The sequence below is a fragment of the Pavona decussata genome, unplaced genomic scaffold, assembly GCF_977016875.1.
Source record: "Pavona decussata unplaced genomic scaffold, jaPavDecu1.1 SCAFFOLD_37, whole genome shotgun sequence".
Lineage (NCBI taxonomy): Eukaryota > Metazoa > Cnidaria > Anthozoa > Scleractinia > Agariciidae > Pavona > Pavona decussata.
Genome location: NW_028145459.1, coordinates 2,790,432 through 2,860,490, shown reverse-complemented (window position 1 = coordinate 2,860,490; position 70,059 = coordinate 2,790,432). Strand labels below are relative to the sequence as shown.

General features: G+C 38.3%; 7 protein-coding genes and 1 long non-coding RNA gene across 16 annotated transcripts in view; 5 read left to right on the top strand and 3 right to left on the bottom strand.

Moving 5' to 3' along the window:
• LOC146484039 (uncharacterized) overlaps positions 1-9,151 on the bottom strand; it is a 9,343-nt gene extending 192 nt beyond the window's left edge. The window contains exons 1-4 of one of the 3 annotated variants that reach the window (XM_085105351.1): positions 8,994-9,151; positions 3,335-4,198; positions 2,473-2,553; positions 1-1,960 (exon numbers count right to left, since the gene is read on the bottom strand). The exon at positions 1-1,960 is cut by the window's left edge and continues 192 nt beyond it. In XM_085105351.1, coding sequence (XP_084961477.1) covers positions 1,481-1,960; positions 2,473-2,553; positions 3,335-4,123 — 1,350 coding nt within the window. In that variant the 5' untranslated portion in view covers positions 4,124-4,198; positions 8,994-9,151 and the 3' untranslated portion in view covers positions 1-1,480. Of the gene's footprint in view, positions 1,961-2,472; positions 2,554-3,334; positions 4,199-7,113; positions 7,335-8,993 lie in introns of those variants that run through there. The other 2 variants (XM_085105352.1, XM_085105350.1) reach the window with 2 other exon arrangements.
• A 5,913-nt stretch (positions 9,152-15,064) lies between these two features.
• On the top strand, positions 15,065-19,615 carry LOC146484038 (uncharacterized). Of its 2 annotated transcripts, none has more exons than XM_085105349.1 (4): positions 15,065-15,371; positions 17,131-17,394; positions 18,281-18,475; positions 19,304-19,615. In XM_085105349.1, exons 1-4 carry the CDS (start codon positions 15,299-15,301, stop codon positions 19,516-19,518), a joined length of 747 nt encoding a protein of 248 aa, XP_084961475.1. In that variant the 5' UTR covers positions 15,065-15,298; the 3' UTR covers positions 19,519-19,615. The 2 variants fall into 2 exon arrangements, with proteins under 2 accessions (XP_084961475.1, XP_084961474.1); XM_085105348.1 differs by having other exon boundaries at positions 15,077-15,371; positions 18,275-18,475.
• Positions 19,616-23,695: 4,080 nt separating this feature from the next.
• On the bottom strand, positions 23,696-24,882 carry LOC146484037 (dimethyladenosine transferase 1, mitochondrial-like). The gene has a single exon (XM_085105343.1). The coding sequence runs from the start codon at positions 24,863-24,865 to the stop codon at positions 23,738-23,740; it is 1,128 nt and encodes a 375-aa protein (XP_084961469.1). The 5' UTR covers positions 24,866-24,882; the 3' UTR covers positions 23,696-23,737.
• A 15-nt stretch (positions 24,883-24,897) lies between these two features.
• Positions 24,898-34,942, top strand: LOC146484036 (autophagy protein 5-like). Its single transcript, XM_085105345.1, has 8 exons — positions 24,898-25,016; positions 26,918-27,045; positions 29,570-29,648; positions 30,072-30,149; positions 30,747-30,831; positions 31,916-32,010; positions 32,849-32,903; positions 34,023-34,942. Exons 1-8 carry the CDS (start codon positions 24,906-24,908, stop codon positions 34,220-34,222), a joined length of 831 nt encoding a protein of 276 aa, XP_084961471.1. The 5' UTR covers positions 24,898-24,905; the 3' UTR covers positions 34,223-34,942.
• Positions 34,943-35,818: 876 nt separating this feature from the next.
• Positions 35,819-43,252, bottom strand: LOC146484034 (ribosomal RNA small subunit methyltransferase NEP1-like). The gene is made up of 7 exons (XM_085105347.1): positions 43,095-43,252; positions 42,850-42,951; positions 40,137-40,278; positions 39,070-39,128; positions 38,568-38,619; positions 37,506-37,603; positions 35,819-36,478 (listed from the first exon to the last, which is right to left on the bottom strand). Exons 1-7 carry the CDS (start codon positions 43,212-43,214, stop codon positions 36,365-36,367), a joined length of 687 nt encoding a protein of 228 aa, XP_084961473.1. The 5' UTR covers positions 43,215-43,252; the 3' UTR covers positions 35,819-36,364.
• LOC146484035 (uncharacterized) lies at positions 41,237-42,814 on the top strand. Its single transcript, XR_014863682.1, has 2 exons — positions 41,237-41,578; positions 41,684-42,814. It is a non-coding gene; the product is annotated as an uncharacterized LOC146484035 (long non-coding RNA).
• On the top strand, positions 43,231-48,640 carry LOC146484033 (glycine N-acyltransferase-like). Its single transcript, XM_085105344.1, has 5 exons — positions 43,231-43,382; positions 44,939-45,058; positions 46,261-46,378; positions 46,982-47,099; positions 47,913-48,640. Exons 1-5 carry the CDS (start codon positions 43,287-43,289, stop codon positions 48,331-48,333), a joined length of 873 nt encoding a protein of 290 aa, XP_084961470.1. The 5' UTR covers positions 43,231-43,286; the 3' UTR covers positions 48,334-48,640.
• Positions 48,641-54,003: 5,363 nt separating this feature from the next.
• LOC146484032 (glycine receptor subunit alpha-2-like) overlaps positions 54,004-70,059 on the top strand; it is a 22,578-nt gene continuing 6,522 nt past the window's right edge. The window contains exons 1-6 of one of the 6 annotated variants that reach the window (XM_085105339.1): positions 54,004-54,856; positions 61,987-62,142; positions 64,880-65,043; positions 66,199-66,266; positions 67,376-67,531; positions 68,816-68,877. In XM_085105339.1, coding sequence (XP_084961465.1) covers positions 62,072-62,142; positions 64,880-65,043; positions 66,199-66,266; positions 67,376-67,531; positions 68,816-68,877 — 521 coding nt within the window. In that variant the 5' untranslated portion in view covers positions 54,004-54,856; positions 61,987-62,071. Of the gene's footprint in view, positions 54,857-55,550; positions 56,627-58,557; positions 62,143-64,879; positions 65,044-66,198; positions 66,267-67,375; positions 67,532-68,815; positions 68,878-70,059 lie in introns of those variants that run through there. The other 5 variants (XM_085105340.1, XM_085105341.1, XM_085105338.1 and 2 more) reach the window with 5 other exon arrangements.

Genomic DNA, 70,059 nt, shown 5'->3' with positions numbered 1-70,059 from the left:
CTAATATAAAACCAATTAAATATAATGTAAAACTATTTTAGAAAAAACTAGTAATTATGTATAAATACCAAGAATAAATTCCACCTAATTCTCCTTGACAATGAAGTACTGTCCAATGGCTGTTCAAGTACAATCTATCTAAATAAGTTTGACCTACAATCGGCCCAATATACCTTTATAAATTACCAGTCCTACAATAGGTTAGCTCTTGAAACGATGCGATTTCAACCAATTATTGACCAGACTGTACGGATTGTATTTCTTGAAGTGGGACGCTTCTTTAAAATAATTACTTTATCTAATTGTCAATGTGTTAAGCACAGACCACTGTTTAGACGTCCCAGTATTGAACTGTCGTGCGAAATATGCATTTGACAGTTTGAACACAAGCTAAGTACTTTACGGAATTAATCGCTAGATTTTTATCAAAAACGATGAGGTCAAATTTTGCAAAAATAGAATGGTCAGATTAAGCATAAAATGCGTCACCCTATGGTTGGCGCTCGTAACCGCCTCGCCTCGCTAGAGTTTTTATTTTTATTTTTTTTGGCAGTGTGTGGCAATAACGACAGACTATTTAAAATGCTTGTGCTACCTGCACAACATAATTAACTACACACTTGACCAGTTTGAAAAATAATTGAATCAAAAATTGCTCGGACTGCCAATTTGGACTCAGCTTACGAGTCTCGTCCAATTTTTGCAGTCCCTAAATTTTCCAAATTGGACCAACAGTATAAGTCCTATTACATCTACTAAGCTGTAAACAGCCAAACACAGTTGGATTTTCTGTGACGTAATATTCCCATCTATTTAAAGACGACAATCAGGAAAAACATTCTATGAATCCAACGATTGAAAAATGTCAATGAAAAACATTTCTAAGGCCCTGTTCAGCCTAGGTGCCCGTGCCAGGGCTCTGCGCCCGGCTGTGTTCACAGAAGTTCCCGAGCACAGTGCTCGAGTACGATTCTCTCTGGGCACTAATGTGAACGCACCCTTTTATCAAGTATCCACGCCAGAATTCGGGAACAGTGTCCGTGCCCGAGTCCAAGGTCGAGACCTTGTATTCAGGCGGCAAAGTAGGCACCGATTGCCTGTGTGCGCGCTTTTGTATTTTGTGCCAGACCCTGATGGTAGCGCTCGGGCACCAAGTGTGAACATAACATAAGAAGGACGTTGTTCAGACTTCATGATGCCCATCGAGGAATGGTTTCCTCTTTCGCCAATTTAGCGCCTACCATTTAGTTTAATGTACTGTAGAGTGGCATGAGGAAAAAGCGCGGGAACTGACAAAATCCTGTTCAGAGCAGCTCTTGTTCTCAGGAACGGTGCCCGAGAACTACAGTTTGAGGCAGTGCACGTGCTCGGGCACGGTGCCGAAAGTTTTACTGGGGCACCAAAAATCTATGTTCAGACTAGTGCCAGTGCACGAGAACCGGGCACGGTCAACGAGTCTGAACGGGGCCTTAATATCCATTCAGTCGTGCAGATCCTGGGGCATGCGCGCACGGCGAACTTGTTTTCTTCTCTTTCCACTTGTGGCGTCACTTCCGCTAGGTTGGCTGTCGTGATTCACGTTGCCCACATACGTCACGTCGACATGTTTTCCTTTCTCTTTCCGGATGACAAATCGCACTTTGACGTTGCATTCTGGACGCTTGCATTCCGCGCCTCCTCTGAAGAACACTGCTGAGTGGATTTTGCGGGAGTTTTCTGATCTCACGTGATTATTCTTGAAACGGAAACTGCACCATGGGTTGCTTTCTTTGACTTTGCTGAGAAAGATTCTGGTCCAGTCCCCACTTAGCAATCGGCCACCGCTTGGGAACGTGTTGATCGGAATTCTTTGCCAATCATCCTTCGTCAGCTTGAATCTCGCTGTGGTTCCGTCGATGTTAACTCGAAAATATTTCTCTTGTTTTTCGTCTTCGTCATCATCGGATGAATCTGAGTCACCCTAAAAAATGATTAGTACGTCATTCACCGATTACGAAAAGGGAAAATTTGACAATAAAATACACTAAACTATGTAAGATGGTTTACGAGTTACAGTGTGTGATGGCTTAAGTATCTGTCTCTTTTTAATGCTCGGCCTCCTTGTAAAACAGTTTCGTAAAGATACTGATTGGAAACCTGAGGGTCAATCAATCAATCAATCAATCAATCAATCAATCAATTGATCAATCAATCGATCGGATCAATCAGTCAGTCAGTCAGTCATTCGGTCAATCAATCAGTCAGTCAATCAGTCAGTCAGTCAGTCAGTCAGTCAGTCAGTCAATCAATCAGTCAATTAGTTATTTAGTCATATCAATCAATCAATCAATCAATCAATCAATTAATTTCTGTCCGTCTGCCTGTATGTCGCTCTCGCTCGCTCTCTCTTCGCCATACGAAGGGTAAAATTAAGGTTTAGTTATTTAAGGGAAGACACAGCCCAAAGAGACCAATGATAAAATAATTAATTACCGTTTCATTAAATCCATTTCGCAGGAGATTTCCCCTCAGTTTAGTATTTTCTACCATAACCCTTTGAGGCACCGTGTCAACCTGTTTTCGGAAAACAAAAGAACTCGTTTATGTATGTATCAAAACTTTACAATAGGCAAGTGTTGACGATGATGACGACCACGATGACGATGAAGGTGATGGGGATGATGATGATGATGATGATGATGATGATGATGATGATGATCATTATGAAGATGAATCTTTATTTGAACACGATAGTACAATCATTAAAATAGTAACTGTATTCCATGGAACCATGATAAATAATTGAATGATAATTAAATAATGCAGAAAACAATGACCCATGTCACACAGATTTGGCTTGCTCGAATGATCCTTAACCCTGAAAAATGCAGGGCACTGGTTCTATCCCGGAAACACAACACAAAGTTGTCGTTATTCGCTGAAGGGGAAATGGACAGCAAGTTACTGGAATCGAGTTGCTTGGTGTCGTTATTGACGACTCTCTCATCACCATAATCAGAAAGAAAGTCGGAAAACAGCTACATTTACTCTGCCGGCTAAGTAACATATTGTCATATTAATGTCAGATTTTTTTGACAGCTTTTGCAATTGTTATATATAGGATTAAGAAATTCTCTATTTTCCTTTCCTTTCTTTATGTGTATTTATCTACTGCGCCTCGTGGTTTTAAACACTACCTTTTCTGTTTTGCTCGAAATGCTCGGAGGATATATTTATTGCTTGAGGCCTAACCAGCCTCGCAAACTCAAGGGTAAATAAATTGATTATTATTATTTAAGGCCAGTTCGGTTGGCATATTTCTAGTCACTGGTGAGTTCAAATCAATTTACATTACCTTTGAAGCAGCAGGAACCATGATAACTGACGGTCGCTGATTTTTCACCAAGTCCAACGCAGGCAACTGAGGTGAATCTTGAAGATGACAGGGGCAATTACAACAGGGCTTTAGCTGGACGCCTATCTCCTGCGCTGTTAAGGATCTGTGGGTACCACTGTACAGAGATAACCCTTGGTAAGGTGGAAACCCTCCTTTGGATGCCATGGGGACATATGGCATCATCCCGTAAATACTCGACTGGTAATCGGGTAATCCCTCGGGCGCGCCATTCTGTTGAGGGAGCTTTTCTGCATAGGAGTAGATGCCATTGACTTTAATCCCTTTGGACCCTGTTCGATTATGAAGCGCCCTTTCATTGGTAATCTTCTGATAATACAGTGCTTCACGATCATGATTACCGTTCTCGTATACCGGAACGCTCGTGTACACGTTCATGATCTGTTCTTCGAAATTTCCCATAGAAACACCAGTATTGCCTGCAGACGTCTTGGCAACAGCTGTTTGATCAGAAAGCATGTCGCTTGCCTGGTTAAAGGATATGTTGTCGTGAAGACCAGTGCTGTTGGTCGTGCTTCTTTCATGGAGAAGCCTGTTCCCATTCGTTGTGGTATTGTATTCACTCATAGTTACATGCATAATGCTGTTGTCAAGTGGAAATTCTTCTGACATTGTGTCCGTCTGGCCATCCGAATAATTGCCCAGATTGTCATCTTCGTTGCATTCACCGTCATCAGAGGCGGGCTCAAGCTTAGGATAACCACTTGTGATGTCGTGTAGTGAATACATGATGATTGTTGACGGCTCTTGAAATGTTTCTAGCACATGCGTATAGTCTTACACCTCCAGCGAGTACTGGGCGAGCTGAAGCAAATACAGAGAAGGAAAAAAAAAGTAAGATCAGCGCGGCATTTGTCAAATAATGATGGTAAAGATAAAAGCGTATAAGTAGTACAATACTGCATGGAATTTATAATAAATTCATAAGCCAAATTTGTGAGGTAGGTGTTTTCCTCTAAAGCTTTAAATCTCAGAATTGGGAGAGTCGACAGCACTAAAATTTAATAGGGATATTGGCAGATTGTGGAATTACGTCAAGATTGTCGTTTTACAGGCAAATCGCGATATATGGATACATCAACGAATTGACAATTTCTTGGGTCAAGTTCAGTGTACATCCATCCCCAGTAACGGTAATTATCTATAGGTGAAGCCGATGTGTCTTGAGTACTCAAGACAGAGGTCACTGTTTTTCCCAATACGTACCGGCCTAGGCCACTGAATAACCTTTTTATTTTCTCCACAAGTAAACAAGACCCAGGTCTTGCAACCGATCACACAATAAATTCGCCAGGGTTCGAGGGCAAGATCGAAAATTTACGCCCGGACGCTGCCGGAACCAATCAAATTGGATGATTTACATAATTCTGCCCGCTCGCGCACTGCGAAAAAAATATAAATGTATTGTCTTCAGCTGTATTAATTTAAACGGTTTCTTCGCAAAAGGAAAACAGGTCTGACACGGATAATTGAAATGCCGCGTTATTTCTTATCACCAAAGAAAGGCGTAAAGCTCTTTATTCTTTATGGTCACGTGTTTGCCACGTGACGCAAAACCATCCGCGTTTTATCGTCGTCCGTAATTTATCTTTTATTTGGCCTTTTTCTGTTCCGATTGTAACTGACGATCTCACCAAGCCGTATATCAAATGGCTCAATCACTGAATCGTCGCGTTCAGTTCACGTTTTCATATAGCTGCCATGATTCTTAATCCTTTTTTCAGCGATCGTTGCAAGCAAGGCAATTATTCGTTTAAACATCATTTCCGCCGTGATGTTTGCGCTCCTGTTCTTCAAACCACAGAGAAGAATGAGAACACCATTTCTTTACATGTAAAACCGTTACCCAAAATTTTTGTGGAAAAACAAAAGAACTGAATTAGGCTCAAAACGTATCCCTCAAGACGAAGTCTGAATTTTTTTTTTTTTTTTAGAAAACGAAACAAAACTCTCAGTTTCCCGTTCTTTTTGTTTTATATATTTTTCGGTTTCTTGCTGAATTATGACTGATATGACACTAATACGCCAGCCAGTACAGAACACTAAACAAGATGGTTAATATTTAAGAGTTTCGGTTTCTGCGGAATTCCGGAAAGATATTTGGGCCAGTTTTGACGTGATATTTGCTAAGCAAGAGAATAATTCAGACGCTGTTAATATAGATTCCACAGCTAATTTTAACGAGTATCAATTAATTGAAAATATTTTGCGAAGCGAAACTAGATTGGAAAGACAACAGTAATAATTGAAGTCATTTCATTTTTTATGCTTATTGGCATTGAGATAAGTAAAAACCCGTGATCCCAATACATTTCACCACATGATCTGACTTACCGGAAATCGTTACGTACAACGCAATTTCTTATTTGAGAGGCAATGGGAACGAGGATGCAATAAAAGAAACACGTGTTTAAGTCCAAGGTTTAAGTATTCGAATTATCCTGGGTACAGATAACTATATTTTGCTTTAAATATTGATCCCGAGGAACAAATGGGGTGATGAGCCCAGCAAAACGTTTAAAACTCTCAAAATAGGAAATTGCGTCGCACGAAACCGTTCAGTCCGCTGGGTCGTGCATGCAATGAAACGTATTGGATCACGGGTCATTAATTATTGCACTATCAATAAACATATGTCAAAAATAAAAAAGACTACAATCAAAACTGTTGTTTTTCCCATCTAATCCCGCTTCGCAAATATCTTTAGTTAATATACCTTGAAAATAGCTCTGGAATATAGATTAAATAGCGTCGGAATTATTTTCTTTATCAAGCGGAATCCAAATGGTAGCTGTGGCATTGTATCCGATCAATATAACTAGTGAGCCATTACTAATTTTAGGTAAGAGCAGAAGTTACTTGCCTCGTTGTAAGCCACCCACGTTTGAATAATTATCAGGAAGTAATTCCGGAATAAATCCATTCTTTTCTATAGAACAATCAAACTTATATCAAGGGCAACTACCCCTGAACACTTCACATAAAAGGCGAGAATTGAAGAATGCAGTTTATCTCGAGAACGGAAAAGCGCACAGGAAGCAAAAACTGTCAAAGAATGATTATGCCCTCGGGGGGTCACGTTGGAAATATTCGGGGAAACTAAGAAATATGAATCAAGATTAAGTGATTCATACATCAATTGTACTTTCACGATGGGCTCCGGTTTTTGGGCGAAACTGAAACAGTTATGTAACAAGTGGAGCCCTTTGTAAATAAGAAACCGTAATTATTCACCTTGGAGGTGGGAATGAATTCACGCCCGATAACCATCGTTTGATTTGCATCACAATATATTTCCTACGCATTCTGTAACTTACTTTCGATGTGTTAAGATACGTTAAGCTAAGAAACGATCATGAAAATGTTGAATTTCAAACTGATTATTTGATTACCGAGTTTCAATTTCTAATCTCAATCGTGGAATTTGATTCCGTGACCCTAGCTTGGTAATGAAGTCAAAAACGCAACTAGTGTCAAGCCTACAGTTTTCTTTAACCTTCCTGTACGTCCTAATATCATCTGAATCTGAGGTATTTGGAAGTTTATAAAGACTACTAACTGAATTTTGTTTTCAGTAGAGTTATTATTTTTTTCAAAAGAGACTCGGGAATATGAGGCACTGAGCGCATTTTGTCTAAGCTTGGGAATTTGCTATACACTTATGCAATACGTAAATTAGCTAAACTCCCAATAGTACCCTACTTTGACATATCACCAACCTGAAGAGCTGTTAAACAATAATACCCGCCATCTGAACGGGGATTGCTTAACACCACAAGCGTTGTACACAAAAGACTGAACAAAAACACGTCCAAAACGTACCTTAATTTCAGATTCAAGGCATGCACGCTGTCATCAAGTGAACATATTATGCGTGGTGTGACACCTACGGCAGCCCGATCTTGACAGTCGTACGGAGGAGGTTTGGGTCGAGGCGCCGACCTGTTTTACAGGTTTGTAACAGGGTTCTGCCATTGTTTTTTTTTTTCTATCATTTTATTATCATTCTTATACAAAATTTCTCATTACAGCCTAGTTAGAAAACTACATATAGAAAGGTGATTTAAATGTAGAATTAGTTTTGCTAAACATTCATGCCTCCGTAAAACCGCAAATACTGATAAAACTGAGAGGTCACTGATCGGCCAGACGATACCAGTTCAGTCTTCAAGTTTGGTTACAAAATGTTGAGAAAATAATCGGAAGAACAAAACATAAAATGGAGATCAAATATTGATTTTTATTTGTAATTTGCTTCAATACTTAAACTTGCTCGACCTTAGCGTAACGTTTCTTTTCAAGATCGATGAACCGAATATTACCCGACACTATATGACAGACGGCTGGGGTCCTAAATCAGTCGCAGACAATATACCTTTCATAATCTGTGGCGTCCTATGCCGAGAATTTGCATCAAGTACTTTCACTGACATGCCGTAGTGAAGATTCCAAAGAAATCATGACTACGAAGCTGAAGGATTATAAACCCATCTGTAATTACTAACTCTAATGATTAATAACTCAACGCGGGAAAATGGCTCATTGTTCGTCCAACACAATACAATGTTTAATATTAATCGAAATTTATGATTACCACTGTCGAAATTTATGATTACCGAAATAATCGAAATTTATGATTACCACTGTCGAAATTCAGCACCTTGGTAATGACTTAATATATTATCACGACCAGCTGATTGTTCCTTCAACATAATACCTTATTAATGATAATTGCTTTCAATATTGTCGCGCACATATTTCAGACAACTAAAGATGACATTTACAGACGTTCTTTTCGTTGATTAAATGTGCCAACAAAGAACTATGGTTAAAGGTCAAATTCAATAATTGAATAGGTGACGTCAACAATATCTTCGCAATACCCGAGTGCTATTTGATGGGAATGGAAAATTCTGGATGATAGACGGCATAGTAATCAGAAAAACAGGGTTAAAAGTACGAAACAACAGAACGACTCGACTTCGCGTCGCACTAACTACGACCAGCTACGATTTAGGACAATATATACCACACAAATCTCGTAATTCGACTGCGATCCATAAATTTGCATCCCCCGCAGTGCAAACACTGTAAATATAATCTGACTTGGTCGTAAAAACTTTTGAAGACGTCGAGTTATATACTTCAGGGAAAGACTAAAATATAAAATTTGGAATCGAAAGCTGACACCCAGTCCGAAAAAACTGATCACCAATGTTTCTATTTCCAATGGAATGTGATCCCAAGCTGTATCCGATGTCAGGTCTAACTGATCATGAACGCTACCGCATGCTGACCACAGCATGCATGGCGCGTTTAACTTCCTGTTATACTTCAGATTTCGAGGAAATAAAGATTGGGAAACGGCGGCCTTCTAGCCGCCAAATGTACGATATTTTTCGGCGTGGTTATTGTTCTATATTTCATTAATAAACAAAGAAAAGACTGCAGCTAAGAAAATGTCTCTACGGTCATTAAAAAGTCGTGAGGTAATGCTCCGCGGAGTTCCTGTTTGACGCAACTATAACTGCCTGTGTAACGAGACATAACTTGTGGGCGCTTAACTGATATACTGTTAATTTAACTTTGAAATACTCACAGTTATTGTTGGTAACGTTGTAGACGGAGTATACAGCGACAACTCAACAGTTGCAGAAACAGAAATTAAAGCGATGAGAGTTGTAATGACGGCATCACAAGGGTGAGATACTGACTGCGGAAGTGGCCAAGTAACCACGTGCGCCCCAGGGGATTGGAAAGGTATATTTAATACCACCGGTATTTCTGGATTGGGTATTACGAAAGTTAGAGAATTTGGGAAAGACGGTAGGGGACTACTGCTAACAATTCCTGAAAATTAATGGTAAAATGACAGATACTGAGAGAGAACTTGGAAGAGCCACGAAGTTATCTGAGCTTAAATGAGGACCACGACATATCTTCAGCAAGCACTAAAAGGGCTAACCGAGGGTACGGCCTCGGGTTACAAATCTAAACTTGAAAGGGAGAATAGATAGCTTAAAGTGCCTCAAAATAAAACAATGTAGCCTGGATAGCAGGCGTAATCGGAGAAAGGGATGGGGAGGGAGAAAAAATGAGAGAAGAAAAAAGGGCGCCTGGTAACTGAACTATAAAAATATCAAGGAAAAATTGCGCCATTGATCGTTTACCATTAGAACCATGCAAACTTACTTGTACTGAAATGGCGATGCAACGAATTAACCGGAAAAGAATGTTCAGATCAAGCAAAATAAAGCTAATTGTAGAATACAGGGGCACTTATTTAAATCTCATTGTATAAGAATAGCATCCGTTGTGTTATGCCTCGTTCTTCAAAACATGCCGACACATGTGCATATAAACGAGGTGGACCAAAGAGGCCCTGTATTCTATAGTTGCTCCCAAAATAACAACTTGAATTGGAGCGTGAAGAAGTCTAAACCAGAAAGGCGCATAGATGCATACACCAAAATGTTCCCCAAATAAAAATATTTGCAAACGACAAGGAGGAGAATATGCTCAAGGTCACTGGGCCTTAGTCTGCTTCGGTATTAAGATCACTGGGGTTTATTACCAAAGCAGACAGTTTTTCCGTTTCGCCGGGGAAAATAAGTTTGATATAGTTGCCTGCTCCTAAAACCAGCGTAAAGATCTCGAAGCTTCGATTCTCCAGTTAGTATTTGTTTTAAGAACATCAAATTTCCTCGGGGCAACTATCAGCGTGAAAGTACTTCAACAATTATACTCCCAATTTTTTTTTAAAAAATAGAATCTCTAGCTCATGATCTGATTGTTAATTGGAAGGCCGGTTCACATGATATCGGCATGACTTTGAAACTAGCACGTGCTCGTCCCAGTTCCCTCCATCGTTTCAACCTCGTTCCCAGGGTGGGGAGGTAAGCGACCCTGGGAACGAGGTTGCATTGGTTTACGCGCGTGATACTGGCTGTTGCTTCTGATCTTTCCGCCGTTATTTCGCGGCGGAGAGAAGCGACAGCCGGAAATACGTCTGCGTTCGCAGGCTGACGTCGTTGCTCTATATAGATAAACCAATGAGATCACTTGGGCAGCTGCACTGAATCGAGATTCTCTTGCTAGTCAGAGAGCTAATGATGGCGGAACATGGAACGTGATGACTGGTCCTTTCATATTTCTTTTAGTTTCAACGATTTTCTTTCATGATCAGAATTACATTCTAGATCCTACCGCCTTAAAAATGGTTTAAATTTCCCGCTTAAACCCAAGGCGTATAAGTGGTACAATCATCGAATTAAAATGAACTTAGTGCTGTGGACTGAGAAAATCGATGATACTCGATCAAATCAAGCGATTAAGTGATGAAAAAGTGCAACACTTCTGGAAAGTGGCATAGAAATGAGAAAGTTACAAGTACCACTCATGATCATGTAGCATACGAACGCGAATTCAATATGCACAATGTTTTTAAGCCTCTTAAAATAAGAAATTGCTTCGCTCGTAACGATTTCCGCTTGATGAAGTGTATTGGGATCACGGTCACGCCTACGAGCAAGCTCACTATTTGGTCAGCCGCGAGAGGATATAACGGTAGCGGCGAGCGAATAGCCTGCGTCGCAGCTCTAAATTAAGGTCTTGAGTGACAAATCCGGCTGCAACGCAGGCTACGAGCGAGCAAAGCAACCCGCCACCCACAGGCCTTCTCTCGCCCCCGCCCCAATCCTCTCACGGTTCTCTTCAGTCGCTCAAAATACATTTCTCGGGTGAGACCCCAAAGGGAGAGCATGCTTGCAGCCTAGGATCACGGGTCACTAATTATTGGACCGTCTATAAACATGCGTCAAAAATAAAACAACTTCAAATGAAAATGTTGCCTTTCCAATCTAATCCCGCTTTGCAAAATATTTGCAATTAATATATCTTGAAAATCTACATTAAATAGTGTCGAAATTATTTTAATCTGATCAATCAATCAATCAATCAATCAATCAATCAATCAACTTTATTACCGTGTCAAAAGTAGCTAGCCGAGGGGAAATACCCCTCTACTAATTAGGGACAGTTAACAATACAATTAGAAGCCTATACTACCTATCAACTAATAAATGATTAAAACCTACTAGCTCATTATCAATCATCAACCAATAAAAGCCTTGAAACCTAACCAATAAAAACTTAAAACCTAAGATCGTTCTGTTATGAGTTACAAAAAATGCAGTTTGAGTAATTGTCATCTACCAATGCACTTAAATCACATTTACGAATCTGACGATATTTAAAACTACTCAGTGATGGTAGCGTCCTAATTTCGCCGGGTAGCCTGTTCCACAACTTAGGTCCCAGATAGGTTAGCGAATGTTCTGAATGTTTGCCATATTTCCTGGTCTTGAATCTGGGGATGGCGAACTCTGCTAATCTTAGATTGTAGGGTGAGCAATGGGGTGTTCGATTCTCCTCTCCGTTTTCTTTTTTTTGCAGTACTTCAGTCGGTACTTTATCACTCCAGCTTTGTACGTTTCCATTAGGCAGAACTTTAGGAATCTTTTGACGCTTTTGTAATACTCTGGCAATTTCAATGTATGGTCATGAAAATACAGCTTATTGTTATTTTCTTTATCAGGCAGAATCCAAGTGTCTGTAAAAGTGATTTGTGATCAATATAGTTAATGGGCCATTAGTGATGCTGTAAAAACAGAAGTTACTAGGCCTTGTTGTTAAGCTAGCCCACCTTTGTATGAGGTAATACCGGAATAAATCCATGTTTTTCTACAGAACAACAAAATACATCAGACGAGGGCTCCTTAGAGTACTCCTAAACATTTCGGGTTGATGGCGAGAATTTCAGAATGTAATTTACCCGAGAACGGAAAAGCACACGCGAAACAGACTGTCAAAGAATGATTATGCCCTCGGGGGGTCACGTTGGAAATATTTCGGGGAAACTAAGCCGATGTGAATAAAGATTAAATGATTTATATATCAATTACATGCAACAAGTAGTGCCCTTTGTAAATAAGAAACTATAATTATTCACCTTGGAGGTGGAAATGAATTCACACCCGATAACACCCGTTTGATTTGCATCACAATATATTTCCTACGCATTCAAATCTGTAATTTACTTTCGAGATGTTAAGACACGCCAAGCTAAGAAAGGATCATGGAAATGATGAATTTCAAACTGATTATTCGATTGCCTAGCAGTCAATTTCTAATCTCGATTTGTGGAATTTGATTCCTGATGAAGTTAACGAACGCAACCAGTGTCAAGCCTACGGTTTTCTTCAACCTTCCTGTCCTAATATCATCTGAATCTGAGGTATTTAAAAGTCTAGAAAGACACTGAAGACTACTTACTGGAGTTATATTTAGATTTTAATTTAATACATACTCAAGAATAAGAAGTAATCTGAAACTCATTGTGTTTTGGAGTATCACCAGCCTACGCATGACAATTTGTTATGACACACATTTACGCAATATTAACACAGCTGACTTAACTCATCATACTCTGTTTTGATATGTCACCATCTTAAAGGGCAAGAGATCCAAGGCAAACACAATGAAGCCCCAAGGAGAATGGGAAGAAGGCAAAAACAATTAACCACAATCAAACGTTAAGGGTTAACATTCTTGCTGTGAGAAGTCTATTGTGTGTCTGGGAGTTGGCTAAATGATTTAATAAAAAAGAGTTTCAGGGGAAAAAAAGGCACTCTGTAGCCATCAAGTGAGCGTGTTATTATGCGTGGTGTGACACATCAAGGTAACCTTTCTTGACATTTCCACAGGAGCAGGTTTGGATAGAGGCGTCGACCTGTTTTACAGGTTTAACGGGATTGTTTGGTCCTAATATTTTATTATCAGTCATATAAATTTATCATTTCAGCTTCGTTAGAAAAATCGAAAGGTAATTTAAATGCAGAACAGTTTTACTAAGCTCATGTCCGACATTCGTGCATTGAGTAGTAAAACCGCAAATAAAGATGCCAATGCGTGAAGGAACAATGATGGGCCAGACGATACCAGTTCAGTCTTCAACTTTGGTTACAAAATGTTAAAAAAAAAAAAAAAAACGGAAGAATAGCGCATAAGAATAAGATCAAAGTTCATATTTGTTTGTAATTTACTTCAAAGTATTGCTGGCTGATTTAGCATAACGTTTCTTTTCAAGATCCGTGAACTGATGCCAGATAAGTTACATGTAAAAGACGGCCGGCCGGGGTCAATCAACCAATCAATCGCAGATCGCCAATATACCTTTCATAATCTGTGGCGTCCTGCGTCGAGTCATGTCGTCAATATCTCAAAGAAATGTCTGCGAAGCTGAAGGATTATAAACCCATTTGAAATTACTAACTCCAATACAGGAAAATGTCTTCAAACACAACGTTCGATATTAATGACCATTACTCGAAATTTATGGTGTGTGTTGAAGCTACAATCTTGGACAAATCAAATGAAAAATTAAGACCACCCTTCTCCTCCATTGCAATGACGGAAAAATGTTTTGCGCGTTTTGCTTTGCGCTTGATGAATTTTTTTTATTCTGTCCTTGAAGATTCTAGCTTTTCCTAATACATTGTGGGTCACGTTGGAAATACAGACGTACACGGGGAATCCTGTTTGAAGTATTCATTCTAGTCATAGCTTAGTTTAAAATTGTGTACAATATAAAAGCAATCAAATCTAAAGTGACGGCATGAGGGAATTAATCGAGGCGCACAGCAAGATAGACAATCTCGTTCCCAGGGCTCTGCTATTCACGTCCCAGAGAGCGAGAGAGGGACCTGAAGAGGAGAGACCCTGGGAACGAGGTTGCAAGATAGACAGCATTTTAACAACCGAAATTAAAAGCGTAGCAAACAGTGGCAGCTTGGTTGCAAACGAATTTAACTAAAGTCATAATTCTCAAGTGCCTGATATGAACGTGAAATTATTTATGCTGACTGAATAGATGCCCTCTAGGAAGGGAAAGTTTGATTGACACCTGTCTCTCTCCTCACTGATAGGGTGGGGTGGTGTTGTGTAGGTTAGTGCATTGGATATGTGATCTCGGCAGATCGTGAAGTGCCTATTAAGTGAAAAATAATTTATGCCTATTTGAAAGGCCTTTCAAAGAGAACAAGAATGGCATTTCTTTTTTTCTTTTTTTTTTTTAATTTCTTCGCTTGTTCCAGAGATATTCCAGTTTTTGTTCAAAATGTGATGAGTACGTTTCAGTACAAAGATAAATAGAAAGATAAAGATTGTTTTCAATATTTCAAGTCTTTGTATCTGAACCGATGTTGTGTATTTCCTCAAAATATGTGTATTATTCAACAGCTATAGGTGATAGTATTGAGTTGTTAGGAAATGGCGTGATCTTGATATGAATATATGTTCTTAACATTTTTAATATTGTAACCATCCAAATAGAAAAAGAACGAACTGAATATTCAGGAGAACGATATATAATTTGCAGAGAGCATGCAAATGAGTTTAAATGCATGACGTGAGAGTTAAAATTTAGCAGATAATCATCGACATATAATGCGTTAAGTTACAGGTTTAAAATAAAAAACAGGTTCCATCGTGTAAACTCTGTCAACGTTTTAAGTCTAGTTTCCGTGGTTGAGAATTAATGACACCGGCCTACACTGTAATAAATGTTGTTTTGATACACGTTGAATTTCTCACACACTGAATAACTAAATATGAAGAGGAAGAACATAATAGACCTCTTGTAAAGTTTCCTCCAATGAATAAGCGAAGCCTGACACAGCTGCTCCGGTGAATAATAACAAATTGAGACCAAGACGGGCCAGACGAAAGAACTAATTTGTGCAACAAACACATGCAGTACTTTTTCAGTTTATTTGGTAAGAACGGTCTTTCCAACCCAGGCAAATAGTTTTTTTGCAGGAATTATCAATTTTCTCATCCGATCAAATGGGCCAGCTGGTGGGGAGATTCAAGGAGTGGCGTGAAAAACTCGAGTTATCGCACGAGAAGGCAAAACATGGTAAATATACTTAGACTTATTTACCGTTTGCAGCTTCACAATTGAAGTTTAAAGCGGTAGTTTGTGGCGAAATATTTCTAACGAATGACACCGGAAAATGTTAAAAGATTTGTACAACTTGTAAAGGAAATAATTAATCTCTTTTATGGTATTTTCAACGACGTTAAATGAAAACATGTTTTGAACGCGATGATTTCGATCACGGCAGTTCCTTTAATGGATTCAGTTTACATGAGCTTTACATTGAAGGTGTTATATTGAACTAGATATTATTAAAACAATGTATGTACATACACCCTACAGACTTAAATGAGAACTGTGGTACGCTCCATGTCTGTATGTCTAGGCTTCATTACCACTTTCACAAAAGCGATCACGGAGGACAGAAGCTTCCTCTTTATCACAGAAGGTTATCACATTTGATTTTATAACTGGTGAGGAACTGTGCGGCGTTCGTTGGTATTAATTTTTTGCGAAGGAAAGTATTAAAAAAGACGGTTTTAACAGTGCCAAGAAAAATATTGTACAAATTTTCTTGCCGTTTTTTTAATTGAAATATGCCTTGTGTTTTGATAATAAGTTCACGCGATTCAACACAAGCTGTGAGTTTTTGTGGTTATAAATATTAAAACAGGGACAATCAGAGATCTCAGGTGATGAATATTTTTTCAAGGCGACAAAAATTGTACCTCGAATTAAGAAAAGTAGCTTCGTTATTAAGAAGTAAAAAAAAAAACGTTGCTTCGTTCGACTCGTATGTATTTTTCTACAATTTTTGACCCAAACATAGGTTTTGTTCAAATCTTGCCCGTAATATTTCTTGGGATTATATTTTGTTTTGCTGTTAAACATTTTGCACAAATGGAATACACGGTCTTGGCGCCTGATTGGCTGTCGTAGTAGACTGCTAACTAGCACGTAATGCAAAATTTTCCATTCGAAGTATATATGGGCTCCGGTACCCGAGAAAACACTTTCTCGAGTTGCCCTTATTTGTTCAAATAGATCTACCAACCAGATCTCAACAAATAATTCCGAAAATCATTATTAATAAAGTAGCGTCAACTTTGTCTCGGTCGCTAAATTTTTACATGCGTGTAAACGCTAAACGCTCGTTAAAGCTGACTCGGGGCGGTGGGCGGGGAGCCGTTGTCGCTTGTTTCTGTACTCACACATGAATCACTGAAATATTAGTTTTATGACAGTGTACAGGAAAAATATTGCACGAGTCGGTTTTGTGATTGATTTCAGGTAGCTAACACAAATGTAAGCAGCTTCAACTTTCCAGATACACTCTTTTTTTATAGGAACGTCTAATCTGGGGGCTGAGGCAGGCTGAACGTTTTTATTATTTTTGGCAATTTGAGCCTGAAAAGTTCTTAAGCTGTTCTTAGTTAGCTTTAATTTATAGTATTTTAATAAATCTATGCGGACGTGACCAAGAGACCCGATTATTTGGCCGGGGTTAATTGGACAATACAGAATGAATTTTTACCTGTATTATTTTATCTCTATTTATACCGTTCACTTTGAAAACATATGGTCGTAATACAAATGTTCTTAATTATAACTGAATCTCAGCCTGGGTAATGTTCTTAGTATGTTGTTAAATTTTAGTTAATCTCAGCCAGTCAACCTTCTTATAAAAAGGTTCTTATAAAAAAAAGAGTGTTTATGTTTAACTAAGCACGCACGTTCTGTGTGACAAGTCAGTGTATCACCAATACCCTGTATGGCTAATGTGAGTCTTTATACACAGTTTCATCTCAAAGCAGTCGACCAGAACAAAGGTCATTAATAAGTGGAGACAGCGATAAGCCGCTGTCCAAAGATTATGGCGCAACAACAGAAGTCGACAAGTTGTCTAAAGAGGATTTGGTCAAGAAACTAGAAATGTTGGAGAGCGTTTTGGAAAATCAACGGAAATTTCTCGAGGATCACGATATTAAGATTCAAGAGCTAGAAAATGTTATCAATAACATCGTGGCGGACAAAGAAGATAAAGACAAGCACAGCGATACTGGTAAGGCAAGAAATATAAACTTACTTTGTTTGGCACCTCTAGGCTCAGCATTTGATGCCATTTCTTTCGTATTTTTGAGCAATTAAAAAGATCGCTGGTCCGTCAATTAGTAAATTAGTTAGTCCTTTCGACAATTAACCAATCACTTGCATTCTGCTGCGAGTGACAATGAAAGGGGACAATCACGTCAGCCAGGCCAGTCAGTCAGCTAGTCCGTCAGTCAGTCAGTCAGTCAGTCAGTCAGTCAGTCAGTCAGTCAGTCAGTCAGTCAGTCAGTCGTCATCAGTCATTCAGTCAGTAAGTCAACAAGCCAGCCATTCAGTCGATTAGTCAGCCAGTCAGTCATGCAGTCAGTCAGTCAGTCAGTCAGTCAGTCAGTCAGTCAGCCAACTAGTCAGCCAATAAGTCAGCCAGCCAGTCAATCGATCAGTAATGGATCGATGTTTGGTTTATCAATTAAGTTAATAACCTTCGTCTTTGCGATTCAGTCATGGAGTTAATCAATGAAATCAGCTAATTACAGTCAGTCGGTAGGTCAGTCGGTCAATATGTCGGTCCGTCAGTCAGTCAGTCAGTCGGCCAATCTGTCGGTCCGTCAGTCAGTCAGTCAGTCAGTCGGCCAATCTGTCGGTCCGTCAGTCAGTCGGTCGGTCAGTCAGCCAATCTGTCGGTCCGTCAGTCAGTCAATCGGTCAATCTGTCGGTCCGTCAGTCAGTCAGTCTGTCAGTCAGTCAGTCGGTCGGTCAGTCGGTCAATCTGTCGGTCCGTCAGTCAGTCTTTTGAACAACTCTGTCTAGTAATCGCCTACATCGATCAAGTCTTGATTACGAACAAAATGTTCTTTTCAGTAGAATTTAATTCCACAGCATCCGCCTTCTAGTTTCAGATATTCAGTTTAAGCCCGAAGTATTGCTGGATCGTCTTGTTGGATCAACACATGAAGATGAAGAGGAAGCTAAATCACGGGATCTGTTGAAGATGTTTGAGTGTCATGCAGAGATTCTGAATGATCATTCAGAACGATTAGAAGGCAACGTTACAAAAATAGAGATAATAAGAGAAATGTTGGACGAGAAAAAAGGTACATTCCTAGCCTTGGTTGGAGATCCGATTGTGACAGGCTATACATACATACATACATACTTTCTTGTTACCTCCCCAATGGGGCTTTTTAGGAACAATTATTTAAATACTTAAGTTACTAATAACTACACAATTAAAATTAATCAAATTTAAAAAAAAAAAACAATTACAACATTATCTAAACTTACTAATCGAGAAAAATACTAAAAATAAATGAAGTTCAGGAAGTATTTACAAAATTGTCTAAAAGCTTATTCTTTAAGGTACGTTTAAAAACTTGAACAGAACGGCTTGATTTAAAAAGGGGGTCTAAATTGTTCCAAAGTCCAACAGTTCTATAATAAAATGTTCTTTGACCTGAGGCTGTTTTAAAAAGAGGTACATTAAGCTTTTGGCCACTCCTAGTTGTACGCTCGGTTACTTGCTCGCGGGTAATAATTAATTAATTTATTACTTTCAAATAAACACAAACTCAACATGTAACATAACTTACCTCCGATGAGTTGATAAGTTTATCTCTCAGCGCTTTTTATGTCATTTCCACGGTCTCCCACTCGCGGGAAAAAAAAAAAGATTATCACGTTTTTGCTAAAATGAAGATTTTCCAAAACGTGAATGACTGTGTTGCCAAGTTAATTTTTTAATCATTTTCTCACGGCTCGGTGTAAGAACATTTTTCATCATCATCATCATCATCATCATCATCATCATCATCATCATCATCATCATCATCAATAATACTACAAGCCCTTTCGCTGTAATTCAATTATTATTTTTGCTGGTTGTTTTTTAATCATTGACTGAAGCTTTTTATTTATTTTCAAAGGTGAGCAGGAGAAACGTTTAAAGAAAAAAATGAAAGAATACGAAGTGCTGTTAAAGAAAAGCTGCGAAAGTTATGAGAAACTAAAGACAGATGTCGAGGACCAGCTAAAGTTACAGGAAAAATTTCAAGACAACATGCTGGCTGGTTTCATTGTGGGTTTTGTGATCATGATGATGATTTGTATGTTGCCAAGAACTCTACTGGCTTCCCAGTGACATCACTTTGGCGGTCTTAAACTATTTTGAACATGTAACATTGGAAAATATAACCTAAATGTAAATAAACCCTTGGTAAAAGTTTTTTCTAAGACTATTTCACTGTTCTTTTAATCTCAGATTAATAAACATAGATAGTATATATTTGAATAAATTGCTTAACTTGTAATAAAATGTTCAGGTCGTAAAAGGTAAACAATTTGTCATATATTTCGTGATATTCAACCATGATTTTGCGGTTTTAACCAACCACTGATCACTGATGTAAAATGAACCCACTACACTAGGTTCATATTTATTTTCCCGCGCTTGGATCCGGTCGCATGCATATGTTTTCTGCGCTGAGACCTGATTGGCTAATTCCGTTGCCGCAGCGTTATGATTGGTCAGATGCACATGATTTGTTTCGCTTTGGTTTTGTAAGATTAGAAAGAAAAGCGGTTGAAAAATAAACTCGAGCTGAAATGTCTGTAGGTTAGTTAACAAAACTAAAAGATTTAAAATAAGAGTATTAATAAAGAAAATAAATTGATTATAATGGAGTACATTTTCAGTTTAGTAACGACAGTGTCTCTTTTCGTTACTTCGCATACGTTCCAAGGTCGACAGTGCCTACTTATGCAACGGTATTCTTTAAAAAAGTTTATAACTACGGCGGAAAAGCAGATCTGAGCAAGCGCTATTGAAATCCAAAACGAAAATTAGGGGTGACAAGGGCATTTTTTAGATATAATTACGCTTCAACTTGGAAAAAAAACTGCCATATATTGTTATGTGTTTTTAAGCTTTTGAAAATTGTTGTTTCTTTATTATCTCCGAAAAATGCGTGGTTACCACCAATTTTCGTTTTGGATTCCAGTATTATGAACAGCACAAAAAAATCCTGTATTACACACATTCGAATTCTTTGAACTCTACAACTTTTCGTTGTTGTCCCTACTCTTAATTTCCTGCTTAGATAGATGAGAGAGAGAAGACAATACTAGCTTGTTGGTGTGCTTTGGTAGCAAGGGAATGGAAACCAAAATACAACACTTTTTTGGAACTCGGTCAAATTTACAACTACATACAGTTTTTAAAACTTTCTTTTTTTCACATTTCAACTTTTATTGTTATTTTTATAAATTATTTACGTCTAACGGCATAGGAACATTCAAACATAACCATCTAAAGTAACCTTTTGACGTGAAATATCGTACAGGAAAATTCACTCTACCAGCAAATTAAATTAAGGTGGTTAATTTTCTTTCGGGGGGTGAAGAAAACGTCTGCTGAGTAAACAAATCCTTTTTGAGCAAATAAGCTAACTGGTGGTAAAAGTCATGCAAGAGGTGACTCGAAAAACTTGAGCGATTTTGAGAAGGCAAACTTCATGTATTGTTTACCTCGTGCATGTGGCATACAAAAGCTGTTACAAGCATTGAGCAATGTTTGTCAAAAATTTTTTTAACAAAACTTCGAAATTATGTAATTGAATGCAGATCGAAATAAAATTTGTCATGTCATCGTGTTATCTCACTAGGAGTAACATTTAGTGCTGGATTCAATATCGTTGATGGTGTGCGCCTGTAAATTTCTCCACAATTCACTAAATAAATGACAATAACTAAAGGAATGACCAGAGGGCCGAAACATTTTTTAAAAGCACGTTGAACACTTGTGCGTCGCATAAAAGCATTGTTATAGGATTGTACTTTGTTTTGCTCAGGTAGCCCAATACATAAACATAGTTTATTTATGAAAGAATCTTTGGAAGGCATTCATTTTGCTTTGGAATTGAAAAAGAATACAGATTAGCATTTGTCGTACACGGCGGACCGCCATGCGTCATGAAAGACTGATGACTGCTACATGTACAGATAAAACGCACTTTCATGGAAGCACGAACAGTTTACATGTCCCTTCAGCTGCTTTGAAGAGGCTGTTATGCGGTGGGTCCCATTGCACGCCAGGCGTACAGGCCATCGATGTTGTCTTGTGCAAGGTGCATCGGTAAGATCCTTTATTAAACACGATGAAAATAAAAGCATTACATACTTGAGGGGTCGTGTGTAACCAACTATTACCTAATTTACCTACAAAAAGAAATGCATAAAATACATCGAATGGATAATCAGACTTAAAGGTAAAAGTATGACAATGCAAAATGTACTTTGGTGATTTTTATGCACTAGTAAATCTGAATCCCCTAAATGTGGGATCAGATTGCACCTTTTTGTAGGGAAAGAAGGGAAGGATCCCCGAATATCTCGATGCGTTCAATACTCTATCAAAACTCAACGCTGAAAGGTCATACGTCTCCAAATAAAACCAAAATATGAACCAGCAAACTTACTTTAATTTTATCGATGAAGATGCCTGGTGCCTCTTTATCTTGGTAAGCACTGGAAGGAATAGATGAGAGGGCCCTTGGACATTTACTGAGAATTGCATGAGGTGAATCTCTGGTGAGCCTAAATAGCACTCTGGTTAGCCTACAAAGTACCCAGGTTAGATTAAACTAGCACTCAGGCCCCAGTTGTTCAAAGGCCGGATAACTTTATCCGCTGGATAAGGCCCTATTCAGGGTCTAAAATATGCTTCACATAAAACGTTGTCCAAGGTTTTCGTTCACTCCCAAACTTAACTGTGGTTAGAGTGTGCATATTCGCTTGTACAAGAGGAAATACTGAAATTTTTGCACAGATTGAAACTGACGGATAGACTTATCCACTGGATAAAGTTATCCGGCCTTTGAACAACTGGACCGGTAGGCATTTATGTGGGGGTTAGGGTATGTAGCCAAAAAATTATGAATTCTGGCAGCGAGTCGTCGATTGTCTAGTGGTTAAGATCACTGCCTGGTGATCCGACGGCACAGGTTTGAATCCCGCTATTTTTATAGACATGCTTTTTATCTTGAAAAAAAAACTAAAATAAATAAAATAAAATAGAAGAGTGATTTATACTTTGAGTATGAATATTTAAAGCGAGAAAGGGCCCTCTGATATATGAAAACAAGTGCTTTCACTGTATCTTTCCGTTAACTGAAATAATCGAGTCTCTGGAGGCTGGGGCGAAGGAAAACGAGCGAAGGCTGGGGAGAGAGAAAAACTACTTCCCGTGGACCGTGGCTTTTAAATTTTTCTTTTTTCTTCCCCTCTTTTTTTTCTCTTTGTTTTTCTCTTTGTTTTTCTAATTGGTTTTTAGTTTATCGCACCAGAATGAGTGAAGGAATGAATTTCAAACAACCCAGTGGGGAGGGTAGGGGGGTAGGTGGAGTTGTACAACCCGGTTTTTCAAATCCTGACCATAGTCCAATATTTTCGATACTCATCTTTTAGACCTGGGGCCCGTTTCTCGAAAGTCCCGTAACTTACCGGGCCCGGTAAGTATATTTTTAAATGTTTTTTTCGCCGATTACACTGTGATTACAGACATGGTACTTGGCCAATGTGTTTATAGAATTATAAGATTTTGAAATTTAGTATTCAAAGCTAACAAAAATTGACTTCTGTTGAGTATCATTTTTCACCAAAGACACTTATCGGGCCTGGAAGTTACCGGGAGTTTCAAGAAACGGGCCCCTGGCCTCTAAAAATTCATACCCTTTTTCAGACCTAAGAAATGATAAAATTGATACCTATTTTCAGACCAAAACAACTCATAAACCACATCACTTGGGGTAGCACATGTTTAAAGCTTATAAGGGAGTCCCCCCCCCCCCCCCCACCCCTGGCAGGCCAAACAATCAAGTAAATATTCCTGATGGGAGCCAAGCACCCAAAACTGCAAACTTATGGAAACTTTCAATTTATGTTTCTCTGCCATAGAATCACTACTAACACATTTTTGTGATTTAAAATCACACACTCACTGTTAATAGTTTCCGTCCAGAAAAAAACAGATCTCTCTTACACTAAATCTGAAGCTGTTCCACATTGCAAACTACTGAAAACAGGTTGATCAACATTATGATCAATAGTACTTGCTCTTGGTGCATGCTATTTTATCTTATCAAACCCTATAAATTGAAAAAATCAGTTTAAAAAATTGTATATTGTACATTAGAGTTTGATATAGGGGTTATGGCACTGCTGGAATTAACTGATGCATAAATGCTTCCAATTTTCTGAAGCCTCTGGAAAGAGGGGAGAGTTTTGATATGTGACTGTGCAATAACTACTGGAACAAAAGTATACTAAGTATCATATCTATTAGATGTTGAGTCTTGAGGAATTCACACAAATGTTAAATTTTCTTTTTCATTACATCCTGCATCATAGAAAAAATTTAGTGACTTTCCTTCCCACTGAAAGAAAGCACTTGCCAGTTTGCCAATTTCTTCAGGGCACAAGTCTCTCGCTCGTGTATCATGCGACCACTGCAACTGATCTAATATTGCATGACTTCCGGGGCTAATGCTTTCAATGGCATCGAGAACCTTGCGTTTTGGCTTGACCAACAAGAGTCTAATGAAGTAGTTAAGATGATGCAAATCTTCACTTGAGATATTAACAATAGGAACCTTCTTTGGCACAATACTGACTAGGTTAAGAAAGTTTTGTTTCTCTTTGCTGTGCATCGGATAAAAACTTGCACAAGGTTCCCGTAGTAAAACTTTAACATCACAGAACAGAGACACCATAACAGAGAGTCTGCTGAAATGTTTACTCCCAAACTGAGCAGTTATTTTTTGCGCTCGTTCTTCTGCATAGAAAAATGCCAGTTCACATCTCCCTTTCTGGTAGATCCCCTTTCTCGCCGCCATTTGACTTAACTGTCCAATCAAAACTCTCGGAAGCACTGTGGCGTTCGAGGCAGCTTCAATGCCGACAAATCTCGCAGCTAAATTGTCAGATTCCCACGGCTTCGACTCCACACAGCTTAAAACATCCGAAGATGAAATGGCAGGGGGTGTGCAGTATCCCTCCTTACCTGCTACACCATCATGTGGGTCAATTTTACTAAAATCGCCATGAAGCAAATCAAATCGTTTTCCTTGCGGTGTCTGTGCGTTAAGATCCCATAAAGCTGGGTGAAATTTTCTCTCAGGTTCAAGTCCAATAATGTGAGTTGCTCCACCTTCAAATAGCGCTTTCGTTAGTATCCCAGGGCCTGGATTTGTCTCAATTAATACGCCATCTTTTAAACTTCCAAGACTCTGAGCAACTCTCGATGCTAACTTCTCATCAAGAATATATTTATAGTTTTTCCTGGCGTGTTTAAGCAATTCCAAGTGAAACTTCGTTACCAGGTGGGAATTTGTTGAATACCAAGTTCTAGAACTCCTGTTTAGCAAGGGAAGGATCCTCGATGCTTCAGCAACGTGTTTCGAGGGAGCCGCCATGTTGTGATGTAACAACATTGGAAATCGAAAGGATTCATGGGAATGTTTTGCTTTCAAAATGGCGGAAGACAGGGAGGTTCTGCGATATATTTGGGATGGAAGGCTTCCAGTTTGTTTTAATCTTAGCTCGGACGAGGTGGTCACAGTAGAACAACCAGATCCTTACTACGTGAGTAGATGATAGGTATTTTAATATTTATAATTCCAAACAGGCGTTTCGTGTCATTTTTGCTTTCTGCCCACCAAGACGTGGATCTCCTTTCTTCTGGAACATGTACCTTCCTATTTGTTTGCATTGATTTTACACAGAAGGAATAACAATTGAAGTACAGTATAAAGCAATAAACAGTTGAATACCCGAGCTGTTTTAGCCTCAGAAGACTCATTGAAACAACTCAGTCTGGGTTTTAATACGCCAAAGATCTTTGGCGTACGTGGGTTTGCAAATCAGTCGTCGTATCGGCACACGATCTTTGGTGCAGGTGTAAAGCGGTGGTTGCATGGTCTTTGGCGTAAAGCGGTGTAAGACAGAGGTAGTGCCCGCCATAAGATTACCTCATAGGTGTTGGCGTAAAGAAAAATTACTTTGGGTTTTGGAAACTTCTACCATTCAAGTGAACTCCTGCTATCCAAAAGTATCCAGAATTTCTCTCCCAGTGTAGGGTTTAGCAGGGAGTCTGGAGGATAAGGTTGGCATGGCGGTCAGCATAACATTTCACTAACATAAACGTTTCTGCATGCTGCTTTGGCATGTGGGACATCATAACACTTAGCATATCCCTGGCGTAGTATGTATGTGGAATGCACCTTGGTTTAAACTGGAACTTTTACCCCCCCCCCCCCACCCCCCAATCCCCTGTTACAAAATAAACTTCAGCTTCGACTATAGGGCTAAGTTTAAGTTTATATGGAATACAAGCTTACTCCTGAGATTTGGTCCATGCATCATTATGTTCATACCATTTCCATGTTCCTATTGCTAATATTTCCAATGTAAACATTTCATTTTCATTTTCAATTATTTAATATAATTTCTCTAATCCAATATAATACATAAAAATTTTTGTTATAGTTTCAAAAATGTCTAAGTATAGGGAAAGGAGATGGGCACATCTGGTGTAACAACTACTTTGCAGTCTGAATAATGTATGGTTCATTTTTTTCTGTTACCATCAACCCCCCTCCCTGACAAGCCTCGGGACAAAGTTGGCTCCTGTGGGCCTGGGGAAACCTGTAACTAAGGAGGGTCTTTGATCTTCCCTCTGGTAAATAGAATTCATTTTTAACTCGTGAATTGCACATGGGCAATGAATGAGTTATCGTGATGAAAATTTCACTTGCTTGGTTGTTCCATAGTTCCATTATTTGCTTGATGGGCTGTAAACTTTCAGCAAGTATGGGCACCCTCAGGGCCTGCTCATTCAATTAAAAGTACACGTTTTTGGAGTTTGAAAAAGAGGATATTGGGGATTTTGAGAATCCCAATTTGATGAACTGCATAAGCTCTCAAACGATTAAACCAATGTGTGGACTTCACATAAACCTTTAAATGTTGGAATGCGCAGTACAGTAAATGCAGTGAAATATTACCTCTCAGTCTGAAAAACAAAGAAAGAAAGAAATGCAGAGAAAAAAAAAATGAACACAGAATTGCCCCCCAGGAGGTACAGATTACAAGCCCAAGGACGTGCCCTAATACCCACCCAGCAGCACTGTATGGGGAGTTTTGTTATTTCAATCTTTTTGTAAAACAGCAATTTTATTCATTTTGAATGATACAAAACACACTGTTACTTCAGCACTAGACTAGCAAATTTTTTTCCCTTGAAAAGGGGGGTGGGGGTATGGATATGTTGTAGGTTAAAATGAATCCCAGGTTAAAATGATTTCAACCTAGGTTGATTTGTATTTTCCTTTGTTTCAGATGTAAATTACCCAACCTTAACAAAGGAAAATACAAATCAACCTAGGTTGAAATCATTTTAACCTGGGATTCATTTTAACCTACAACAGATATTCTCTGGAACTCAGTATACATTAATGAGTTGTATGTGTTGATGTTTTTTTCAGCTTTTGGTACCCAGATTAAGCTACTTGACTCTTGTAACAGACAAAGTTCAGCGACATTTCCAAAGGGCGATCAGTAATGAAAGTGTGGATGAAATGTGGTTTGAATATGATGGGCAGCCCCTGAAATGGTAGGTGCAGATAGCAGCATTACTAGGCAAACATTTTGAGGGTTGTCTAATACACCCAAAATGAGTTGAATTGTCTAAAGATGGAGTTAATTTGACCCACCAAAGTTGTGTCAAGAGAGACTTTGGGAAAGGTTCATTGTTATTCGTTGGATGAATGTTAGCACAAGCACACGCTTTAATAATCTTCATGTTGCTTTTTACGACCTAACTTCTGGTAAGTTGATTTGTCTGGGCTCATAGACAACTCATCTCACTTCGGGTTTATAGGACATGGATGAACATTTTTAGCCAGTTGTGGCTCTGAGGTATAGTTGAAATTGCAAAAGGAAGCTTCATCTGTAAATTTGTACAGTCAATCCACGTCACGCTTGACCGGTATTTGTGAAATTTGAATGGAGTTTTGCAATTTACATGTCAGTTTTGAACATCCCCAATGAGATTTCAGAGTTCCCGTAGAAATTTCCCTAGTTTATTGACGGTATAAAGCTATGAATTTTTCTTTACAGGTGTTTTAAGAATAACGATTGTTTCCCAAGTATTTAGAATCTTTTCTTCGGTTAATGCGTCTTTTTCGGAAAGATTTCCAGAGAAATGTTCAACATTCCATTCAAACGTCGGACATTACAAAGAGAAATTCAAATGTTCGTTTCATTCTGGGAAATACTGGTCACGCGTAACGTGGATTGACTGTGAATGGTAATGCAGTCTCTAGAGTGATTAGTTTGTGTAACTATTTATAAGCCAAGATTAAAGGAGATCAGATCAAATAAACAAAATAATTGCCACTCTACAATAATAATAATAACAGTACTAGGCTATGATAATTACCAAAGAGACTTTAACTATGAGAACTCTTATAGGTGATACAGGCTGAAGTCTAATTAATGCAATCTTTTAAAATGGTATTACAAATATAAAGAACATTAAATATTGCTGTTACGGTGATCTACAAATACATAAAATGTTTGGGGTAGTAGAAAAGATATAGTTACATGTTCTTTGTTCGATTGGTTTTCAGGTAAATTATTTTGGATGCTTTGTCTCAGGTTATAATTTATATTAACATGTGCTTCCTTTCTGTATGTAAGTAAAAAGTTCAGCTTAGTGTTGGATGGTTAAAACTTACTTGCGAAAGCTCAAAAGCTGATTAATGTTAATCTTTGATTAAAAGTTAATCATTCATCTTGCTCATCAAAAATATGTTTTAAAATTTTAAAGAAAATCCTTTAAGTCCAAACTGAGCAACAAAAAATGTTTTTGAAGAACTTTTGTTGACCTTGAATAATATTAATGTCCACAGTAACCCAGTGTTAGCATAATCTAGTTCTAGTGAAAACTTTTTTTGTTTGAGAATGCATATGGTTTATCAGAGATTGCTTGTATTTTAGATAGAACTCTTTTGGTATTTTTATATATATACATCCCATGTAAAATTAAGGCCACATATATTTCTTTGATACATTTATTTTAAACTAGTTTGTTATGCGTGTTTGATCATAATTCTGTACATGCGAATTTGTATGATACAAGTATTAATTTAAAATTATTTATTTATTTATTTATTTTTAATTGGGCTTTGAACAAGTGGGCCCTGGTCGTGTAAAAGAGTGTAGTTTATTTTGTGGCTAAGATAGTTTTTAGATGCATGAACTCTAAGTTTTTAATATTATCTCAATACATGTTATTTTTAGTACTTTTATCAACCCTCTCAATTCCCTTGATAGTACACTTACCTTGTTGATACTTCTTTTCATCCAACATTAGCATTTACAGTGTAGATCATTTACAAAGCATGAAAGATCATTAATCTTCCCTGAAAGTAGTTGATACCTAATAAGTGGCAAGGTGATGGCAAATAATCTGAAATAGACACTGAATTGTTTTTCTTCTTCTTTTTTTTTTTTTTAAAGCCACTCGCATTATTCCTAGTACCCAATTTGTTAAAAAAAAAAAACAACAACAATGACAACAACATATATTATGTATGCATCTGCAGTGATGGGCCTTTGCCTTTTGCTGATAAACTCTTTAGACACAATCAGATTAGATTAAATTACAACACTGTAGATGAATACTTCAATCTTTCACAATAATGATCCCTTTGGGTTGTGCTTTTTCTTCTTAAGGTTTGATATCTCGTCTCATTTGTTATGATGAAGTGCATTTATTAACAAATGAAATAAATTCAGCTTCCAATGTTAATTACATAGATCTACTCTTGATAATGATGTTCTGAGAAACATCAAAATCATTCTGACAATTTTGAATAGAAAAACCAAACTTGGTTTTAAAACAATGATGGTATCCTTGGTCACGAGAAACATCAAAACATCAATTCATGCTTATTTTGATATTTCATGTAAAAAATTTGGAAGTTAAATTTAATTGTTCAAGCTTTTTTATTCATATCGGAATGCTTCTAATAAATAAATATGCACTGGCTGTTGTGGATTACTAGAATTGTGAGATTTTATACTCTCTTTACTCCTAATAATGTTGCTTTATTTTACATTAATTTTAATAGGCACTATCCTATTGGTGTTTTGTTTGACCTGTATGGCTCTTCAGCTTCTCTGCCATGGAACCTCACTGTCCACTTTCAGGTAATGGAAGTGACGTAAATAAACATACAACAGATACTGTTCCATCATTGTTCTAAAGCTTGAAGAAAAGTGCATGGCTTGAGGAACAGACTGTGACCAATGACAGATATCTATGTATAATTTTGAAGTTTAAAGCTAGATACAAACTATTAATGGCCTATTTCTTGTAGTGTTAATATAATTATGCTTTTACTGTTTAAGGGATAAAATCTGCCTTTGACATTGAAAACTAATAATTTTATCATCATTCTTCTAAGCACTACAAAGGTATAAGTCTTTACTCAAGTAAGCTTTGAAGTCTGGGGATTTAAAATTCATAGATACAGTATTAAGAATACAGTCAGCACAGAAGGGGGCCATGTTGATAAGGGTCACGACTTTTAATGTTTACTCATCTGGTAAATTTTTTAAATTATTTTGCAGAAATTTCCTGAAGGCAAAATTATGAGGTGTCCTGGGAAGGAAGCCATTGAAGCTCTGTTCATGTCTGCAGTTAAAGAGGTACATGACGTTATGGACACTAAAATCTCATATTACTGGACATTCCAATTTGTCAGTTTGATTCAAGTGTTGTTGACAGACCTTCACACCTACTGTAGTGTCCATGGAACATACATGATGTGAGGTCTATTCTAGGGTATTGCAAAATATCTGTGGTGCATTAAAGTTGCCCGAGTTACCAGGACATCAAAATGATAGATAGTCACAACTGAAGACCATTTCTGGCCAGAACATAGCAATTTATGTTTTGAAAAGGTTGTCAATGAAAACTTCAGTACTTTTCATGAAACAGCCCCAAAAAACAGATTTTTGTGGCTTCACTCCTCAAGAAGGTTCAGAATGACACATTTATAAGAAGGTTTGTGATCTGAATGGCTTAAACAAGAACAACATTAGCCTAACATTTTCGAGTTGTTTTCATGTACACTGCAAACCTTGAGCTGTTTCACAAGTACTTTTAATTTGGACAGCTGGTAAAAAAATGGTATCTCAAAATATCAATTTTACACTGTTTACTGTTAATGGTAATCTAAAGTTGTGTAAGTATGTAGAAGTTCAAATTTAGTTATTTTTTGTTTTCATTTCTAAACTTTTCAGGCTGATAATTTGAAACACAGATCCCAAGTAATAAATTCAATGCAAAAGAAAGATCATAAGCAGCTGTGGCTGGGGCTAAGCAATGGTGAGTGATATCATGGACAGATCTGCAATATACATGTAAAATTACATATTAGTTTGCTTTACAAGTGCATCAGCTCATAAAATTTTGCATGTAGTGTACAAAGTTATTAATAGTTAAAACTGAGTACAGTCAACTTTCACCTTGCGGACACCTCACTTTCACTACCAGACAGCAACTAAATCCCTTGCAAAAATAAATTACGGACATGTGACTGAAGGAAATTCCTGCTATTACGGACTCTCGTTATTAAGGACACTAACCCGTGATCCCGAGGGTGTCTGCATAAAGGGAGTTGACTGTATCACAAAAATTTTAATTATGGTATTGTGGACTACGGATGAAAAATGTAGGAAAGAAATGATTTCTGACAGTATAGATTTTATTGGTACAAGATTAAACTGGGAGATTTCGATCAAACTCAAACGAATTTTGTCTGCTGCACCTCGAACACTGTCTACTCTGAACACTGTTTACTTTGATGGATCCACAAATCCCTTGTTGGTTTTCGAATGATTTGGAAAATGTAAATCATGAAGTAAGAAATTTTATAAATATTTGTTAGAGGTATCCAGTGCTCTCACTTCAGAAGTTTCTTTTAAGAAGTTATACCAGTAACTCATAACTCATGCTTCAAGTTTCAGTTCTAGGTGTTTGGATCTGCTGATGAAATACCCGACTTGTTGTTGATGTGACATTTTCAAACTCATTAATAATTCATCAAGAGAAAACAAAGAAAATCACTACTGCGACCGTGGTTTGGATATGTGTTCCTAATAATTAGGAACACATATCCAAACCACGTATGTATGGTAATTATTACCATACAATTTTGCCAACTTTAGCCTTGTATTTCTCCAAGAATTATTGATTATTTGAGAAGCCCTATCAGGCACTCAAAAGTGTCAAAAACACCTCGAAGTTGTTAAAAAAAAACTTTTTTCAACCTACTTCTTAGAGTTTGGATATCTGATGAAAGACGCTTTCTCATGTTTGATATATTACTAAAAATAAACCCATGTGATTCAGCTGTGGCTATGTGGCTAACTGAAAGAAGAGTAAAAGAAATTTTCTTTTCATCCAACAGACAAGTTTGAACAGTTTTGGGCTGTGAACCGCCGTTTGATGGAGAGAACTGGGGATGACCCATTCTTCAAGTTTATTCCATTCAGAATATTTCAGGTGGTGTACATTGTGTAATAGTTACAATACAGTTTCCTGTTATGTTGATATGCTCAGGAAGGCAGGAGTTTGAGATGTCATAAATTATTGAGCAAGCGCCTTCCCTCATTAGTTGTGGCCAAAATTTACAATAATTGCCCTTCATAAATGAGCAGTGTACTGTAAGGCAAAGATACTGGTCCCTGTTAGGACGTTAGCGGCTCTCTTAAGGTCTCACGTGGTTCGCTTGTAACTCTTGTAGAAAACAATAGAACAAACAACAGAACAATACCCCCAACCCTAAAAACAACAGCAGTTGCTACATAATTAAAACATTTACAAGCTAACGAGAACTGCTACACAACTGTACTGTTGTGGCTTAAGGACGGTGCCTTCTATTATTACTGCACATACGTTCTGTGCGTACCTTCTGTTACTACGCATGCGTTCTTAAGGACGGTGCCTACTAATACCGAAGTATTTTTGTCCGGTTTATGACTATGCGGAAAAGCAGATCTTAGCAAGGGCTGTGGAAATCCAAAAAGAAAATTGGGGGTAACCACGCATTTCTTAGAGATAACTAAACTTCAATTTGGAAAAAAATTCGAATCCTTGTTCTGTATTTTAAAGCTTTTTAGAATGTTATTGATAATTAGGTATCTTTGGAAAATGCATTGTTACCCCAAATTTTCTTTTTTGGATTCCAATAGCCCTAGCTAAGATCTGCTTTTTCCGCATAGTCATAAACTGCGCAGAAATAGGTGGCACGTAAAGGGTGGGAATAGCCCTTTGTATCATTGATGGATCAACCTTGTCGCTGTTGTTTAAAGTAATTCTCGTTTCTTTGTTAAACTTGCAGTCTGATTATCCAAATCAGTTCATCCAAGAGTTATTCAGACCTGTTAATGAAAATGGTAAGTGCCTTATTTGTTAATATGTACAGTTGAAAGGGGTTGCATTTTTATTTACCATCTTACAACATTTCACCACAAATGGTAGCCCCTAGTGCAGATGTCAGACTCTTGTCGTGTGAAATCAGAGCCCAAACGCTTACAAGGCCTGTCACTGCATACTAGCAACCAAGGGCAATTTTCAGGAACATGGCTAAATCGGGCGAATAATCCAAGACCCCGAAAAAATTATGCCCTGTAGCTGAAAGTGTCAAAAACATCTGAGACAGTCTGCATTTAATTGTAACTCAATCTTTTTCAAGTTATCGACAGCACGAGCGCCGCAAGTTCTCGTGATATTAACTGAGAAAAACATTCTTCTTGTTTGTTCTAGTCGCCATTCACTGGCAAAGAATTTAACAAATATTGCATCTATGTTAGATGCAAACAGTGTTCTTACCAGGCTGCGGCCTTTCGGGATTCCCGCAAAAAAAAAAAAAAATCGAAATGGCGCATTAAAAGCCAAGGAAAATGCGCCCTTGATGGCGCACAAGTTCAGATCAGATGCTACAAGCAAAATGGACTTATAGTAATTAGTGAGCAATTTTTGATTGAGAAGCAAGTACTTCAGTTTTTTTTCTGCTTGGAAATAAGAACTAATAAATGAAAACTATGCACCAAAAGTACTTAGGCTCGAAGAAGGAACAAAACAAGAACAAAATTCTGATGGAGATGACGATGGAGTGGACAATAGAACAAGCGAAGATCAAGCAGTTGTTTCACTGAAGAAGGACCGCGTTTTCCAGAATGCATGGCTGTCAAAACAAAAGCCAAAGGACTTTTTTCTATTCTTGTCACAGAACGCGATTAATCTTGACCCTCTTAAGTTCCTGCAGGGCCCCTATTTTTCGGGCAGGAGGGCCCTTGGACCCCCCAAAGTAAAATCCTGGTAAGAACACTGGGCAAACGAGCAAACGGTGTATCTCCCCCCATACCAAGCTAGATGAAAAAAATGGCTTATTTCCCCACTCTCCGACCAACAAAACAGACAACCAAAAACTTCTGTTTTAACAAAAGATATTTGTGCTCGCGGTCAATGTTTAAAATTCTCTTCATTTGTCTGTTCTTGTTTTCTTGTTGTAGGAGAGCATCGCACCCTTGGTGATCTGTTACATGAGTTTGTTCCTGAAGTGTTTTCTAGTGGGGGAGGGGTGGTTGATAATGAATGGAGAGTGGTGATACAAGGCATTGAGCCCCCACTAGAGACTCCAGTCCACTGGATAAGTGAACATTTTAGTCATCCGGACAATTTTCTGTACGTTGTTGTTGTACGAGTGGTGTAATCTCATGTATGGTATATTAGCTTAAAATGTATTTGACGAATCAATCAAAAGTTCTCTACAACTACGAGTTTTTTCAATAGAGAAAGAGCGCGTGAATGAACTAGTATCATTTTGGCGGGAAAACGAGATAGCCGTCGCCATTTTAGTACGATTTTTTGAGAGAACGTCGTAGTGGCGAAAACAAGTCCTCGAAACATAGATGATCTCGTCTTTTCAGATTTCAGATTTTTTATTTATGCACTATTTCAAAAGCTTACTACAAAAGGAAATTATAATACATCACAAAAGTAACATAATCACAAATGGGCTTAGCTATCATCATTCAATACAGCTTCGTCACTGAAGTTCGTCGCTCCTCCCGGCTTAGTCCTTCCCTAAAAACGTGAAGTCAAATATCGTATTCAGGGTTGCCGTACTCGTACAAGAATCCAGCTAAAGGTCTCTATTATGTCGGCAACCAAGCATAACAGAAACTTTGCGAAATCTAGATGCAATAAAATCGCGACAATAAACCCTAAGATGTTACAATATATCTGCTTGTTTAAACTTGTTATTTTTGTAAAATCTTTCAAAGTTTCATCGTTTGCTCATGCTTTTCATAGGTACAAAAATGAAGAAAATGGTAGAATAAGTAATGATAGTAATGTATACTTGCGAGATAACCATTGAGAGGAAAAATTGTAGATAATATAATAAACATGTACTCTGTTTTATATATTACACCTGTGGTAATTGTTCTTGTTTCCGAGGGCTTTCAATGGGTGTCGCAACCGCGTAGTAGGCCTGTTTGACGCTCCCGAATAGTGGGAAGGAGAAAAATAAAAAGAGTGACATCAAAACGTGTCACGAGAAAAGGAGATGGAGAGAGGCCCGTGCGCTGTATTGCTGTCTTCCCTTTTCACACTACATGTATCTCAGTTCTGGAACAGCGATGGAAGTTAGAACTCGCGCTTTCGTTTCACCACCATCATGCATTATTATCAACTATCCTGAACTATCATTGACTTTTAGCTCGTTTAAATTCTTCATGATAGTTGATGATAGTTTTTCCGTTTTGACTATGCGCTGTGGACGATAATAGTGTAGGGGGTCTGTTGTTTAACTGTCAGTTGACTATCACGGCCGTTTAAAAAGGGCGAAATACTTTTACCACAATATTAACGTCAAAGAAAATTTTTACAATAACTGTCAAAATTTCCGAAGAAACAGTCGTGGTAAAAAAATAGCTATTGACGAAATTCAACAAAATTTAATTGATTGGTAGAACCATTACCAACACATTTATAAATTTTCTGCACTATATCTCGTTTGGAGGACGCGTGGCCTACATTAGTAAGGATACTAACTGTGATTCTGTATTTAATAAAGCGTCTGCACTTGTAACTAGCAATATTAATATTGGGCCTTGTTATTACATGCTCGTGCGGAAAACGAGTCCAATAAACATTGTTAGAAGTTTTTAATGATGATCATTGAACTCGTTTTTTAATTCTCCATTTATTTTCGTTTTGTCTGCGAATGTAAAACCAACAGTCCAAATTGTAAACTACCAGTGGAAAAGTTTTATTGAGAAATTGGCCCCAGGTTGCAGCTCTGTTTTATTTATTTATTTCTTTATTTATTTTCAACGACTGAGCTCCTTGACCACTCTTGTGAAGAGCCAACTGGTTTGCCTCCTGCCAGTTACGGATGCCCGTTATGTTGAAAATGAAATATTTGTTTCTCATGCGCCTGCGAACCAGGTACATACAACTAAGAGCACAGCCAGGAAAAAAAGAAAGATCTTTTTCAAAATACAGTTTGCTAGAATTACAAAAAATGGCCTAAATAATTTTGTTTTCGTTTATCTGTTCTCATGCAAAATGTCTTGGGAATTTTTCATGAGCACAGAAACAAGCGGTCACATCTAAAATAACTGCACGCTATACTAAAAATCTGAACAAATGGCGTCCAGTTTCCAGACTTTGAAAAAGTCCTCTCTTAGGCAGATCAGCTTCCTCGTTGCCTGTGTTTAAACTGGAATTCATGCGCTGCATCCTGGATTTTTCAAAGGCTTTGGAACTTAAGTTCTAAATGGCAGATCAAAAAACCAAAGTTCACTGTAGAAAATACATGTACGCTGTCCATGGTACCATTCTTTTGTTATAACACTCCCCATGCTTCCTCAAACGCTGTACAGATTTTGGCGCATGTGAGAGCTCCTGATAATGGGTACTGACTTATTGCTACAGTTTCCTCCACATACGGAACGTCAATCTGAAAACAAATTACATGAACAGTCATCCACCCCACCTGACGGTCGGAAGATCGGAGGTTCGAGGCTAGGTTGCTCTCTGCATTTAATACTGTGTTGTTTACTTAGGCAAGAAACTTTGCTCCATATTGTCTCTCTTCACCCTGGGCCTAATTGTTCAAAGCCGGATTAAGAAAACCCAGGGTTAGTGTGAAGTTTGATTCCAACTTAATTGCTAATCGATAAAGAATTTTTGCAAAATATTTTTGCCCTTCAATTTTTGACTTTGACTTTTCTTTAACTTTAGCTCAAACTTAGCTTTTAAAAACATTTTTAATGAGCGAACAGCAACATTACGCACTTAAAGCTAACACTATGGCGAGGTCAATGAAAACGTCACAAAACAAGAGAAATATAATCATCAAGTTCAAGATTTTTTGGAGAACGTGAGTTCACACAAAACAGTGAGTACATTGTTTCTCTTCCTCTTCTAATCTGGATAATTTCCAAAGCCGTTGTTCAGAATTCAGTTCCTGGATATAGTTTGGACACATTCAAGACACTAAACGACTTGGAAAGGTCGCAATGTATAAGAGCATGAATTGACCTTTTTTTGGCATAATTTGCTGGTGTGATTCCTTACAAAGACCTGTAAAACTCATACAACATATAGCAGGCGATAATAGAAAAAAAAACATGCATTTTTCATCTTGAAACTATTGAAAGAACAATGGGGAAAGTACATTTTTAAACAATAAATAAAAGGGGATGGTCCAATCTCGTACCCAGAGTCCTCAGGCTTTTTGGTCAGCAGGTGGGTGCTAGGAGAGAGACTGGAGAATTCGAAAAAATTTAAATTTTTTGATTGGCTGCTCTGTATAAGCTCTGTAACGGCTTCTATCGTTTTACCACAGAAATCCTGCGGTAATGACAGAGTCTCTCGTGGAGACCAGCCACTTGCCAAAGAGCCCGAGGACTCTGGGTACGAGATTGGGGATGGCCATACTATACTGTGCACCTCTACAGTCACAGACAGTATAACAGACCTACCGAGCCGTGGGCCATGGCTCCGACAACAAAAACTATGGGCTCGTCTTTTGGGATGACATCCTTCAACTTCACCAGATTATCAGAATGGAATGAGGTTCCTGGAAGGAAAAATTTATTCAGTTTTAAATCAGGGTTATCATAGCAGGTGGATGAAATATTTTATCTGTATAATTCTTAAGAGCTCATGGGATACGTGCTGAGTTGGCTATAATCATCCCATATCCAACAAGTGCAAGTGGAATAATTGCTTTATTGAAAACGACCAAGAAATATTGCTACACTGTACATCTTGCTAATCTGCGTTTTGCAAGAATGACCATAAGGTGATATAATTGATGCTATTTCTCAAATATAACTTGATATCCTATGGCCGCTAAGACAATCAAAACTCCGTAATTTCATTATCGAAAATTCCAGTTTTTGATTACGTATACTAAACTTGGTGATTTTACATTATACAAGCACTATATGAGACAAAGAAACCTGGCAGCCAGTCAACACCTGTAAGACACAATTGAATATCTTAATATACAAAGTACAGACCCAATATACCCCATAACAGTCCAGTGAAATGAAATACTAAATTTTGGTCACTCATCCATTGTACAGTGGAATCCCCATTTTACGATCGTTGATTTAGCGATATTCCCGATTAAACGATCAACATTCTGTCACAGCAAAAGTTATTTATAAATTGGGAGTTTGTTTACAACGATATCCCGATTTAACGATATGATTTTGCTGTCCCCTTGCCATATCGTAAAATCGAGGTTCCACTGTAACATCATGCAAACATTTCCTTTTGTGTCTTGAGAAACTAATGATTCAAAACCAAGGAGTTTTCCTTGCCTGGATGTCACATGTGACAGCACGATTCCTGTCTTTGACTTATGACCTTTTACTGAGATTTAGAACAAAATTACCTTGACTGGTAGAACAAATTTATTAAATGTGAAAAAAGCTGGTTGGGAGATTGCTCTAGGAACTAGAAAACAAGAAAAAACAACAATAATATTGATAGATTATACAGCTGCAACAGGAACATATTTCGGCTGAACTTACCCACTTTCTTACAACCTGTTGGAAAATGATCTGTCACTGGATTCTTGATAACCTGGAAATGATATGTTAAAATTACATAGTTATAAAAAGAGGTGATGACTAAAGGTAAATTAGCCACCATAAAGCAATCAAATCTCTTTACGTTGGCCAATTTACCTTTATTTATCAGCTGTGTCGATAAACCAAACATTTGATAGTTACATGTACACAGAAGGCATACCTATGTAGAACTGATCCAGACCTGCTTACCTATATATAATTTACAAAAAGCAATCAGTGAGGTGGGTGTAGAGGGGAGGGGGGGTAGGGAATCAGAGGTGAAAATATTTCCAAATGGAAAATTTTTTCGTTCATTTGAGCTTCACTTTCAAGTCATAATTGTATTCCAAAACAATGGCCTTCTATTAGCTCATGCAAAGACTTTGCTACCAGTTCTATTCACTAACATGTCTAAGTTGTATAATTTATGTGTAAATATTCTGAGCTGCTATGTCTACCTTACCTTGAGTAACTTTTGGGGTCCATCTGCAGCATGGATGCTTAACTTATGCAACAACTGAACTTTAATCAAAAGAAACACATGGAATGATCAGGACGGCCATGTGAGAATTCAGATATAATGCACTGAAATATATCGTGTAAAATCCTCATTTTTATTCTATAGGTTTATAGTAAGTAAAAAAAGTGTGTAATGGATCAGTTTGGAAGTCTCTCTTGCACTGAGAAACTGAGTACAAAGACTGTCACCTGAATTTCTAAAATTAAAATTATTGACAACTTTTGTATACAAAAACTCAACCAAGGACTTGGTGGTACACTGAAATACCACATTCCTCTCCCATAATAATAATAATAATAATAATAATAATAATAATAATAATAATAATAATAACAATAATAATAATAATTAATACTTATATTGCACTTTTTTCTATGAAAATACTCAAAAGCGCATTACAATATTATTAATAACTAAATTAAAAACCAGTAAAATTACCCGATAAAATTACAATATTTAAAAATAAATAAATAAATAATCAACTAAAAGCCTTCTTATATAAAATATGTTTTACAGAGCGTTTAAAAGAGTCAATTGATGTTTCCTGTCTTATTGGCAGAGGAAGAATGTTCCATAAAAAGGGGGCAGCCATCGATAACGCGCAATCTCCCAAAGTCTTCTTTGTTCTTAGCCGAGGTCTTTCTAACAATATACCATTATTGTTATGGCGTAGTCGGTAACATGAGTCCAGTAAGACAGAGACAAGATCCTTAAGATAGCTAGGCGCAACACCGTGAAGAATCTTAAATGTAACAAGGAGAATCTTAAAATCTACGCGCAAGCGCACTGGTAGACAGTGGAGTTCTCTTAGCAAAGGAGTAACGTGACAATACTTAGGTGCGCAGTAAACCAATCGAGCACTGGCATTCATGACTCTTTGAAGTTTCTTAATTTGATACTCAGGAGCACCGTACAATAATCCATTACAGAAGTCAAGCCTGCTTGACTAATTTTGATCATAATAACTTACATGAAATAAAAAGAACAAGATTAAATTCAGTTTGACCTACCCATCAGCCCACAAAAGCGATCAAATGTTCTTGGAATTCTGGTATGAGGGTTGATCTCTATGAGAACATTTTTCTCTGTGTGAATATAGACTTGTAAAAGACCTGCTTTGTTCAGAGGGCTGTCCATTAACATTAACAGACTCTGTAAAAAAAAGAGACAAAGAACACAAGACAGATCATTATAAGGGCTACTTGTCATCTTTCACTGACTGCTACATCTTGTTAAAAAATAGTGATGAAATAAAAATAAACAAAAAAAAATTAACGATGATCATCCATCAGTGTCAATTAAAACCACAACTTCAATTGTTACAAAGTGTGACCATAGATGACTGATCAGTCTAATCTGGGCACAGACCTCTCTGCCACAGGTCTTGCATTTTGGTTGTAACTGAGCTGACATGGTGGCTTCTCTCATCAATTTACTTGAGAGTCATGCATCTAACATTATCTGACACACTATCCAGATTTAGTGAGAATTTGAAGGTACAAGGTCTATTACAGGAATTCATGCAATGATTACAAATTATACTGTGCCTTTAAAGTATGCCAAATGTAAAGGTCACCTTCTGTTTAGTAGACATTGGTCAAACTCCTCAACATCAACTAAAATCCTGTAAATTCTACCATTTTGAAGGTTAAGTGGACACTCCTACTGAGAAGAAAATAACAGAGCCCAGGTGTATAGCAAGAATGGAAAACTTCTTGCGTGCTGTTTCAGACAGGACAAGTAGTGGATTAATGAAACAGCACATTTGAATTAACAGAATAGCACACATCAATTTTGCTAAAAATACTTGGACTACACAAATTACCAATCATTCTTACTTATTATCCACCTCGACTTAACACTGCTAATAACTTGTGAAAGGAGTAATATGAGCACTCATCCTGTTTCAGTTTTTATTGCGTTTTCCTTTTTTTATTACTAATCTTAAAAGTTTAAGTTGAATAAATTATATAAAAAAATCTCCTACAAAATGTTTTGGTGTGTGGTACAACTGTATAGTATTATATACTTGTTGTTTGTATTTTGACCCAAACCCCAGCACAATTCTTAAAAATATACGGTGATGCTACACTCCAAAACATCTAAATAGATATGTACATCTTATGCCGTGTTTACACTTGGGATTTTTACCGCGGTTACAGAGTTTACCTACCTAGGTAAATTTTTGGTCAATGTAAACATCAATTAATACCTCAGTAAATGCGGCAAAAGACAATGGAAATTTGACCATGGTAAAAGTTATAGCTATGCAGTGATTTGGCATGGTTTAGCTCGGTAACCGGGGTCAAATTGACAGATATATCCGGTTTTGGTGTCATGTTATTTGATTTGCCGCAAAGTTCAGATCTGCTTCGTCGGGGCTTCGTCAAAATATGGAACAAAATAACGATAGTGAAACGTTTTTGAACATTTACGGCAGCCAGTCCGAAAGGTAAGCAACATATTCTATCTCTACTTCACTCAATTCAAACTATTTTATGTTTTTTTTCTTCAGTGCGTAAAACAGTTTGTTTATTTATTCTCTATTTTCTTGTAGGCAAGATCCGCAGTACTCGCAGTATTCGCGAATGAGCGCGCCATACCCATACGCATACCCTGGCTCATACTATAGCTACCAGCCTCAATATGCTCTGCCGCCGTGGGAAATGCACTCCGCTGGGCCTAGTTCAGAATTACCTAGCCAGTCCCAAGACAGCCACACCAGCAAAGGGCAAAAGAAAAAAAATCGGTGGACGGACACGGAGGAGAAATTTTAATTGAGTTGTTCGGAGAAAACGAGGAAAGGCTGCGCTATAAATCCTTCAATTCGCCAGAATGGCAGTCTATAGCCCGCCAGCTGCATTCCAAATGCAGAGAAGAAAGCGTTGAAAGCGACAAAACGCCTCAACAATGCAAAAACAAGATGGCAAATTTAACAAAGAAATATAAAGGCGCAAAGGACAAACTCCGTTCAACAGGATATGGCAGAGGAGGCGATGTGTCCGAAAATGAAAGGGAAGGCGATGAAAGGCAAGACCTAATTCCCAAACACTTCAATGATATAGACGAAATTATGGGAAAAAGAGAATCGGTCGATCCACGCCACGTGCTTGAGAGCAGTTCTCACGTCGTGGACGTCAATAGCTCACCGGAAATATCGCTCACTCCTTCTTTGCCATCTCCGGACCAGCCACCCGCACAATAAACTCAAACGTACGCCTTGATATTCGGAAGTTTTCCTTCCACCAGTCTTCAACAAAAGCTCCATGTAATAGATTTTCGAACCAAAATTGATTCCTTGGCCATGTCCAAGCGCGTCTCGCGCGCCTGCTATTTCGTTGAATAATTTGGAGTAAAATCATCCGTTTTCGCCTCACTTTCTTGAGGTGCTGTAATAATAACAGCTGCTGTAATCGCGAGGCTTCTATTTGCTGCTCAAAAACTAAAAAGTAAAAAGCAATGACTATAAGAGCCACCGCTCTTCGGTTGATAGCGACCATGTTTCAAAACCGCGCGCAATAGCTTGTACTTCCCGCCAATTCGATTTGTATCATGTTTATTTGTCGGTGTTGACAGATCAACTTAAGTTATTTGAGCCAGTATAAACACTGTACAAATGTACCATGGTTTAGTTACTTGACCTCAGTTAATTTGAACCGCGGTAAACGTTCGAATGTAAACACGGCATTAGAAAGCCTGTGAAGTGTGCGTCTATTAGCTTACCTGATGTGTTATGTCTGGTCGAGCAGTAGCCGGGTCTTTCTTGTTCTTTTTCATAATCGTTTTGTGTCTATCACAGTTTAACAATTCAAAACTCTTTCCATTCTAAAGGGAAATGATTCATAAGTCGAAGAAAAGAAAATCAGTGAAGGCTTATTACATAACCATAAGTTTAGGCGATCATAGCTCATGTGAACCTCAGATGTTTTTCACCCTGTAGACACTAAACTACCTATTTATTTTAATACCTTAACTGCTTCTAGAGACGCTCTCTCAAGAACAACGATAAGACGCTTTCCAGTATCCTTTTCTTTCAGCGTTCTAGGTATTTTGCGAGGTCTCTCAAACTCGCTTTCCTCGTCCGCCATTTTGCACGTGTGACAGTGGAGCAGGCCTGGTTACATTGAGATGAAAAGGAGAGAAGGACTTGGGAAGTAAACATGGCGGACGGTGAAAGAGCTCTGGAAGAGCTTTCGGTCGCTTGTTTTCCCGAACTTGTTGAAGGACTTAAAAAAGACATTCCACGTTCACTAATGGTAAGTACTTAAGGTAAACACTGCACGAAAAAGGTGGAGTCAAATTTGATTCAAATCAAAGATATTTGTAAAGATATTACATATTTGATGTAATATAACAAACACGAGAAAGCGTGTGTCATCGGATATCCAAACACTTTTAAACGACTTCGAGGTGTTTGGATGTCTGATGAAACACACTTTCGAGTGTTTGATATGGCTTCTCAAATGATCAATAATTCTTGGAGAAATTCAAGGCTAAAGTTGGCAAATTTTTATGGTAATTAGGATCACATATCCAAACCACGGTCACGGTAGTGATTTTCTTTGTTTTCTCTTGTTGATGCGCGTCATAGGCGGATTCAAAGTTGTACTACATTTGACATCACCTATTTGATTTCAATTTGACGCGCGTCAAAGGTTGAACTCACTTTTGATTTGAGTCAAAAGTATATGCAAAGGCGTCACATATTTGACGTATTTTTGATGCGCATCAAATGTGTTGTCGAAAATTTAATTATATTTGACCTCATCATTGATACGAATCAAAAAAAGAGCAAATCCAATTTTTCGTGCAGTGAATTCCGTCTTCAATCTACCGGGTTAAGCAGGCTTTTGCCCTTAATATCGATAAAATATATGTCCAGGGTATAGCCTCCCAGAGCATACTCGAGCAGAAGGCCAGACGACTTTTGCAGCTGTTGCTTCGGCGGTGAAACAGGCTAATGGTCGATTTCTGTGGAGTTTCCGTGGTATTGTCATTGAGTAATAGAGTAGCTTCACTATCACTCTTCTCCCAACCCCCATCCCCACCCCCCTCCTCCCAATGACACACCACCACCCTTGACCTGTACACGTTTGCGACTGATCTGAACTGTAAATTTCATGGGCATTATGATATAGAATGACATACCTTGGTCACTTTCCTTTCTCCCTTTTTCGTCTGAAGATCAGAAGAAAGGATATTAACACGTTTTTATGTTCACTCCCTCGCCAGTGTAACCAATTTGAGCCAGTAAAATTTGGCACAATTTGTGAACTAGCCTGCGAATGCAACCACCTCGCATCTAGCCTCTCACGCAGACGTCCTTAGGGGTTCGTCACGCGTTTCCTGTGGGGGAGGAAATGCGTGACGAGCCCCTAAGGACATCTGCGTGGGAGGCTACCTCGCATCACTCCCCGGCCCACCGCTACGGACGTTCTGAGGCCCATAGCGATGGGAGGTGGTTTCATCTGAAGGCTATTTGTGAGCCAATAACAACAATGACTTTGCTTATTATATGCCAGATATATGTAACCTTAGGATCAGTGACTAATAAGTCTAAAGATTTTAGTTTTCCAAAGGGATGGCATCTTTTTTGTTGTCTCTTTAATTTTCCGGCAGTTTCCTATCCATTTGCTGTACACGAGCCAACTAGTTAGAAGGACATCACCTAAATCGGTGGCCCATAATTTCCAAAACTTTCAAATAGAATGATGCATTTCAAACAACCTTTCCGCCGGAATATCTGGAGTTTTCTCCTCTGGGTAATAGTAATCTTTATTGATTGCAAGCACGATTGTCTCTGTTCCTATAGATGTTAGGATGTCTCCAACAAATGGAGAGAAGTCTAAAGCTCATGAATGGCCATGTTTACGTCAGCCAGTGGCCAAATCCTGATATCGTGGTGTTAGAAAATACAGCATATAAAGTGTTGGTAAGAAGTAACTCCTTTCCCAGCTTAAAGTAAAAATCATCGTGGATTTAATAGTTCTTTTTCACAACAAAACGCTCAAACCATTGATATAATTGAAACAATTTAACCCTCCCATAAGATACAAACCCAAACATACAGACACTGAACCGCCGTGATATGGATCTGACTAATATCTAATTTGTACCAAGCTGGAAAAGTTCTCCTTTTACCACAGTTAAGTTTTGGCGTCTTTTTGAAATCGTCTATCAAGGCTGGTGCCATTATTTGCAGCACTATTTAAGGAACTCTTAGCTTACTCCTTACTTTTTCAAACAAGCTGTATGGGTGAAGGTGAAGGTTGTACTTAATCTTGGAATTGCGCATATAGTAGCGTCCATCATGACAATAGTTGAAAGAAGTTATCTTTCTGGAAAACAACGTGGTCTAGGCCTGACAAATCTCTTACTAACCGAGTTCGAGGTCCGTACTGTAAGTAACAAACCTATTTTTTTCGCGCTTGGGTCATAAATCAATGAAAAAAAACGAGGATCCGTAACTTACAATACGGACTGAAAGACGAGGTGATTAATATATTTATTACATCTTTGAGGTTAATCGGTCGCGTGGGAAAGGAAACTAGCGCACCGCACAGTGAAATACGGCCCGAAAAATTGACCAATCATACCGCGCGTAATAACTGAGAGATATAATAATAGTCCTTACTGAAACTCCATGCCATTTTTTTTCGAAGACGCGAATTGTAAAATTCGTAATTGCCATCTCAACCTCTCTGTATGAGGTCTTACTCGCCATTTTTTTCTTTTCGTCTTTTCGCAATGTTGGTTAAAGGCATTCTTATTTCTCATAGAGGAAACTTTGACATCTCATTCGGCAATATTATGCTTGCAGCTTTGCGAATTTTCTCAAATTTGGTAAAATTGGAAGAAGCGCGTCTTTAGGCCTTTCGTTGTAGTTTGCGAGCAACCTCTAGAAAGCTCTGTCGCGGGATATTCCGTCATTTGTTGTCATTTCTGTGGTAATCAGTCTTGTGTCTGTCTCATATACACGTTACTTGAAGCAGTACAGTTTTAATTTAGTTTTCATTGCAACGTTCTGAGCAACTTATCTCGCAATGATAGGTTGTTGCGATGTTCATTTCGAAAAAGCGTTCCACAAATACTGGGCTATCTACCAGTTCTTTAATCTGTTTGCTTTTGTTTTAGATGGGACATTCTCCTCTCATGATTTATTGCAGCTGTTCGACTGAAAAGCTAAAAATGACACTGGAAGAAAGTCGGTTCAATCAACTGTTTACTGGTAAATGCACAGCGGAGATAACAGGTAAATGTGACTTGTCCCGTAAGTTTTTAACCCAAAATTGTAATACAAGCTGTTGAATATCCTATAAACGCCCGCCCTTGAAGATCGGGAGAAAGGCAGTTTCGGTGATCAGTTACATGGCATTTCGAAGATATACCACTTGGCTCTAAAATCTTGGTCTACGGATGAAATGCTATATGCTGTTACAATTCCGATGAAAGCTTTCCTGTGGTGCTGTTTATTAGGCTGTATAAGGTGGTTCTAACTTTTGAGTCTGTGGATGAAATCCTAAGGTGCGACCATTCAAATGAAAGCTACTGAGCAGTACTTTCCTGTGGTGCTGTTTGTTTTTCAGTACGCTACAAAATTAATTTTGATGATTTTTCCATGCATATTCTGAGCTTCCAAATCTCTGATCTTGGGAGTCGGATTCAGTCAAAGACATACTAATTCAATTCGGGTTCGATTTTTTACACATGGTTGCGGGCCGGTTTACTTCTTGATTACAATACAATACAGTGCAATGCAATGCAATCAGTTATTATTTAGGGCCGGTTTTTTCAGATCAAAGGCAAAGTTGTTACAAAAATTGATCTTAATTCATTAAGTTATTTTTTTTCACAGGTGACCCAAGGTGTGCTGATATAATGCTTCAGAACAGGCGACTGAATTCATGTGAAGTCAAAGTTGTAGCTCTTCCTTATCTCTGTACTTTGACTGACCCTGCAAACTTGCTGAAATGGTGAGTTGATCATTTGCTTTAGTTTTCATTATCCTCGATTTCACTCTCTCTATATTTTAAAATTACTGTTATTTAATAACATACAGCCTTATTCGAACAACTCCCGAACCTTATAGTTGCTTTTGATGACGGTGTCTCCTAATGCAGGTATGTTTTGGCAGTTTATGAGTTTGTGAGGAAAACAGATCTTAGCAAGGGTTGTTGGAATCAATTTTCAAAATCAAAATTTGGAATCAAAATCTGGGGTAACCATGCATTTTTCAAAGATAACTAAGTAGTAATAATTCTAAAAATGCATAAAACTGCATAACATTTTTCCAAACTGAAGCTTAAATATCTCTGAAAAGAGCCTTGGAAATCAGAGTTTCACGGACCAGTCCGGAGAAACACAGAACGTATCATTGCGTAGTAGCAAAAAAAAAGGCACCGTCCTTAAATAAAGTTGATTTTTAGTCCAATTATGGAGTTAAAACGACTCCTTAATCAAAGGATTCTTTGAACCAAATCATGAAGTATATTGCCGATGAGTGATAATGAAAGTGACCTAGTGGGAATGATGAATTAAATAACTCAGTACCAAATGTATTAAACGCAATGAAAAGTTTACAGCCGAGAGAGCTACTGAACAGATTTTCGTCCACTCTGGTAATTAATCAGTTGCGCATTCGGGCGCCTTCACGAGTACTGTGGAGTGAGCGACAAAAATATCTTCTTCTTTAATTCTTTCCCAATTCCAACCAAAATAGCCATATCGTAGTTTTTCTTTTTTCAACAAACCCTTAAGGCGTATGCCTTTGATTTTAATATTTTCAGTGAATGTCCATCTGGCTTCTACATTGCCCCCTTAAGAGTCACAGATGCACCTCTTATTGATCGAATGTGGAAATTTGGCGGACGACCTCGTGGAGTAGAGAGATTTGAAAAACTGATCAGTCACTCATTAGCTGCCGGTGTGTTCTCTCAAGACACACACCAACTGGTCACGTGGTCATTTGTCAGCGAATATGGCTCTTTGTCCTTTCTACACACTTTGGAGGCTTACAGAAGGAAGGGGTTGGCCAAAGCTGTAATCTATCATCTTGCTCGAACACTACTGAACGAGGGAAAAGTAGTATTTAATGTCATAGAAAAGGAGAATGAAAGTTCAAGACAGTTGTTCCACAAAATGGGATTCACCATTTTCCCAGACGATTTAGTATCCTTTTTACACAAAATAAACAGATCCGAGAAATAGCTTTTTTTGTAAGATAATCTAACATTTATTATTGGCTAGTTTATATTACCTAGTTGTTTATTGGCTGCCGTCTATCGAATCATCTGCTTTTATTTTTCAATTCATCTGTAATGTAACCTATTTATTTTTCTACCTGCCTCGATTTGCCTTTGCTATATGAGGGTAGTCTTCGCCTGTACAATATAAAATGATGATGATGACGATGATGATGATGATGATGATGGTGATGATGATGATGATGATGAGTTGAGTTGTGTGTCCCCAATTAGTGCTACGCGCTAAATACATTGACTCTTAAATAAAATGATTTATTTTTGTTATTATTTTCTTTGCCTTAATACAACGTTTGGAAAATCCGAGCTCTATTTAACAATTGACAAATAAAGCGCTGGAACGTGAAAAAAATCGAAGTTTCGACAGCGTACACAAAAATAGCACAACTGAGCTCGTTAGTTGCAGTCGTATGCAAACTGAATAAAAGTTCGTGCGCGTACCGAGATGCCGCTGTTGGAGCTCTTTCACTAGTAAACCCACTTTACAGAATCACTGCCACCCTCATGTCCTCGAGCGAGTGACTTGCACTGTTAAAATGCTGGGCGACAGGTAGCTCTCTTTTCTTGTCTATCACGTCGAAGAGATGTTCCCTGAAGCAGTTCGCCAATTTACATCCTGTCTCTGCAATGTAAACCGCTGCAGGGCATTAATGGTACTAGGTTCTCTGAGGTGCGCTGTGATCAAAATGATTCCAGCAGGTGGTGATATTGAGGTAAACGGGTTGCCTGTAGGGAAAGATGCTCACTTGACATGGATCAAACAAGTCAAAATTGCGACTTCAAAAGGTGGTACGTTGTAACTATTGGGACTCCGTTAGTCTCAGTCTTGTTTCCACTTGTCGCGGTTAGTAGGAAACTCTTGAAGTTGACGCCGCTTTATGTATGTCTCGCTCCCAAGAGGAGGGGTAACCGTGCGCTGAAAGGAACGTCGCCATTGTTCCTGCTGCCCTATCGAAATCGTCGTTCTCACTGCAGATTTTGCATTTAGTATCGCGGACTTACCGTTGCACCGGTGATAGGAGTTGAAGTTGAGGTGAGATTGGCTGTTTGTGTTTTTGTAGTATATTGTTGTTGAGATGCGGGTATTAAATAGGTATTAAAGGTGTTAAGGGGGGATTTCACCTAAATTTGAATAAAAATTTAAAGAGGTTTTAAGAAGGGATAGAAGAAAGAAAATGAGTTTTGGAACACCAACAGACAGTTGATGCCCACGCAAGAGCACCCCAGATTGCTAGTGGACTAACTTGGTGTCCGTCTATTAATTATTAACTACAAATTCTAATTTTAAAACTTCACTAAATCTTCAATATTTCTTATTTCTCCTAATTTTACCAATCCTTCTAGAAAAACTACTCCTCCCAAATATACCCAAAAATCACCCAAAAATTCACAAAAACCCCACAACACAGTTTCACGGGATGATGCTAGGGTTTTTGGATTGCTTGAAACGTGAACGAGATATTTCCATTAAAGCCATGTCAAGTGGCGGAAAAATGGGGCTTAGGTGAAATCCCTCCTTAAATAAATATCCAAGAACGGAAGTTTGACCGTCGAGATTGGCCATGAATAATCAAGTTTAGGATGGAAATTGGAGATGTAAGGCAGAAACTGTTTGAGATCTTGTTCAGTGCATGAAGCCTTACCAGCGACGTTATCGTCCATGTCTCTTTTGTATAGGTCTGTATTGGCTAAGCATTCGCTCCTCGAGGTATAACAACCAACAAACAGGCGTAATTTTGTCCTAGCTTGCGTCCCATAGTTTGTTTCCAGGTGCATTTCCATGTGATTCATTCGCTCTGTTCAATACAGTTTTTGTATTCGTGGTTTTCGCTTTTTGGTCATTTTGGGTATTAAATTACTCATAAACTTACGGAAACTCTCTCCAACCAGAAGATAAAGTTTAACCACAATTAACTTGAGAACTGCAATACTTGAACGCCATTTATGGCGAGCCAGAAGAACTTTAGCAATGACTGTTTCAGTTGTCTTCAACATGGCCTGTTCCAGACGTTGGCAGATAGTGCGGAGTAGCGCGAAGTTAAAAAAAATGCGATACGAGCGAGTCGCTTCTCTTTTTTCCCACTCGCAATATTATTCGCTCGCGTGCCTGGAACAGGCTATCTTCAACGCGCAAAAGAATGGTCTCACGCGAAATAAAGGATTTTTTTCATAGGACATTTTCACTATGGTGTCATGCAACTACAACTACCAGAATCCTTTTTTGTTTGTTTGTTTTCCCATGCTAATTAGAGCTATTATTCTTCGCTCTCCACTGGGATTACAAAATTTGAATTTGAATTTGGAGTCAATTACTATTTTGCACATATTTGTGGATTGATACTGGTTTTCTATTCAGTTCCAGCTTTTTGTTGAAATAGAGCTTAGACCAAAAGTGCCAGTAGTATATTTGTTTGACTAAAAGGGCTTTTTTTGGTACAGTCTTTCAGTATAGTGATAAGTTTGGAGAAAACGTGGAAAGCTCATTATTAGTTGTTGCAAATGTTATCTTTGAATTGAAAATCATTTCAAGTCATTTTTAAGCATATCCTGCGCGCAGTGCTTAAGTTCCATCCTGCTGTGAAATGATCGTGAAAATGCTTTTTCAGCAGCAGTTAATCGAACTCGCAGAATTGTCATGCTGTTCAATTCAACCAAATCTTAACTCTTGAAACATTTTTAACGATACTCCTTCAATTTAGCAGAACAAGAACGTTTAGCAGTACGGAAAGCAGATCTCAAGAACGTAAGTTACCTTCACAATGCCGGCGGGTTTTGTTATTTTGTCCTTATTTTCTTGATTTATCATCAGATGGTGACTTGAGTTAAAGTTTACCTGCACAAAAATAGAAAATAAGCTAACCTTTGCAAAAATACACTTTGTAAAGCGGAATATCAGAAAATTTTCACGTTTAACAGCTTTGTTAAACGAAGCGGCCAGCCGAGAATGAACTTGATTTGGCATTTTGGTACGTAGCGTTTCCAGACTTTTTTCCTTTTCCTTTTCTTGTTGTTTTTTTTTACTCTTGTCATTCGACCGATATAAACATTGACAGTGATGACCACCATGATGGAAATGGGGAAAACAGAGAGCAAATGGAGTGCTTGTTATTCGTTTGTCAGGAGCCGTTCAACATGTTCAAATCATAGATTTCAGAAATTTGAAACTACAAACCTGACAAATCAGGAGACTGAAAGACCTCGTCTAATGATGAAATTTGAGGGAAGTAGCTCTGCTGTGAACCAGTACAATCGCATTTTTAAAATTTCTTCCCTTTTTTTTTTTCCTTCTATCTAATTGAACCAGTAGATGTTCGCGGGAAAATTGGCACAAATGTATCGGGGAAACTAGCCTGGGAAAAGCTTTCCGGCTTCTGCCAATTACAGTAACCTGTCAAGAAAAGAACGAATGCGCTTTGAAGCTCTCGAATGTCATAACGGTCGCTAACCCTATCAACCAAATTCCCCTACCGATGCAACACCACAATTTCTTTATGGTCCTTGTTTTTTTTTTTCCATCTTTAGAACTAAGTATTAGTCTCTCTATTTTTGGCCCTTTCTCCGTCATTTTTAGAAACTAACCGGGCCCCTTATAACGCATATAAGTTCCAGACATATCAAAAAGACGTGATCACCCTGGAATCCTCCTCAGATCAGATAAGGAATTAATTACCAAAAAACAGCCACGTTTCTCCGTGGCAATCGATGGCTGTCGATAAAAACCGGAACATCCCGGAACACGAAAAAAAAAATTATAAAAAAGTAAGATACAAAAAAAAAATAAAAAAAAAACATGAAATAGAATAAAAAAAAAGGGAAAAAAAAGTGTGTGTGTGTGTGTATACTTCTTAGCTGATTTTCCTAAAGGTGCCTACAGAAATTGAGCACATTTTGAGACTTTCTAGGCTGAAAGAATATGCTAGTCATTAACAATACTTTAGTTAAGGTTCATCACAAGAAAGTAACGCCCGGGTCTTCAAATCCCGACCCTATTTCAGACCTAAACATGCCATTTTCCACACCCGTTTTCAGACCTGACCTCTAAAACTCATACCCGTTTTCAGACCTGAACTTGCAAATATACACCCGTTTTCAGACATGGCTTTATACAAATAAAACGTTACAGTTACCGCATTTTCATAATGGCGGCTACGTATCGTAACATTCTCTCCATATACCGCACCATCTCTTCCTCTTTTTATAAAGATGGGTCTCTTAAATATTTACCAAATTAATGACCTACTAATCGGATCTTTCAGTTTTAGTCTTTAACAGTAAATCGTCACCCACCTATTTCAATTGAAAACACGCAAGTCCATGGTTATAATACCAGGAATTCAAAACATCTACATAAGTGTTTTAACCGAACTAACTACGGAAAATACTCTTTAAGAAGTAAGATAGTTGATAAATGGAACAAAACTCCTCTAGAAATAAAACGATCTCTTTCTATACATGTTTTCAAAAAGAAAATGAAGCAATTCCTTCTCTTTCAATGATTATGATATAGGCGTTAGCTTACATAATTTTACTTGCACCTTTTATTATTACTGTTATTTGTACACCAAACCTGATATCCTGATTAATTTAGCTTAAAAATGTATTTTGAATCAAAGGGGGACTACTTTGTAAAAGCCCGTAAGGGTTTCTTTAGTCTTCCTCCCGACTTCAATGTAAATTGCACTATGTACTTCTTATGTTACTTAAAATTGTGGGAAATAAACATTCATTCATTCATTGTGTGTGGTATCCCGGTAGGTGATTAAGCAATAATTATGCATCAGTGCCGTACGGAAGTTGACGCAAGGAGTAAAAGTAAGCTGGAATGACATAGTTTATCTATTTCTTTTTCTCGCTATTAGTTAGTTGTCCAGTTACGCACTGAGAACAAAAATATGTTTGTAAGCTTTCGTAAATGTTCCCGGCCCCAAAAATCACAAAGCTCACAATATGCAACCCCTTGAGTCTCTGCCCGAGTAACTGAAAATTACCCGTTTAACTCAAAAGAGAACTTAAGGTAGGAAGCATGTTAGACGAGGCAGGAACTGCACTCGTAAGACTTCTTCCCTCACTAGACTTAATGATGTCCTCGGGAAAACTTTGTTTCAGGAAGCCAAACAAAACGCTAGGTCTAATGAATTTGTTCTGAGCTCAGAGCGCGCCGAATTCAAAGCGAATCGTTGTGCGGTTTATAGACATTTGAGAGAGAATGGGGTTGACTGTGTCATAAACAGGCAGGAGGGGGGGAGAGGGGGGAAGAAAAAGATTTTTGTTTCACAAACGTCTTTTAATGACCCTTGTAATCTATTTACTTACTGATGTGAAATTCAATAGGAAACGGCCCAAAGTAATTAGCTGTTTTAAAAAATCGTTGCGCCACGGGTGCAGATAGTCGGGCACCGGAAACAATCATTAAATACAAAAATTACTCACTGTGAAGGTAGAGAAGCATGTGTGGGGCAGTATTATGCTACATGCCCTCCGGGGTAAGAGGACTTGAGTTCAAATCTACCTTGGAACCGAAGAAAAAATGTTTTCTTCATCTCAAGTGAAACTTTATGTCAGTGTTTTTTTTATCTTGGAGGGCATTTTCTCAAGTCATACTTCCTTGTAGGGTTCGTGCGAAGGTTGAAGCTCCTATTTTGCATAATTGAGAGATGCTAGTATTTGGAAGCAGCGCCAGGGTCTTGAAACCATCTGGCCGCACGATTTTATTTGATGATAAGAAGTCTTTTTCTTTTCATAACCACAAGGGCATTGCTCTAGGATGTCTCACCATTGGTTTACATGCATTTTTGTGCACCCATTTTTCCTTTTTTTTTACAAGCTGTGAAGGTTGGTTGGGAAAAAGTTCAAGTGCTGTTTTTACTACTTGAAACAATTATGTGAAAATATCAGCAATATTTCAATATAAGGAAGTCTTGTGCTTATATCATTATCCACGAATCGTAGTATTTGGCCTTGGAGCAATTTTTTTTAGTGTTGTGAGAAGTTATCAAACTTGTGAAAATTTTGCATTTTTTTTTTTCACTACAAAAAAATTCAATTTTTGCCAACGAAGGAACCCCGCTGGAAACAGAGGAAGAAAGCGTTGAAGGCTAAAACAACAATTGTATTTTTTAAAGTAACCGGACAAAGTGAAATTCACACGCAAGATTTGAAGCAAACTTATTTTGTGAACAATTTGGTTTATGAGGAACTTAGGGAGCCACCCACTTAAACTTAAATGATTGAAATTAAATGTTTTCCTAAAGATGATGTTTCTGAAAGCAATAAGAGCGAATTAATCAAGAAACCAATTGGAGTAAATAAAAGGAATGACATGTGAAATGCAGATGCAGCCTTAATTTGTCAGTAAAAGAAGCATTGGTGTTCCGGTGTCTCAACAATAAGTGAGCGGCTAGCTACGGGTTAAACACATACTGTATTTTGGGTGGTTTGAAACTACACAAACGGTGTCCATTCTAGCAAAGGTACGTTTTGAAATCAGTTGAAGTAGTACATAGATTTTGACGGCTTTTCGCTAAATAGGGTGAGGCTGGTCTGGAATTGGTTATATTTTCACGAGTAAAATGGAGTTGGAAGGCCTAACGAGGTCCTACTCACATGTTTGACATATTCATATCGGTGTTTAAACCAATTTAGCTTCTTGTATGTTGGAAGCGGGTTAACATGATTATTTGGAGAATTTGGATGGTATGACAGGTTGTGTCTGAAATAGGTTAGAAAAAATCACATATTTTGGTTTGAAATTAGGCAAGAGTTTCAAGAAGCGCGCTATCCCCGGTGGCGAGAAGTAGGTGTATACATTATTAGCATACCTCAGTGACCGACTATCGCGTAACGCGCAATCTGATTGGCTACACAGGTGCCGTCTATCGATCGATAGACGGCAGTTTGTCAGAGCGCGCGCGATTTAGCATGCATCATTGCACAGATATATCAAAATGTATGAAATATAAAGATTTTTTTGTTTCATAGATCGATCACTGAGGTATGCTAAAACAATTAGACGGCTCACTCTCGGTTTCTACCGCCTTTGATAGTTGGCTCGGGGCTTCGCCCCTCGCCAACTATCAGCCGATAGAAACCTCGAGCTCGCCGTCTAATTGTTAATTATTCGTCAGTAAAAGACGTGTGACTGTCTCTGTGTCTTGACCATAAGCGTACTGTAATTTACGGCTAAAGAAAATACGCTACTTTGGCTGGTTTGGAGCTACAAAACTCTTTTCCATCTTACCGAAAAATTGGTTTTGAAACAAGGATTTCGCGCAAAAAGAAAGGAGAAAATACGATGGAGAAACGCCTGAGGATGTTCCATGCTCATTTGCGTATAATTAGCTGTTAAAATCGTTGCGCCAGGGGTACCAGATAGTCAGGCACCAGAAAAAAACAATGAATACAAAAATTACTCACTGTGAAAGCAGAGAAGCATGTGTGGGTCAGTATTATGCTATATGCCCTGTTTCGACGCTACTGTTTTCTTCCTAGTACACTAAAATAGCACAATTGAGTTCGTTAGTTGCAGTCGTATGCAAACTGAATAAAAGTTCGTGGGCGAGCCGAGATGCTAAATTGGCTAACAGGGCCCAGAGTGCGAAAGTGGAAAATGTAACGCATCTAGCCCGATCTCTTCGCGTTTTTGGAGCTCTTTCACTAGTACACCCGCTTTACGGAACCACTGCCACCCTCATGTCCTCGAGCGAGTGACTTGCATTGTTAAAATGCTGTGCGACAGGCAGTTCTCTTTTCTTGTTTATCACTTCAAGCGATGTTCCGATCCCTGAAGCGGTTCGCCAATCTACATCCTGTCTCTGCAATGTAAACCGCTGCAGGGCATTAATGGTACTAGGTTCTCTGAGGTGCGCTGTGATCAAAATGATTCCAGCAGGTGGTGATATTGAGGTAAACGGGTTGCCTGTAGGGAAAGATGCGCACTTGACGTGAATCCAACAGGTCAAACTTGCGACTTCAAATCTTACGGACAGCCGTGGAGGTTGTACGTTGTAACCATTGGGACTCCGTTAGTCTCAGTCTTGTTTCCACTTGTCGCGGTTAGTAGGAAACTCTTGAAGTTGACGCCGCTTTATGTATGTCTCGCTCCCACGAGGAGGGGTAACCGTGCGCTAAAAGGAACGTCTCCATTATTCCTGCTGCCCTATCGAAAGCGTCGTTCTCACTGCGGATTTTGCATTTAGTATCGCCGATTTACAGTTGCACCGGTGATAGGAGTTGAAGTTGAGGTGAGAGTGGCTGTTTGTGTTTTTGTAGTAGATTGTTGTTGAGATGCGGGTATTAAGTAGGTATTAAAGGTATTAAGGTCACCCTATACCTTCAGAGGTATCTACAGAGGAGTCTCGCGTCCAAGTGATGTAGCGTGTCCGATTTAAACTGTAGATACCTGAACCCTTATATCAAATTAAAGCTTATAGAACTGGCTATCAAACTAAACCAAGAATTTTGAAATAAAATGAATTGCCGAATTTTTAGTGCTGTTTTCTCGAATCAATTTTTTTCACTTGGAGGAGCCACTTCAAAGAGCTAAAACTCAAAAGGAATTTGTTCGTTTGCCCTCAAATTTGAGCAGTAGCTAGTTTAACATATAAACAACAAAAACATGTCTGCGAATTTTTTCTTTCGAAATATTTTTTCTCCGAGAGTGATTTTTGTACGACCACTCCACATTTTTTTCATCCTATTTCGAAAATGCTCCATAACTTTTCATTGCGATTGAATATGGCAAAACGCAGGTCTACACTTCTTTTAGCGCTTTGGGTCCGGAAACTGAGGAGCAAATTAAATTAGCGAAAAACAAAATTCGCTTTGACTTGTAGCTTTAAAAAGGTGATTAGGACGCTCGCATTTAGAAGTCGTGAAAAATTCGACAATTCATTTTATTTCAAACTTCTTGGTATAGTTTGATAGCCAGCTCTATAAGCTTTAATTTGATATAGGGGTTTAGGTATCTACAGTTTAAACTGGACGCGTTACATCGCTTAAACGCGAGACACCTCTGAAGGTATAGGATAACCTTAAGGGGGGGGGGGGGGGGAGGATTTCACCTAAATTTGAATGAAATTTGAAGAGGTTTTAAGAAGGGATAGAAAAAAGAAAATGATTTTTGGAACACCAACAGACAGTTGATACCCACGCAAGAGCACCCCAGACTGCTAGTGGACTAACTTGGTGTTCGTCTATTAATTATTAACTACAAATTCTAATTTTAAAACTTCACTAAATCTTCAATATTTCTTATTTCTCTTAATTTTACCAATCCTTCTTGAAATATACCCAAAAATTACCCAAAAATTCACAAAACACCCCACAACACAGTTTCACGGAATGATGGTAGGGTTTTTGGATTGCTTGAAACGTGAACGAGATATTTCCATTAAAGCCATGTCAAGTGGCGGAAAATGGCGTTTAGGTGAAATCCCCCCTTAAATAAATATCCAAGAACGGAAGTTTGACCGTGGAGATTGGCCATGAATAATCAAGTTTAGGATGGAAATTGGAGATGTAAGGCAGAAACTGTTCAGTTGAGATCTTGTTTAGAGCATGAAGCCGTACCAGCGACGTCATCGTCCATGTCTCTTTTGTATAGGTCTGTATTGGCTAAGCATTCGCTCCTCGAGGTATAACAACCAACAAACAGGCGTAATTTTGTCCTAGCTTGCTTCCTATAGTTTGTTTCCAGGTGCATTTCCATGTAAATCAGTCGCTCGGTTCAATACAGTTTTCGTATTCGTGGTTTTCGCTTTTTGGTCATTTTGGGTATTAAATTACTCATAAACTTACGGAAACTCTCTCCAACCAGAAGATAAAGTTTAACCACAATTAACTTGAGAACTGCAATACTTGAACGCCATCTAGGGCGAGCCAGAAGAACTTTAGCAATAACTGTTTCAGTTGTCTTCAACATGGCCTGTTCCAGACGTTGGCAGATAGTGCGGAGTAGCGCGAAGTAAAAAAATTGCGATACGAGCGAGTCGCTTCTCTTTTTTCCTACTCGCAATATTATTCGCTCGCGTGTGGAACAGGCTATCTTCAACGCGCAAAAGAATGGTCTCACGCGAAGTAAAGGATTATTTTAATAGGACATTTTCACTATGGTGTCATGCAACTGCAACTACCAGACTCCTTTTTTGTTTGTTTGTTTTCCCATGCTAATTAGAGCTATTATTCTTCGCTCTCCACTGGGATTACAAAATTTGAATTTTTTGAAAAGGAAAACGAAATGAATTCTGATTGTTGTAGTCAAATGCCGCCATCATGAAAATGGCCCATTATGACTGAAAACAAAGCTTAGGAGCGGCTGAGTCGGGAGTCAATTACTGTTTTGCGCATATTTGTGGATTGATACTGGTTTCCAGTTTTTTGTTGAAATAGAGCTCATACCAAAAGTGCCAGTAGTATATTTGTTTGACGAAAAGGGTTGTTTTTGGTACAGTCGTGGAAAAAAAAACGTGGAAGCTCATTATTAGTTGTTGCAAATGTTATCTTTGAATTGAAAATCATTTCAAGTCATTTTTAAGCATATCCTGCAGTGCTTAAGTTCCATCCTGCTGTGAAATGATCGTGAAAATGCTTTACAGCAGCAGTTAATCGAACACGCCGAATTGTCATGCTGTTCAATTCAACCAAATCTTGACTCTTGAAACATTTTTAACGCTACTCCTTTAATTTAGCAGAACAAGAACGTTTAGCAGTACGTGAAACGTCTTCTTGAACGATCCTGGATTTAAGCAAAATGGGTAGAAACCTGTTTAATGGTCTGATTTCACTTGCTTCGCGTTCTTACGTACAGGTATATTCCCTCTCGTATCATTTCAATTTTCGAGGTAGGGCTTAAATACTTGCAAATAGACAAACAAGCAGGTGTTTACAATACTTAGCAACAGTAGCATGTGTGTTCTTTAGTTAATGAATGAAAACTTGAAAAATAAAAACATGTACAAAACAAAAACTAACAAAAGAAACTGATCTGGGTGTTTGGCGATACGGATGAACAGAATATCGCTAGGGAAACAGAAAACAGATCTCAAGAACGTAAGTTACCTTCACAATGCCGGCGGTTTTGTTATTTTGTCCTTATTTAAGTTTTAAGTTTACCGGCACATGCAAAAATAGAAAATAAGCTAACCTTTGTATAGCAGAATATCAGAAATTTTCACGTTTAACAGCTTTGCAAAATATTTTTTATCTTAGGAAGCGGCCAGCCGAGAATGAACTTGATTTGACATTTTGGTGCGTAGCGTTTCCAGACTGTTATTTTTTAACTCTTGTCATTTGACCGATATAAACATTGACAGTGATGACCGCCATGTTGGAAATGGGCAAAAATAGATAGCAAAGGGGGTGAAGGGGTGCTTACCATTTACATGGAAAATTTGGAAATTCCAGTTGGAAAATCAAATGTATGCATCATTCCATTTGGATTACTTTTGAAATCAGTATGGGCTTCTGGTCAAAGTGATGCATTTTTATTACTCCTTTTGGGATTTACAGCTGATGTTCATACATTTTGCATGTTATCCATCTTCTGTTAAGACAAGCTAAATCATTTCGTATTTATGCCAAAAATTTCCATTCGGGTGGTTTGCGTAAATGGTAAGCACCCCTTGTCACTCGTTTGTCAGGGGCCGATCTCATGTCAAATGATCGGTCTAAAATCATAGATTTCTAATATTTGAAACTACAAACTTGGGAAATCAGGAGTCTGAAAGACCTTCTGATGATCCAATTTTCCTTCTATCTAATTGAACTGGTAGATGTTCGCGGGAAAATTGGTACAAATGTATCGTGGAAACTGAAATTTAGCCTGGGAAGGCATACGTCCTTTCCGGTTTTTGCAAGTTACAGTAACCTGTCAAGAAAAGAACGAATGCGCTTTGAAGGTTTACAGGTTTTTTTTATTATGATGTATTTCAAGAGTTTACAACAAAAGGAAATTACAATACATCACAAAAATAACATAAAGACAGCATTAAATTACAAAAATATGAAAAGTAAAATGTGCGCAGTGACGAAAGGAGCTTAAACTTTCGAGTTGGTCACTGCCACGTGCAGCTAACTGGCGGATAACCTGCAACTAACTAGTAGAACGGAACTGGAAAGACAAGAATAATAAGAGTGCATATAGAAACATACCACAATTTTTACATAAAAAAGCAATAGAAATGATAATTAATATTGAGGGCAGAGGAATCAAATATTCATTGGGTACTTAAAAGGTACAATTTGTATTGCTTGGAAAAGTTATTATATGGGAGTTTTTTTAATTTAGAGGGAATTTTTCCCAAATTTTAGACCCATCGAATGCAAAAGTGGCAGCTCCCTAATTATTCAGTATCCTCGGCCGATGAAAATTAAGGTTCGATGCAAATCTGGTGTTGTAGCTATGAACTTCAGAAGCAAGAGTTAGGGTTCCTTTGAAAATCCTAGGGATGATAGTAGGATTGTTAGTAATTTTATGTGTGAAAAGGGCCACCTTAAATTTGTAAATGTTTTCAAGTTTTCATGTTTTGAAGCTCCCGAATGTCATAACGGTCGCTAAATTACCCTATCAACCAAATTCCCCTATCGATGCAACACCACAGTTTCTTTAATATGATCCTTGTTTTTTTGCCAGCTTTTCGGCTAAGTTTTAGTCTTTCTATTTTGCCCCTTTCTCCGTTATTTTTAGAAACTAACCGGGCCCCTTATAACGCATACAAGTTCCAAACATATAAAAAAAACCGTGAAAACCCTAGAATCCTCCTCAGATCAGATAAGGAATTAATTGCCAAAAACAGCCACATTTCTCCGTGGCAATCGATTGTTTCACATCCCCTGCAGGTTGATCGGCGAGGTCTCATTCGATGGCTTAAATAGATGTTAAATAAATCAAAGTCTTTACGGTTCCTTTTTTGATTATCATCCAATGAATTTTTCTCATGGACACTAATCCATGCAATCGGCATGCAATCGGTCAGAATTGTAGTTATAAATAGGAGATATTGTTTGTAAAATTACGCAAAATCATTTACTATTAATGATAAAAAGTTGATTCTGAGTGGATTATCCATGTGGCTAAAGTATAGTTTTGACTGAATGCAGCTGAATGACCTAGTTATCATAACAGATGAATGTTTGATGTAGTTTTTTGTTTTTTAGTCCGGTGGAGTTCACGACGAAAGTATCTTTAATCAAGCAGTTGTGATATCGTTCACAATCACATGCTATCTATCCCTGTGTTTTCTTGTTTTCGAAAACGAATATTTTCCTTATAATAGCAATCTTAATACAGGGGGCCCACATCATGTTCAGTGTGGCCCTGTGGCCCCGTATGTTTTAATTCAAAAGCAAAACAATACTGGGTCAAAATGGCAAACAAAGTAAGTCAAAACGTAATTTAAATCTTGGCTCAAACATGGTATGAGTTACCCATGAAGGCAATAGATCGCGAGCTATTTTCGTGCTTTGTTTTCGAAAGTATTTACCCTCAAAACTCAATCAAAACCTCAATTCAACGTGAAGTCTATAAGACTGCTGTATTATTTAGTTATAGCAGGGGGTACAGAGAAAATTGGAGTTTGAAATTGATAAATTATTGATTTTGCAGGTGTGCAAAACAGTCTCGGTTTTTTATATCAAGTAAACCAGTGGTGCAACGCCGGTTTCAGTCTGTGGTATCTGAAGCTTTCAGAATGAATTACTTTCAAATGTTGGCCAAGATTATTTATGTTTCCTTCTGTATCATCGGCTCCTGCATGTCAACGTAAGTATTATTTTCCTCCTAGAATTCTCGAATTATATAACGTTTAACCTATCTTAAACGCATCAACTCATTTTGCAAGGCTTTATAATTATACTTTCGTGAGAGCGTCAGATGTTGCCCTCGTGAGCTCTAATTTTGTCGCACTATTTTAAATGCTGCTGGCGATGGCGAATGAAATACGGCTTGTCAACGTTTGCAATCGGCGGTCATATACAAATGCTTCTTCTTCTTCTTCTTTTCTTTTTTTTTACTGGTTCATTTATACGTAATCAACCAGAACTAAGTAAGATTTAACTTGAAACTGGGAAGGGTCTGATGAGACTTTAAGCAAACATGACGCCGACGGCAACGAAAACGTCAATAAAGAAAAGGCTTAATGAGCTAAACAATGCTGTGTACGTGCGTTACAAATCTGGATACATTTCGTCGCCATCTTCGACTAAAGGCTGGTTTCCATATGATCGCGGATCGCAGATCGCAGATCGCAGATCGCAATAAGGTCTGCGATCATCGCAGACGATCGCAGAAGATAGAACCATGTTCTATCTAAAGGCTGGTTTCCATATGATCGCGGATCGCAGATCGCAATAAGGTCTGCGATCGTCTGCGATCCGCATATGGAAACTACTTCTGCGATCGTCTGCGATCCTGCGATCGTGATCGCAGACGATCGCAGAAGATAGAACCATGTTCTATCTCCTGCGATCGTCTGCGATCAATTGCGATTGTTTGCGATCTGCGATCTGCGATCATATGGAAACCAGCCTTTAGATAGAACATGGTTCTATCTTCTGCGATCGCGATCGCAGGATCGCAGACGATCGCAGAAGTAGTTTCCATATGATTGCAGACGATCGCAGACCTTATTGCGATCTGCGATCTGCGATCATATGGAAACCAGCCTTAAACAACAACCTGAAATGCCCAAATTCAAGGTTTTATGGAGAGCGTGAGCACTTGACAGTAAATTTTCATTCTCTGTGCTAACTTGAAGACCGTTCCCACCAGTTCTGTTACTGGATAGTTCGGCCACATTGCAGAAGTTGAACAAATTGGAATAAGCGCAAAGTAGTACAGGTAACACGAACTTGTATTTTCAAGTGACGTTTAATTTTCGTCGGCGTTGCCGTCGTGGTTGCGTAAAGTCTCCATTGATAGCGTTGAGATGCGGCCAGCTCCCAATTAAAATGTTTTGATGAAAAAGTGCCTTTAACGTCGCTCGGGGGGCCATAAGCTTCAAATGTTTGGTTGTAGTTTGATATTTCGCTGAAGAACAGAGTGGTTTCTGTTACTGAGATGTAAGCATTAGTGACTATCGGGAAGAGTAACATATGGTCACATATTGTTTACCGAAGGTGAACTCGTCGACTCGGTAAAAACATTAAAATCTGGTTAAATGTGATCTGTACACCCGACAAAAGAAAAAATACCATGGGTCGGATTCTACTAAAGAACCAGTCACAAAAGTGAATCGTTCGCCCGTTCATTTGAATAAGTTTCCCTGTATTAATATTAATTTTTGCCAATTTTGGATTGTTGGCTTTTATTGTGCTACTCTCCATAAAATTAATACCATTTCGCAAACAATTTTGGATTAGTTTGTTGTGACCAAATTTGGAAATCTTTCTTCATATTTCAAACAACTCAGTTTCCGTTGGTTTCAATCCGTCCATCCGGCCAATCAAATGTAACTTAGGAGGGAGGGCTTGTCAATTAGGTTTTTTTTAACTTGATACCTCCCTCCCCCTCCCCCTAGGAAGGCCTGATACTCAGGTAAAAACTTGACAGTTCCCGTATCCATAAGTTCTTACCATTTGATTGGCTAGCTGGAACGAAAGTTTTCAGAAAATTGTCAAAAAGATATAATTGTTTCACACTAATCAGCCCTTACTATACGCGACCATTTGTATACCCACCAAGTGTGTGACTCGACCTTTTTCTGTATAGGCTTGAGGGTAAAATGAATTTTGTGCCACGCAGCACTTGTGGCATAAATGGCGAATCAGGAAATTAACTGTGCAATAGCCTGTGAACAGGCTCCCAAGTGGGGTATAGGGCGAAAAGAAAAATTGGTGAGCAGGGCGAGCGGAGCGGGGTATAGGTGCTCATTTTTTGTCTTCGCCCTACAGTCTTCGCCCTATATACCCAACTTGGGAGCCTGTTCACAGGCTAACTGTGCAGTTAGAGTTAAAGCACACACAACTCAGAATTCCTTCATTCGCTCAAACGAAGGTTTAGCGCGCGATACGTCATCTTTTGAATCGTTTTAAGATTACCAATTCAAACAAATCGTCGTCAGTATTAATGATGAGCTTCTGTTTTCGTGTTTCACATTTCAAACCTCACGCACAGGCAGCTCGGCTCGCTTGATAAACGCGATAAGGCATGGGAACGAGGCTGGATTTAATACAACACTCTACTAGGGACTGAGGACCACTACTTATTAATTTTTATTAAGTAATTTACTAATTTTAGCTTTTATATACATGTTACATACTTGAGGTTCTAATTCATAATTGCATCCTTAAATGTCCTCCATTAGTGCAAGTTGCGTTAGAATATATATCACACGTCAATAAAATGTCTTACTTACCTATCATTTTAACTGAAAAGCGTTCATATCCAAGATCAGTTGACGATAAAACGGCTGGCACCAGCGAAAAAAAAAATACATGCATGTTAGTTATTGAAAACAATATTCATACAAGTTGCACTGACCTAGCTTGTAAATCTTTAGGGAACAAAGTGGCAACACTACATCAGCTGAAGACAGAGAGAAGCTGATTGACAACATATCAGATGCGTCTACTAAGGACATAGCTGAGTGGATTGAAAACTCGACTAAAATCATGGAAAAGCTCATGACGAATTATGATTCCTCTATGGCACCCTTTGCACCCGGTATGTATAATTCATTTTGAGGTGTACACCTTGCTTGGCATTGGCCGCCTTTATAGCCATTGATCAAATTTTGGCAAACTCGCACTAATCTGCCTGTATGACTGCGCGGGCAGTCTAATTTTCATTTTAGTTCACTAGTGTTGTAAACAAATGGATAAGTCGGTTAGTTTCTAAAGAAACTGCGGTTCTGGGTCGGTGGAGAATAGAAACGAGTGTTTAGTTTATCGGCAGATCAAGTTGATAACTAAAGGTAAATTGGCCACCGTAAAGATATTCGAGTGCTGACGTTTCGAGCGTTAGCCCTTCCTCAGAGCTAAATTGTGTTGTCAACAGCTCGTTGAAAGGCAACCAAAGAATTCTTCGTTTTACCAATGACTATTGCTCTTTCATGGTGGAAGGAAGGAAAGAAAACATCACAAGTAAAATTCGCTGATAATGATAGATAGAAAAGACAAACGAACAAAACAAAACAATTTTCTTGACTACGAAGGGCGCAGCTAACAGCTACATCGTCCTTAGCACTGAGTACGGAGATTCAGTTGTATTAAGATCAAGTCAGCTCCAAGCCTCGCTTCCGCTCAAAGGCCTGGGGCCCGTTTCTCGAAAGTCCCGGTAACTGACCGGGCCCGATAAGTGTCTGGTGATAAATGTTTCTTAACAGAAGTCAATTTTTGTCAGCTCTGGAAACTAATTTTTAAAATCTTATAATTCTATGAAAACATTGGCCAAGTACCATGTCTGTAATCACTGTGTAATCGGCGAAAAAACATTTTAAAATATACTTAACGGGCCCGGTAAGTTACCGGGACTTTCGAGAAACGGGCCCCAGGTCTGCAAACACACTACTGTGAAAAGAGCTATGACCAAGAAACGTTTGCTAGTTTGACCAGAAAATGTGGCGTAATTAATGCCCACCATGTGTTTTGAATGAAGACCTTGGTCTTCCTGGGAGCTCAAGTCAGAGTAAAACTCACTAGTATCAGTCTTTCCTGCTGAGTGTTGACTGGAGAGAATGATACACTATAGGCACATCCAGCTCGAACTTCACTCCCCGCTGAACTCTCGCCTCCAACCCAATTTAACGGTTAAGTGATATATTAAACACCTGTCTATATCATCTATAGTAATTTCTGCTTCATTCTAATCACATTTTAGACAAGCCGGTGAAGGTGCATATTTCTTTTGATATACTTGCTTTTGGGGAAGTAGACGAGGCAAACATGGTAAGATTCAATATAACTTTTGGAGACGATGCATAACGTAAGAATTTATCTTTGACCCCCCCCCCCCCCCTCCCTCCCCTCCAAAATGACGGCCCTTAAATTTGAACGGAAAAATAAATTAAATTAAATTATAACGAGTGTACATGATAGAGCCTATATAACGGTTCATCAGATACATGTAGGTGAAGAAGTTAAAAAAAAAACCTGGAAACGACGATTCATGAATAACTTTCATTTTGTCGGTTAAGGTAGTCTGGGACAAAGTTTTACCTCTCTCTATGAGGTAGGCCTCTCTCGCTTTACGACGGGATCTGTTGTTGTTGGGTTTCCGGTAATTCCAAAGGAATTAACCTCATGTCTGTAACGTTTACTGACCCGGCAAGTGGAAATCCGTGGGAACTGCTTCTGGGGAGTGATTAGGATTGTTAAGCTTGTCTGTGTTCTTTGAAGCGTTCACGAAGCATACGTTTAGTTTCTCCTATGTACTGTTTTTTACGAAATGTTTGAAAAACGAGCTGGAGTGTTTTATCGATAAAACACGTGCTGCGAGTTTTTTGAACAGCTCCAAAAACATTCCTGGAAAAGCGTGTGTCAATAGAGTTCACAACAATAATGCTTTTGTGAACGTTGGAAATTAGCATACGAGAAAAACACCGCATACTAAAAAGGAGTCTTTTTTCAGCTGATAAAACACCACATACTAATAAGGAGGGGGTTAATCGATATAAAGTCACTACACGTGATGTATTATCGACCATTTGATAGGTCAATGAGCTTATGAATTATTAATGAGTTTCGAGACACCAAGGAATATTTGTATAGCAGAATCAGCCATTTTTACACTTAGGATCACTGTAATGATCTGTTATATCAAAGGAACAAAGCAAGTTAACCTTAAAAGCAACATATAACATACTATGTGAAAATATGGTTCACTGGCGAGGACTCGAACCTCGATTTCCTGCATTCAAGGCAGACGCGTTTAATTTTCAGAGTTGGTGTCGCTCCCAACCCTTGACTTTATGTTACAGCCATGAGGTGTCTTTCGTGACATCAGGGTTATTAAGCTATTTTACTCTCTGTGTGTTTTCGCTTTATGTTACATGCAGGAATACGGCTTGGACATATTTTTTATTCAAGCGTGGAATGACGTCAGGCTGGCTCAAGGCCAGGACAGAGCTTTCTCTTTCAGTGGAAATGATATAAAAAAGATCTGGACACCTGACACTTATTTTATGAACGCCAAACACACGGAGATAAAGGATGTAAGCTAACCACCTTTCTCGATATTTATTGATACTCATTAGCAACATTTTCGTCTTTCTTGTCCACGCACGATCAGGGAAATAAATGACAAGTTTTTCGAAGTCCATGCATCTAACTCCAGCTGTGTCCTTGCTATTACGGTCTCGTATCTCAGTAAAAGTGTTTTTCTGGGATAACAACAAACTGCCCGTGAATTATAATGTGACAGTTAGACAGAGATTTCGAATATATTATCAAGTTAAGGGTTTTCAGTTAAATCTAATGAAGACTAACTATTTTTTATAATTCGTGGCTTAAATCAGTCATAGCGATTCTCTGTCTTTTTAAATAAATGTTTCCAGCTTATGCAGTTCGTCGTTAAACGCTCTTACTAATATCCCGACAGTTTATGCCACAAATTTGATCACGAGTGCATTTATAGAGGACGCCTTCTAACATAGACTCAGGTATTTTTGCGTGGTACTACTTTTTGGCTGCGCGGAAAAAGAATAATCTTAGCCAGGGTTATTGGAATTTAAAACGCAAATGGGGGTAATCATGCATTTTTCAGAGATATTTAAGCAACAATGATTCAAAAAAGTTACAAAATACATAACAGTGTATGGCAATTTTCTCCAAATTGAAGCTTCATTCTCTTTGAGAAATGCATCGTCTTTTTGGATTCCAGCAACCCTTGCTAAGATCTTCTTTTCTCACATAGTCACAAACCGTCCAAAATTATATCTGCTTTAGTATGGATCGTCCTTAAGAAATCCAAGTTTCTCGGACCATCTTGAGATGCGCAGAACATATGCTCAGTTAAATTAAACTAATTGAAATTAATATTTGTTTCCTCTCCGAAATTTTAACGCCTTCTCAGTTTTTTAAATGACGTAAATAAAAGTTCGACGCATGATTGACACTCCAATGAGAATTGCTATATTATAACTAATCACAAAAAAGACATTTCAGAAAAATGTTTCTCCGAATCAGAGTCTTAAAGAGTCTAAAAACCATCTAGTGGTATTAACCAAATTTAAGGTGTGATTGATTTAGTCGTCAGTTCTCTTTTCTTGACCAAAACCGTGCCGGAACAGTTAAGGATATAGATACAGAGAAAGAATCCGTTAGCCTGTTCCAAAAGTTCGCTATCACGCCACTTTCCCGCTTCGATCTCCTCTCTCCATGATTGATTTTGAATTCCCCCATTTGCTCATCTGTTTATTTATTCAGATTTTGTCAAATCGTTCACTTTCGTTGGTCTATTCGTTCATTTATTTTACTGTGATTCCTTTTTTGTTCAGGTTATGAAAAACAACCAGATGGTGTACATTATGCCGGATGGTACGGTTGTACAAATGTCGCGGTAAGTTGATAATGATTTTGTTTTTCTTTTGTGTATATTTTAGTGAACGTTTTTCAGAGTCGTTCTCAATGAGTTTCGTAATTACTCTGTTTAAACGGAATATGCCATCCCAGGCGCATGCGCGCGTTGATGAGAAGCACTTTGAAATCGTTCGTCCAACTTTTTCAAATACCGTCGGAGAGTTCAGGAAGCTGTTTTCATCTGTTTGAATCGCATTCATCCTCGGAAACTGGTTAGCTGAATTGTTTATTTACAAACATTCTTTAGAAATTACAGAAGCTCTTTGCTGTGATATTTTTGTAAGCTTTTGCAATGGCGGAAAATCAAAAATCCTGCAACGAGTTGTATACAAATTAGTCTCAACCGGACTCTATTGCGCATGTGATCCAGATGACATAGTGCCTTTAATCAAACTAAACGTAAACAACCCAAATCAACCAATCAGAATTCTAAGCAAACGTTTGGACTCAGTCAAGCGTAGGGAAAATCATGCGATAAGCACAGCACAATTGATTTTGGCTTTCTTGCTTCTTATTGGTGGAGAGAGTGGGGAGAATTTTGCAAACTAATCAGAGGGCGCAGTAAGTAGTTCCTTTCAACGATCACGAGAACAATAAACAAAACTTAATTTTAAAAAGTTTTGTTTACTTTAAAGCTTTTAGATTTTTCGATAAAATTATATAAGAAACTGCACGAATGTAGTGTACATGTTGTGGTTCAATTTTATCCTTGGTTTAATTTTTATTTCCCATTGTTTTAAATTCATTATCATACATTACCATACCTCAAAACAAAGGGAAATAAAAATTAAACCAAGGATAAAAATGAACCACAATATACATATCTTATTTTTCTTAGTTGTTCGTATCCTCGGCTGACATTTTTCTCTCGAACGTTATGGATTTTTTATATGCCTTTTTATCATAACTTTTATCTCTGATCACCAGTTCATACCAGCGTACTTTCAGTTTTAGATTCCCCGGTCGATTATCACGGCAGGCTAAAAGAAGCTTTTATTATTGTTCAGTTTTTATTGTTACGAGCTAGATCAGGTTTACCCTGGGTTCCAGAGGTTAGGTTACTTTTTTCGCGAGATTGAGAGAGAGAGATCCGCGGCGAAGCTGCTTCAGCCAGGCGCGAAGCACCGAGAAGTAAAAAAAATTTTCTTCTCGGTGCTTCGCC

Excerpts from the sequence above, each read along its gene's own strand:
- LOC146484037 (XM_085105343.1), bottom strand. The coding sequence starts at position 24,865 with ATGTTGTTACATCACAACATGGCGGCTCCCTCGAAACACGTTGCTGAA.
- LOC146484034 (XM_085105347.1), bottom strand. The coding sequence starts at position 43,214 with ATGGCGGACGAGGAAAGCGAGTTTGAGAGACCTCGCAAAATACCTAGA. Across the intron at positions 42,952-43,094 it reads CGTCTCTAGAAGCAGTTAAG|AATGGAAAGAGTTTTGAATT; the intron begins GTATTAAAATAA and ends ATTTCCCTTTAG. Across the intron at positions 38,620-39,069 it reads GACCCCAAAAGTTACTCAAG|GTTATCAAGAATCCAGTGAC; the intron begins GTAAGGTAGACA and ends TATCATTTCCAG.
- LOC146484038 (XM_085105348.1), top strand. The coding sequence starts at position 15,299 with ATGGGCCAGCTGGTGGGGAGATTCAAGGAGTGGCGTGAAAAACTCGAG. Across the intron at positions 17,395-18,274 it reads AGACAAGCACAGCGATACTG|TTTCAGATATTCAGTTTAAG; the intron begins GTAAGGCAAGAA and ends TCCGCCTTCTAG. Across the intron at positions 18,476-19,303 it reads AATGTTGGACGAGAAAAAAG|GTGAGCAGGAGAAACGTTTA; the intron begins GTACATTCCTAG and ends TTATTTTCAAAG.
- LOC146484033 (XM_085105344.1), top strand. The coding sequence starts at position 43,287 with ATGGCGGACGGTGAAAGAGCTCTGGAAGAGCTTTCGGTCGCTTGTTTT. Across the intron at positions 43,383-44,938 it reads ACATTCCACGTTCACTAATG|ATGTTAGGATGTCTCCAACA; the intron begins GTAAGTACTTAA and ends CTGTTCCTATAG. Across the intron at positions 45,059-46,260 it reads ATACAGCATATAAAGTGTTG|ATGGGACATTCTCCTCTCAT; the intron begins GTAAGAAGTAAC and ends CTTTTGTTTTAG.
- LOC146484036 (XM_085105345.1), top strand. The coding sequence starts at position 24,906 with ATGGCGGAAGACAGGGAGGTTCTGCGATATATTTGGGATGGAAGGCTT. Across the intron at positions 29,649-30,071 it reads ACCTCACTGTCCACTTTCAG|AAATTTCCTGAAGGCAAAAT; the intron begins GTAATGGAAGTG and ends ATTATTTTGCAG. Across the intron at positions 30,150-30,746 it reads TCATGTCTGCAGTTAAAGAG|GCTGATAATTTGAAACACAG; the intron begins GTACATGACGTT and ends TAAACTTTTCAG.